This window comes from Mauremys reevesii, linkage group 6, assembly GCF_016161935.1.
Source record: "Mauremys reevesii isolate NIE-2019 linkage group 6, ASM1616193v1, whole genome shotgun sequence".
NCBI lineage: Eukaryota > Metazoa > Chordata > Testudines > Geoemydidae > Mauremys > Mauremys reevesii.
The window spans coordinates 118,005,112-118,076,468 of record NC_052628.1 but is presented as its reverse complement, the minus strand read 5'-3'; the positions used below and the strand labels follow the sequence as shown (position 1 = coordinate 118,076,468).

The 71,357-nt window shown below is 46.4% G+C and overlaps 2 protein-coding genes across 3 annotated transcripts; one reads left to right on the top strand and one right to left on the bottom strand.

Moving 5' to 3' along the window:
- The first annotated feature begins 15,378 nt into the window (after positions 1 to 15,378).
- PDE6B (phosphodiesterase 6B) lies at positions 15,379 to 54,925 on the top strand. The gene is made up of 22 exons (XM_039544532.1): positions 15,379 to 15,801; positions 19,124 to 19,276; positions 20,307 to 20,396; positions 21,874 to 22,014; positions 22,615 to 22,689; positions 22,773 to 22,837; positions 24,326 to 24,392; positions 24,573 to 24,620; positions 24,804 to 24,953; positions 26,620 to 26,763; positions 28,033 to 28,098; positions 28,747 to 28,893; positions 32,442 to 32,549; positions 33,859 to 33,968; positions 36,556 to 36,643; positions 38,186 to 38,286; positions 39,711 to 39,818; positions 45,732 to 45,795; positions 47,615 to 47,689; positions 48,247 to 48,330; positions 52,884 to 53,040; positions 54,215 to 54,925. The coding sequence occupies exons 1-22, from the start codon at positions 15,379 to 15,381 to the stop codon at positions 54,277 to 54,279; spliced, it is 2,529 nt and encodes an 842-aa protein (XP_039400466.1). The 3' UTR covers positions 54,280 to 54,925.
- A 1,811-nt stretch (positions 54,926 to 56,736) lies between these two features.
- ATP5ME (ATP synthase membrane subunit e) lies at positions 56,737 to 63,168 on the bottom strand. 2 transcript variants are annotated; one of them, XR_005600558.1, is made up of 5 exons: positions 63,011 to 63,168; positions 62,616 to 62,670; positions 59,871 to 59,969; positions 58,288 to 58,373; positions 56,737 to 56,901 (listed from the first exon to the last, which is right to left on the bottom strand). XR_005600558.1 is itself a non-coding variant. In XM_039544942.1 (4 exons), the coding sequence occupies exons 1-4, from the start codon at positions 63,044 to 63,046 to the stop codon at positions 58,348 to 58,350; spliced, it is 216 nt and encodes a 71-aa protein (XP_039400876.1). In that variant the 5' UTR covers positions 63,047 to 63,168; the 3' UTR covers positions 58,225 to 58,347. The 2 variants fall into 2 exon arrangements, 1 of the variants encoding a protein (XP_039400876.1); XM_039544942.1 differs by lacking the exon at positions 56,737 to 56,901 and having other exon boundaries at positions 58,225 to 58,373.
- Between the last annotated feature and the right edge of the window lie 8,189 nt (positions 63,169 to 71,357).

Sequence of the window (71,357 nt, the reverse complement as noted above, 5' to 3'; positions counted from 1 at the left end):
TTTATGGAAAGAATCACCTAAAACAGTGTAGACATTTCAGAGAACGTTAGGGAAAAATGTGATTTGCCCAGGATATAAAGCATTTTGCACACATTACACCTAGTGTCAGGGATGTGCTTTTTGCTGATCCTGTGAAAATTCACTTAGACTGAATTAAGTTAAGCCTCTGAGAACTTGCAGTTTGCACATGCTCAGTGGAGGTTTGAGTGTGGCAACTAAATTCTCCGAAGGTTCCATCTGCATTGTGCATGCTCCATCTCGAGGGGACAGAGGCTGAAAAGGACTGTTCCTCAATCTGCTGCCAGGCCCTGAAACTGAGAGCACCATCGCTTTTCTTCCTCTCAATGCTCCTGCTGCTGGCAGCCAGGCAGGATGTGGGAGGAGGAGGAAGCTGCCTGATTTGAATACAGAAGAGTGATGAGCAGGGAATGGTGGTAAAAGGGCATGGGGCAGATGGGTCCATAACCACTAGAGAACACTCCCCTCCAGAATGTGGTCTAGAACCCAGGATTCCAAGTCTCAACCTTCTTTTGCTGTCTATGAAATAGCTGTGAGATCTACTGAAAGCAGAGTGTTCTCATCCCGCTCTACTGGCAGGACATGGATAACAGCCTGCTATTGCTGCAAGTTACTCAGATCAAGTGGTGCTGGTCTGGGCTGTGGCTATAATTGTGCTGGTGACCCATGGGGAGGTTAGTATAGTCCACATGCTGGAATTTCCTTTTAAAAATGCTAGCAAATTATACACACACATGCTCCCCCCCCCTCCCCACGGCATTAGGATTATTAAGATCGCCAAGTCAAGCACTCAGGAATTAGGAAGTACCAGAATTTGCTTCTGCAACCTTAATTCAACCCCTTTGCCCATATATCCATTATGATACCGTCTTTAATTACATCAAATACTATTCCCCACCCTGCCACAGGATTTCCTGCCTCTTTTATTGCATACAGTAGGTGGCTAGTGAGTGAGGCCAGAGACTGCAAGAAGAAGGGAGGGTCTCACGGTTAAGCCAATTTAAATCCAGCCTGGAGAACCCGATTCTCTCTGCTTCTGCCACAGAGTTCCTAGGTGATGCTGGGCAAGTCACTTAAAGTACACAGTTGACTGTGCTCCTCCTTTTCCCAAGGACCCAATTTGGGGTCTGATTTGCTAAGACTGAACACTCAACTGCCCCTGTGGTCCAAGGAGCTGGAGCTCTACTCTGCACACGCAGAGTGCTAGAAAACGCTACGGCCTGTAAAACGGAACAAGTCAGGCCCCTGGCTTCTCAAGCCGGCCTTACTGTCTCTGCCTCAGTTCCCTGTATGTATAATGGGGGCAACAGTATGGCCAACCTCAAGGGATCAAAAATCATGAGTTGGACCCCCCCCCGAAACATACCTTTTTTATCTGCCTTTTGCTGTTTAACTCCCCCCGCCCACCTTCACTATTTGTATGACAATTAGTGTTGCCCACTCACCCAAATTTATTGGGCAAAGCTATTTAAGCCCCTGCTGCAGGTATTCTTGCCCCCAGATCAGCAATTAATTTTGCCCCCCAACCTCCAAATTAATCCAGTCCCCCACCCTCACCTCTGCTCCTCCTGGAGCTCTTCACCCACCTCTCCCAGGGCTGGGGGGGATGCAGCAGGGTCCCCTCCCCCCCTTCCATGCTGGGATGGGCATCTCCCAGGGCTCCCCCCACCCCTTTGCAACACTTAGCCTAAAAGGGGGCAGGGGAGGAGCCAGCCCATTACTCATAGGAGGGTAGGGGAAGAGGGGGCGGAGCACCCGAGCTGCTGACTCTTTCCATTCCCCCCCCCATCCCTCTTGAGAGGGCTTTTGTCTGAGGGAGATGGGCAGGGGCGGAGGAGGGGTGGATACAGAGTTCTTCCTACAGAAGCTCTGATTTGTTGCTCTGCCCCAGGAGGAGGCAGGCAAATGAGGCAGGCGGCCAATCCAGGAGGTCGGTCACGGTCACGGTCACACACACACACTCTCTCTCCTCCCCCACCCCTCATATTTACTTGTGGGCTGGTGCTTTGCCCAGAGATACAGACTCCTCACCCCAGCCAAAATCCTGTCACTCGTGAAAGAAGGTTGCAAGAATTGGCAATGTTGGGATAAAGCCCCCTCACAGGGGCATTGTGACGATAGTGCTTCCTAGTGAATTTAAGAGGTTTTGTGATGAGCAGCAAAGAGGAGGCCGGGGAAATGAGCAATTCGCCACTCGGTGCAGGATTTGGATGTTGTACAGTAAATATTGCATGGGCGACCACACTGAATGAAGATAAAAATAGTGACTAGGTACCCCTGCAGTGAGCCCATGAGCATCCTGTGCACTGAATGAGGCAGGGGGCCTGTGGGGAGAAATATTGTCTCATGCTGCATATTCACAAAGGGGACAAGTTAAACTTGCATGGGCAACGTCAGTTCTGGCTCTCCTTAGCTTGACATAATGTTCTTTTCATGTCGTTTTTTAGATAACGGTTCCCCTGCACTTTTTCGGGCCCAGATCAGTACTTTCAGGAGGAGATGGCACCTGTTTCAACCAATGTTTCTGGTTCCCCTTCTCATTTTTTAACTTGGCTGCGTATTTACCTTTCTGAATAATTTCAGTTGGAGAGTTGAGGTCTGTGTAGCTAAGAGCACTTGAGATAGCCAAGTGAAAGAGCAGCATGCTCTTCCTGTCAGACTTGCAGATATTACCACACGTGGGCCACTCCACTGTAATAATTAAAAACTAGCAGCATCCCTGCCAAAATTAAGAGCTTGTGGCCACCTACTGCTGATGCGAGGAGGAACCTTCAAACCACTCTCGCTCAGAGAAAATCGCTCTTACTTGGGTATAGCGTACCTGTGAGGATTTTGATACTAATTGGTCAAAGGTGTGCTCTTGAGCTGCAACATGTCAGCTCATTCAGCCATTGGGCATTAGGAAGACATTTGCTATTAGTGACTGGAGCAGCAAGTAGGAAGTTGTTAAGGTGATTACAACCTTTAGACTTGGAGAACTGTAGTTGTATGGCTCAGTGAAAAGAAGATAGAAATCAATAGCAGACACTTCAGTACTGCCAGAATCAGAGATGGAAGTTTACGTAATTTTTTTGCTCAAGTGCCATAGAGCAGGGCTTGGAGGGCTAGCCTCGTGAGTACAATGTTACCATTGATAGAAACAAATCTGAATAAGGTATATTCCAAACAAAACTGAGCCTTCGGTCAAATTCTCTGCTGAGGTAACTCTGTTGAAATCAGATGTATTATGCCAAGAGATTTCGGCTTACTATAGTGTTGACCTGATCAACAACTCCTGCAAGCACTATTCTGCTTGTCACAGCAAGAGGTGGATTCCTCAGCCAATTCCGCGACTGCCTCATGGCAGAACACATTGGACCCTGCATACGACTGAACAATACGGTTGCAGTGAGGAAGGTGTATAGCCTGGGTTGGGAGGTGCACTAGTCCATGAGGGTCTCTTCAGAAGAGATCCACCGTATGGAAAGTTTCTGGCCACTGGGTACATAACAAATAATATAATGCCCACAGTAGGCAAGCTGTCATCTAAAATACTCCAATCCCTCAGAGAAATCTTGCCAGCAATAATCTGCGGTGAAAAAAAAGCCTGCCAAAAGAGCTATTCCCTGCATTGTACTCCAAACATCAATGAACGTGGGGTCTGGAAGTCCTACAATTAAGGACCTTCCACTGGAAACTTACTTTTTCCAGGTTTTTAGCATCCACAAGCAGGGACTGTCACAGCTAAGAGTCCTCAGCTGATCTCTGCAATTGTGATGTTGGAATGAGAGTCACCCTGACACCTTCAGCAAGTTGCATTCAGGATGGCTGCATTCTTTGTGAGTTGCAAAAGCAATGCCAGAGAGCCTAATACTGCAGGACTCAGGAACTTTGAGTGAAAGTTCCTTAGCAAATGAGATTAAGACAGGATTTCAAGAGATTTATGTTATTGCGCCATCTAAAGGTTCTGATGAGGAAATGGAGGGAACATCAGCCTATAGGGTACTGTCTGAGGCCACTGAATGGAGAACCTAACTTTTAATGACTGATCCTCCATTTAAAATAACAAAAAATGCAGAAGGCTACAAAAGCATCAACTGGGTTACCAGTAAATTAGGAGATGCCAAAGTCAGGAGGTATAAGATTGTCAGGGCACAGCAAGGATAGAACATAGAAGTCCACTGAATATGCACAGGTCCACACAAGACATGAGAACCTAGCAGTATTATGCTTGGATAAGGCAAGTTGTATGACTTACCAAGTAACAGTGGTGGATAAGCTGCAGTTCTGTTATGTCAATGTAGCTAGCGTATGACTGAGCTGGAGGTATCAATGCAGCATAGTTTGAAGATTATGCCTAATCAGGTTCGTCATTTCTTGCCTCAATCTCTTGATTAAGAAAAGGACAGGGAAGGTGCCGATCCCGTGAAAGCGGGGGAAGCAAAAGCACTCTCAGAGCTGGCAGAGGTTGGAGCAAGTACCTGCCATGAACCTTCCTGTAGAAAGGGTGGGGATTTGTAGCTTCTCTTGGACCAAGGGCCACAGATTGACCTGAAAATGCATCTCACTGTGGCATTACCTGCATTGTCATCATGCCTTGCAACAGGTTTGCTTTGGCAGGGGACAACCTTTTAAAAGTGGCAGTGTTAGAACTGGAGGGATTCAGTTCTCTGAGCCAGTGGGGCTATTGTTCCCAGGCATTTCACTTTGTGATCCCCCACATGTGCACAAGTAAACCTCCAAAATAGCTCAAGCACCTTCCATTTTTATCTCATGGCACATTCATGGGGGAGCAGCTAGCCACACCATAATTATGGCTGCTCAGTTGAAATTCATTTTTAAGGCACTTAAAGTATAATCAGATCTGTTCAAAAATTGCTGTGCCAGTTGAGGTCCCAGGCTAGAGTTTGCAATTCAAATTTGACATTTTCTCAAGAGGGTCTCTGTAGCAGATCAAGCACTTACCGCCACGGCACCTCCTGCTGGTCATCTGTGAATTAGCTCAAATCCAGCACTCAGAGCATCTCCCGCTGGCCAGTGTCTCTCCTGGCTCAAGCCCCCCATGCCCTTCCCAGACCCCAGTGCCCTTTACTTTGGGGTTCTGCCCACAGCAGTACCCCCACACTCTGGGTCTCCCCTCCCAGGGGAACCCCCAACCCCCTATCCCCACCTTGCCTCAGTGGCTACTGCCAGTCGTCATCTGGCCCCCGCTCACTGGGGCAGACTGCAGTCTGTAATGGCCACTCACCACTGGCAAGGGGGTTGGACCAGCTGCCTCTGCTTATCCTAGAGTGAGCAGATAGCAAGTGTGAAAAATCAGGACAGGGGTGGGAGTGTCTATATAAGACACCCCCACCCCTATCAGTGTCTATATAAGAAAAAGCTCCAAATATCAGGACTGTCCCTATAAAATCAAGACATCTGGTCACTCTAGCCTATCCCCAGGCTGTACCTCCCTAGGCCTTAACAAGGCCTCAGCCTGGGGAGTTGCCAGGCTGGAGTTCCCCAGGGCCTCTTGCCCTTCCCCAGCACGGCTCTGCTTCCGGTACCCTGTGCTCCCAGGCAGCTAAGCCCTTCCCACTCCAAGGCTGGAGTGATACTGACACAGAACCTCCCTTAGCCCTCATATCAGGGCCAGCTGTGGTCTGATTGGGTGTGGCCACAGCTCTGGCTGCCTCCCCAGTCAGCCTCCCTTTTCCCCTAGGGGTGGGGTAACTGCCCCCTACCGTTTCACATTACAGGCCCCACCCTCCAAGAGATCAGTTGATAAAATTTCAGTCTAATGCTTTTATGCGGATACCGGCATTCTCACATGTATCTGGCTCCACATCTCCTGGTTTCTAACGTTAGAATTTCTGCAATTTGTTTCCTGCAAGGACATGAGAAGCACTTGCAAGTAGAGCTAAGTGAATAAATGATTTTTTTTGTTCAGGGGCAAAATCAAAAAGAAAAATCTGAAAAACATTCAGTTTGGTTTGGGTTTTTTCATTTCTTGCCAAAAGCTTTTAAATAAAAAAAAAAAAATGGAGATGGCCAAAACAAAATATGGACTTTTCAAATGTTTTCCTCCATTTTTTTCAGCAAAATTTTACCCAAATTCACAAAAATGCATTTTTTGTGAATTTAGTATTTACTGAAAAATTTTGTACACCTCTGCTTGCCGCCTTAACTCCATGATCAGTATCTTGTGTGCAACTCTCTCATTCCTCCTCATGCTGCCCCCAATGGGTTTACTCAGGCAGCCTCTCTGCTTCCTCTCCAGACCCCCCACCCTAACCCAGTTCGACCAGTGTTTCTTTCCAGAGCGTTCACGGATGTTCCTGATAATTCCGTTCTGGAAGTCTGACTCATCTTAATGTACTTGTTTCTGAAGAGTCTTCTGCTTCACCATTTCTGTCCCCTTTGCATGGAAGTAATGTGGTTCAGTGCCAGGTTTACAATGGTGCCAGGCCCATGCTCAGAAGGGGCTCCGGCCTGCTCTGCTTGCGCTGCGCCCTGAGACCCCGTCAGCCTGCTGGCTCCCCCCCGCCCCACTTGCTCCTCTCAGCCTGCCCACCAGCCGGGGGCTCCTCTCCACTCTCTGGCCCCATCCGCTGGCTTCTCTCTGCCCCCTGGCCAGACACCAGTGCACCTCCGGCTCCAGGCAGTCTCTGCTTCCCACCACCTGTGGGGCCCCGCCTGTCTCCCCAGAGCTGAGCCGCCTGGGACTGGTGCAGAAGCCTGGCCAGTCTCGGTCAGTTTGGAGTGGGGCCTTTGCTGGGCTGCTCCAGGCAAGTTGGTCCTGAGGGAACCTGGCCAGGGCAGGCCCTGGCCTGGCTGATCGCGCCACTCCCAAGGGGCCGGAGCAATTCCCCGGCGCTGCCGGCTCAGCCTGGCAGCCACAGTCACCTCCCAGCAGGGCTGGGGAATGCGGCCGGGAGGCAGGGCGTGGGGGAGTGGGTCTCTGGAGGGCCTGGGGGGTGTGTGCTGGGCTGTGAGGGGGCGGGGAAGATCTCTGTGTGTTGGGGCACTAGGGAGTGGGGGTTCTGTGTGGGGGGCTCTGGGCAGGGAGACGGTGGGCAGTGGTGGTGGTGAGCAGGGCGCTGTACATTTGTGGCCCAGTCTGGGTGGGGCGCTGGGCATAGCAGGTCGTGGGGGGTGGGCCTCTGGCCACAGGAAATCGTGTGTGTGTGTGTGTTCTGGTGTTGGGTGAGGGGGCTGTGTGGGGCGGCACTGGCCCATCCCTGAGGGGAAGGGACATGCTGGCAGCGCAGGGCTGGGCAGGCCACTGTGCATCTGGCAACTGCCGGTTTGTAAATAGTGCCCTTTCACTGGGCTGGGCAGAGCCGGGCTGTCCCTGCCATGCCATGCTCCTGGCTGGCCCCTCACTCCAGGAACCGACCCCCCACCACCACGCCATGCTCCATTGCCCCCATGGGAGCCACAAATATGTTTGGCGCCAGGCCCAAAAAAGGTTAATCCGGCCCTGACGTGGTTCCTTTAGTCTCCCCTCACACACATGGTGTAGGCTGCTTTGTTTTAAGGATAAGCTGCATAAAGTTTAACACACAGTAGCCAATAGACTAACAGACGTTTTGCAGCATGAGCTTTCGTGGGTGAATACCCACTTCATCGGATGCAAGTAGTGGAAATTTCCAGGGGCAGGTATATATATGCAAGCAAGAAGCAAGCTACAGATAACGAGATTAGTTCAATCAGGGAGGATGAGGCCCTGTTCTAGCAGTTGAGGTGTGAAAACCAAGGGAGGAGAAACTGGTTCTGTAGTTGGCAAGCCATTCACAGTCTTTGTTTAATCCTGAGCTGATGGTGTCAAATTTGCAGATGAACTGAAGCTCAGCAGTTTCTCTTTGAAGTCTGGTCCTGAAGTTTTTTTTGCTGCAGGATGGCCACCTTAAGATCTGCTATTGTGTGGCCAGGGAGGTTGAAGTGTTCTCCTACAGGTTTTTGTATATTGCCATTCCTAATATCTGATTTGTGTCATAGAATCATAGAATCTCAGGGTTGGAAGGGACCTCAGGAGGTCATCTAGTCCAACCCCCTGCTCAAAGCAGGATCAAACCCAACTAAATCATCCCAGCCAGGGCTTTGTCAAGCCTGACCTTAAAAACCTCTAAGGAAGGAGATTCCACCACCTCCCTAGGTAACCCATTCCAGTGCTTCACCACCCTACTAGTGAAAAAGTTTTTCCTAATGTCCAACCTAAACCTCCCCCTCTGCAACTTGAGACCATTACTCCTTGTTCTGTCATCTTCTACCACTGAGAACAGTCTAGATCCATCCTCTTTGGAACCCCCTTTCAGGTAGTTGAAAGCAGCTATCAAATCCCCCCTCATTCTTCTCTTCTGCAGGCTAAACAATCTTAGTTCCCTCAGCCTCTCCTCGTAAGTCATGTGCTCCAGCCCCCTAATCATTTTTGTTGCCCTCCGCTGGACTCTCTCCAATTTATCCACATCCTTCTTGTAGTGTGGGGCCCAAAACTGGACACAGTACTCCAAATGAGGCCTCACCAGTGCTGAATAGAGGGGAATGATCACATCCCTCGATCTGCTGGAAATGCCCCTACTTATACAACCCAAAATGCCATTAGCCTTCTTGGCAACAAGGGCACACTGTTGACTCATATTCAGCTTTTCGTCCACTGTAACCCCTAGGTCCCTTTCTGCAGAACTGCTGCCCAGCCATTCGGTCCCTAGTCTATAGCAGTGCATGGGATTCTTCCGTCCTAAGTGCAGGACTCTGCACTTGTCCTTGTTGAACCTCATCGTATTTCTTTTGGCCCAATCCTCTAATTTGTCTAGGTCCCTCTGTATCCTATCCCTACCCTCCAGCGTATCAACCACTCCTCCCAGTTTAGTGTCATCTGCAAACTTGCTAAGGGTGCAGTCCACACCATCCTCCAGATCGTTAATGAAGATATTGAACAAAACCGGCCCCAGCACCGACCCTTGGGGCACTCCACTTGATACCGGCTACCAACTAGACATGGAACCATTGATCACTACCCGTTGAGCCCGACCATCTAGCCAGTTTTCTATCCACCTTACCGTCCATTCATCCAGTCCAGACTTCTTTAACTTGCTGGCAAGAATACTGTGGGAGACTGTATCAAAAGCTTTGCTAAAGTCCATAAATAGCACATCCACTGCTTTCCCCTCATCCACAGAGCCGGTTATCTCATCATAGAAGGCAATTAGGTTAGTCAGGCATGACTTGCCCTTGGTGAATGCATGCTGACTGTTCCTGATCACTTCCCCCTCCTTTAAGTGGTTCAGAATTGATTCCTTGAGGACCTGTTCCATGATTTTTCCAGGGACTGAGGTGAGACTGACTGGCCTGTAGTTCCCGGGATCTTCCTTCTTCCCTTTTTTAAAGATGGGCACTACATTAGCTTTTTTCCAGTCATCCGGGACCTCCCCCGATCGCCATGATTTTTCAAAGATAATGGCCAATGGCTCTGCAATCTCATCAGCCAACTCCTTTAGCACCCTCGGATGCAGCGCATCCGGCCCCATGGACTTGTGCTCGACTTGTGTCTATTTATCCTTTTCCGTAGAGACTGTCCAGTTTGGCCGATGTACATAGCAGAGGGGCATTGCTGGCATATGATGGCATATATAACATTGGTGGACGTGCAGGTGAATGAACCGGTGATGGTGTGGCTGATCTGGTTAGGTCCTGTGATGGTGTCGCTGGTGTAGATATGTGGGCAGAGTTGGCATCGAGGTTTGTTGCATGGATTGGTTCCTGAGCTAGAGTTACTATGGTGCGGTGTGCAGTTACTGGTGAGAATATGCTTCAGGTTGGCAGGTTGTCTGTGGGCGAGGACTGGCCTGCCACCCAAGGCCTGTGAAAATGTGGGATCATTGTCCTGGATGGGTTGTAGATCCCTGATGATGCGTTGGAGGGGTTTTAGCTGGGGACTGTATGTGATGGCCAGTGGTGTCCTGTTGGTTTCTTTCTTGGGTTTGTCTTGCAGTAGGAGGCTTCTGGGTACACGTCTGGCTCTGTTGATCTGTTTCCTTATTTCCTTGTGCGGGTACTGTAGTTTTGAGAATGCTTGGTGGAGATTTTGTAGGTGTTGGTCTCTGTCTGAGGGGTTAGAGCAGATGCGGTTGTACTTCAGTGCTTGGCTGTAGACAATGGATCTTGTGGTGTGCCCGGGATGGAAGCTGGAGGCATGAAGGTAGGCATAGCGGTCGGTAGGTTTTCGGTATAGGGTGGTGTTAATGTGACCATCACTTATTTGCACCGTGGTGTCTAGGAAGTGGACCTCCCATGTAGATTGGTCCAGGCTGTATGGAAGTTTGGTTATTAGTGAGAGTCTCCAGGTTGGAGAGCTCTTTTTTTATGTTTTCCTGTTTGCTGTATAGGATGCTGATCAGGTGGTTCCTCAGTTTCTTTGATAGAGTATGGCATAATCTCTCACTGTGGTCTGTATAGTATGTAGATAGCAGTGGATTTCAAATCCAGACTAGCACAGCTACCCCTCTGATACTTGACACCATGCAAGGCACTGCATTTAGCCGTATGGAGTGGAAATCCATCAACCTCATGAAGAAACTTGCACAAATACAGACAGATATCATCTTCCTTTCCAAATGCAAATGGATGGACCAAACTTCCATACAAACGGACTTCACTAAAATAAGACGGGAGATCTACATTACTCACTTCACCTCTCTACAAAGGAAAAAGGACTGTAAGCTGTCTAAACTCCTACCTGCTACATGGGGCCACAACCGTGGCACCCCTAACCCACCCAGCAATATCGTCAATCTATCCAACCACACACTCAGCCCAGAAGAAAAGTCTGTCCTATCTCAGGGACTCTCTTTCTGCCCTGCCACTCCCACCAACATGATACAGTTCTGCGACGATCTGGAAGCCTACTTTCGCCGTCTCCGACTCAAAGAATACTTTCAGGACAACACTGAACAGCGCACTGATACACAGTTACCCTCCCACCAATAGCACAAGAAGAAGAACTCCACATGGACTCCTCCTGAGGGTTGAAATGACAGTCTGGACCTATACATTGAATGCTTCCGCCGACGTGCACAGGCAGAAATTGTGGAAAAATAACATTGCTTGCCTCATAACCTAAGTCGTGCAGAACGCAATGCCATCCACAGCCTCAGAAACCATCCTGACATTATAATCAAAGAGGCTGATAAAGGAGGTGCTGTAGTCATCATGAACAGGTCTGACTACCAAAAGGAGGCCGCCAGACAACTCTCCAATACCAAATTCTACAGGCCACTTCCCTCAGATCCCACTGAGGAATACATGAAGAAACTGCACCATCTACTCAGGACACTCCCTACACTAACACCGGAACAAATCAACATACCCTTAGAGCCCCGACCAGGGTTATTCTATCTACTACCCAAGATCCACAAACCCGGAAATCCTGGACGCCCCATCATCTCGGGCATTGGCACTCTCACTGAAGGACTGTCTGGATATGTGGACTCTACTCAGACCCTATGCCACCAGCACTCCCAGCTATCTCCGTGACACCACTGATTTCCTGAGGAAACTACAATGCATTGATGACCTTCCAGAAAACACCATCCTAGCCACCATGGATGTAGAGGCTCTCTACACAAACATCCCACACACAGATGGAATACAAGCTGTCAGTAACAGTATCCCTGATGATGCCACAGCACAACTGGTTGCTGAGCTCTGTGCCTTTATCCTCACACACAACTATTTCAAATTTGATGACAATGTATATCTCCAGATCAGTGGCACCGCTATGGGCACCCGCATGGCCCCACAATATGCCAATATTTTTATGGCCGACCTGGAACAACGCTTCCTCAGCTCCTGTCCACTCACGCTCCTTCTCTACCTATGCTACATTGATGACATCTTCATCATCTGGACCCATGGGAAGGAGACTCTGGAAAAATTCCACCACGATTTCAACAGCTTCCACCCCACCATCAACCTCAGCCTGGACCAATCTACACGGGAGGTCCACTTCCTAGACACCACGGTGCAAATAAGTGATGGTCACATTAACACCACCCTATACCGAAAACCTACCGACCGCTATGCCTACCTTCATGCCTCCAGCTTCCATCCCGGGCACACCACAAGATCCATTGTCTACAGCCAAGCACTGAGGTACAACCGCATCTGCTCTAACCCCTCAGACAGAGACCAACACCTACAAAATCTCCACCAAGCATTCTCAAAACTACAGTACCCACACAAGGAAATAAGGAAACAGATCAACAGAGCCAGACGTGTACCCAGAAGCCTCCTACTGCAAGACAAACCCAAGAAAGAAACCAACAGGACACCACTGGCCATCACATACAGTCCCCAGCTAAAACCCCTCCAACGCATCATCAGGGATCTACAACCCATCCAGGACAATGATCCCACACTTTCACAGGCCTTGGGTGGCAGGCCAGTCCTCGCCCACAGACAACCTGCCAACCTGAAGCATATTCTCACCAGTAACTGCACACCGCACCATAGTAACTCTAGCTCAGGAACCAATCCATGCAACAAACCTCGATGCCAACTCTGCCCACATATCTACACCAGCGACACCATCACAGGACCTAACCAGATCAGCCACACCATCACCGGTTCATTCACCTGCACGTCCACCAATGTAATATATGCCATCATATGCCAGCAATGCCCCTCTGCTATGTACATCAGCCAAACTGGACAGTCTCTACGGAAAAGGATAAATGGACACAAATCAGATATTAGGAATGGCAATATACAAAAACCTGTAGGAGAACACTTCAACCTCCCTGGCCACACAATAGCAGATCTTAAGGTGGCCATCCTGCAGCAAAAAAACTTCAGGACCAGACTTCAAAGAGAAACTGCTGAGCTTCAGTTCATCTGCAAATTTGACACCATCAGCTCAGGATTAAACAAAGACTGTGAATGGCTTGCCAACTACAAAACCAGTTTCTCCTCCCTTGGTTTTCACACCTCTACTGCTAGAACAGGGCCTCATCCTCCCTGATTGATCTACCTCGTTATCTCTAGCTTGCTTCTTGCTTGCATATATATACCTGCCCCTGGAAATTTCCACTACTTGCATCCGACGAAGTGGGTATTCACCCACGAAAGCTCATGCTGCAAAACGTCTGTTAGTCTATAAGGTGCCACAGGATTCTTTGCTGCTTTTACAAATCCAGACTAACACGGCTACCCCTCTGATAGTAGCCAATAGAAAGTATTAGAGAAGTCACACAAGACAAAACAGTGTACATCGTGTCTGGCCCAGACACATCTCAGCCAGGGCGCCCATAATGAGATCACATTGGAATGCCAATTGGATCGAGTTTCTAATGGAAATTTCAGTATCCCTGCTTCATTTATTAGTGGTATTGCAGTCATACCTAGAAACCTCAGTCATGAACCAGTAACTGTACAAACACAACAGAATCAATTCCACTGCTAAATGTCTTCTTAATATATGTAAGCTGAGAATCCCAATATCAAAACTATTACTTACGGCAAGAGTTTCTCTGTCCCTCATATTTGATTTTATGATCTTTGAAGAGAAGAAAATCCAGAGACTCAAGAGAGTCAAGATCAATATCATTGGTTTAATAAGTAACAAAGATTTGCTGGATAAAATATTTCCATTTGTCCATGTATCTTGCTCACACTCACCACTCAGCCTATAGACTTATTTACCCTCTGACATCCAACTAGAGCTAGTCAAACGTTTAAGTGACACCCTTAGGAGGGGCGATGAAACAACAGCCCCCCCTTAATAAACCAAGCTCTAACTTTACCTTAGTTTAAACCTAACAGCCCATCTCACAGCCTTCTCAATGTCCAGCTAAAACTGGCACTGGCCTGAAGAGCGCCAGGCTGAAGCTGAACCAGGCAGGACCGAGCGGACATTGGTAGGAAGAGGGGAGTGCTTTGATTAATTTGCTTTTGGTGACATTCCCCACTGGGGATAGCATTTGACCTCAAATTAAGCTGGTCTACAGCCTCTGGATCTTTTTGATTCCTTGGTACCACTGTAGGCAAATAGTCATGGCAACAAAAAATTAAAAAGTTTCCCTTTCTAACTGGCTGAAAGATTTGGCTCCATCTGGCAGAGACCTGGTTGAAGCAACCATGCAGTCCTGACATCCAGGCTTAAATAGTTCAACTCCCATAAAAATGATACTGCACAACCTGAAATGCTCCATCTGCTCCAAAACATGGTGGTCCTCCTGTTCAGCAAGAGGCCATTGTGAGCATGTCACTCTGGTTCTCCACGCTCTGTAGTGGCTCCCCATTTAATATAGGTTCCAATTCAAGATCTGCCCTACCCACATTACATCCATTGTCATTAACAAGGCATCTGCATGCATGGCAATGATGATGTGAGTCCTAGTGTAGACAGGGCTCAGGCACCTTTCCGATGTTATAAAGCCTGCTCTACACTACTGGCTTAGTAATAGTGCAGCTAGACTGTTGCTATAGAAGAAAAACAGCACCCCTGATTTCGTAAGAGACGAAGATCCACAAGCCTATCAACACGCAGATTACACAGCTCTACACAGGAGTCATTTCTGTCTCAGCCAGCAGCAGAACAGTCTGTGTTTCCTACAAAGAGAGTTGGCCCAATTTGCCACTCACTTTCAGTGACAAATGGCTGGTGTAGTTGGGATCCAATTTGCTAGGGCATCCAGGCTCTTATCTGATCAGAATCAAACCTCCAGTTGTTTTTAGGATCACTTATCTCTAGTCTCAGTAGAGAAAAAAAAAAAGCCAGTGGCCAGTAAACATAGGGGTCTTGTCAACATGTTATGCCAAGCCTTTTATATTCAGGCTAAACAGATTCACTGACAGATTGAACGTTCACTGAAGTCTGTTTCCCTCAGATCTTCTACGAGCACAGGAATAATAAGATATGCACCTTGTTAGCCAGGGATTAGACCTGAGCAGTGTATATTTAATTAGAATCTAAAGAGCTTATTTCAGTGTTAGAGAGGTCTACCAGAAAGAGAAAAACCAACATAACCATTTCAGGAAAATGGATACATCTGTGCCATCCAGGGAAAAGTGAGGGTGTTCTTAAATATTCTAAAAACATAGCTCTGTTTGCATGTAAGGTAAAGGGGAAAATTGACCTGCAGATTTAGTATGGGTCATTTAATCTGTTTGCTTAAGACCTGTCCTCCCACGGACTCACCTTCAACATTATTAAGGAATAACTTTCCTAATGACATTCACTCTTCAAAAATGCCCTCAACCCCTGGCCATCCCAGGGGCAGCATTGCAGAGCATTAGATCTCCTTGTTTGGGGAGCACACCAGAAGGAGGAACATTTTTCAAACAGACAGTATTCCTGGGATAACATATCCCAAGATCTGGGAATCTAAAAGGTTCACCATGAGTATCAAGGAAGATGATGTGGAGAAGTTTCTCGATGGTAACCCTGCTTTTGCCAAGCAATACTTTGATAAGAAACTGAGACCAGAGCCATTGAGCAGCAATCAGGCATCAGAGGAGAGCGAGATACTTTTTGAATTGATCCAAGACATGCAGGAAAGTATTAACATGGAGAAGGTTGTTTTCAAGACTCTAAGAAGAATCAGCGGTCTCATCCATGCAGACCGCTGCAGCCTTTTTATGTACAGGCAAAGGAATGGCACACCAGAGCTAGCTACCAGGCTTTTCAATATCGAGAAAGACAGCACACTGGACGAATGCTTGGTGGCACCAGATTGTGAAATTGTCTATCCTTTGGACATGGGCATCGTGGGGCATGTGGCTCAAACCAAGAGAACTATGAACATCAAGGATGTCAATGAGGTAGGTTTTCCATTGGTTTGCTCTGTTAATGGAAGATTCATAAGAACTAGACTTTCTATCAGGGTTTGTAGAGTTAAGGAAAATGATGAACAGGCATAAGAGAAATCAGTGCAGTAGAAGTCTCATTTACTGTACCAGCGGTATGGCTGGAAACCAAAGACATGGTTGGGATGGTTACCTTTTTTAAAAAAAAACTTTCCAATGTATTGTGTGAAATATTTCACAGGTATAAATGAATAATTGAATTGTCAGACTGTTAGTGTGCTCTGAGAACAATGCCTTGTGTCACGTTTTATATTGGCTCAAAATGGAAAACTCATCTAGTAAAAAAAAAAGTCATTTTAGAGCAGCAACTCAGACACTTGCTACAGTCTAACCCTGTGCTGACTACACCCTGAGGCACTGCACAGAAACTGCAAGCCCTTAGAGAGAGTCCAGGAATATTTTACCACCCCAGGAATTTTTTCTGGCTCAAGTTTCTTCCATCCAGTGTAGGCTACTGCTCTTCAGAGATATTTTTGTGAGCCAAGGATTTGAGCCATCCTTAGCACTGATATGTGAACTCTCATCAGAAGCAGTGAGATATTAATTTTGTTCACACATCTCACTATTCTTAAGGGACCTGTAGCCAAGGAGTTTTATTTTTATAGCCTTATATATTCATATATGAGCATTATATACCCTAGTTGAAGCATCTGAATCCAAACTGAAGCAGGCTAATCTGAGTTATAATCCATGTGACCCAAATATGATAGCTGGGATTACTTCATATATAGTTCTCTCATAACAACTCAGCCATCTGTCTATCCATTCAGCCAAAGCGCATCACTCTGATATCCAAATGCCTTAGCAAAGTTTCCCTGTCTTACAGGGTAGCATGTTAAGTGCTGGGGCGGGGAGTTGTAACCATTCACTGCACTAAGAGCAAATCAGAGGAAAGTAATATTTTAACAGTCACATTTGCCATCATTCTCTATTCTGCGTTTCAGAGCAGGGAGCCCTCTGAGAAACCGCCATCTCTGGCAAGTTTCACCTTAACTATTGTCATTCCTTGTACCCAATGTGTGCACTCATGGTAGGTCCTCGTCATGGAGGGTGAAGAGCATCATGTGGAAGGCCAGCGTAGGGGTTGATGCTTGGGGGTAATATGTTTGTGTAGGTCACTGCTGCTTACAATGCAGACTGCAGCCTATTGAAACAATTTGGGCTTCAAGGCTCCTGCTTTCAGTCCTAACTACAGTGCATTGCTGAGAGAGCCACCAGGTCAGCTGAAGGAAGTAGACACAACAGGCAGAAATGCCATCTATCTACCTGGTAGCACAGGGAAGGCTGGGAGGACTCAAGAAGGTTGTCTAGATCAGTATTTCTCATGCTTTTTGATATCAGGGACTGGCTTGTTGCCTTCCTGAACTGTTTCTGGGAGATGTCAGGGACTGGTGCCAGTCCACAGACCGGTCGTTGAGAAACACTGGTCTAGATGACTGGGGAACACAGCTCCAACAGAAGATGCTATCTCACTGGCTAGCTCTTCATAACGTTTTTTCATCTTTTCTCTCCCCTCCCCCCCACCCTCACATCCCTTCGTGCCAGCATCCTTTCTTTGTCCAGAAGACAGTTTTATTTTAGACCAGTGATACCCAGACCTCAGTGGTTCAGGAGCCAAAATTAGCGATCCCCAAGAGAGCCACAGTAGTGTGAATTAATTGTTTCATTTACTACGGTACTATATATTCAAATGTAAATAGTATGACAGGGGAAATATTGTTTTTATATATGTACTTATTCTCATAGCAAAATGACTGACCAAGTATTATTATTTTATCAACTACAATTGGTTAACAATATTGTAAAAGCCTCCTGATTGGTTAATAACTTAGATTGGTTAATACTTAAATCACACGGTGGCTTAATATCACGTGCTGCAAAGAGCCGCAGGCGACACATGAAAGAGCCACCTGTGGCTTGCGAGCCTCTGGCTGAGTATCCCTGCCTTAGACGCTGGGAGACAGTAACATGAATATAGGGCATTCCTGGGCAGTGCTGCTGGAGCAGTGCCAAGGGGACTTGGGGCTGCCCTGCCCTCTAGGGGCAGCTGGGGATTCTCCTCCAGTAGAATCCCTGGGTGGTGCAGAGCCAGCTCTGTGCTATCCACTCCCAGCACACATGCCCCAGCCACCATGTTTCAGAGGTGAAACTGGGTGTGGCCTTTATGGGGCTTGGCAGAGCACTCTGGTGATCCTGGGCTGTCTGAATAGCTTCTTTTCTTGGCACACAATCTGGCCCCATATTTATGAGCAGGGGCGGCTCTAGGATTTGCGGTGCCCCAAGCAGGGCGGCACGCCGCGGGGGGCGCTCTGGTGGTCGTGGGTCCCGTGGCTCCGGTGGACCTCCCACAGACGTGCCTGCGGAGGGTCCGCTGGTCCCGCGGCTCCGGTGGACCTCCCGCAGGCATGTCTGTGGGAGGTCCACCGGAGCCGCGGGACCAGCGGACCCTCCGGAGGCATGCCTGCGGGAGGTCCACCAGAGCCGCCTGCTGCCCTCCCGCCCTCCCGCGGGACGCTTGGCGCGCTGGGGTCTGGAGCCGGCCCTGTTTATGAGAGCCCAGCATGATGCTGCTTCATCCCAACACACAATTCTCTGCTCCCCAGAGCATAGTAACTAAGTTACTGCTGAGTTATAAACAGGAGCACTTCTCCATCTTCAGCAGCTTGGCTTTTCCAGCCAGCACACTGGCAGTGGAGTGAAGGCTCAGCTCACTCCCCACCCTGCCCACAGGCACCCAGGGAAGGGGGCATAGCACTCCTTAACCCTTCTGCTCCTGGTGAGCAAGACGACCACACAGACACGTAAAGGGGTTCTCACAGGGAGGTTGTCCAAATGACAAAGGAGATCACAGACCCGCACCTGGGAGCTGTGGGTACTCAGCAGCTTGGGGGGTGGGGTGGGGTGGGTCAGGTGGCAGGAGACTAAAACTGGAGTCAAAATGAACCTACCATGATTGCAATTTATGAGTTTTTCTGGAGAGAATTTCCTGGTCCTTAGTCTTTTAGATAGGGAACACTGCTAAAATCTCTCAAATATGTGAGGTCTTTCCAAAACAAGTTACATGAGAACTGTAGGAAAATAAACATTGGAGTTTAATAAACTCTGAATGCATGTTCAACCACCTCTATTCTTGTTAACGTGACGCTATTCCCTATGCCTCAAAATATACTTTAGACCAAGCTTCCTTTAGGTGGCTTCACCAAGGAGATTTTCTGACTTTAAGACTGCTCACATTTTGGACTATGCTTTGTTTTTCATTTTTCCCTCGTTTAAACAGTGCACTCAGTTCAGCAGATTTGTTGATGAACTCACCCAATACACTACAAGGAACATCCTTGCAACTCCCATCATGAATGGAAAAGATCTAGTTGCTGTGATCATGGCCATTAATAAGCTGAATGGCCCATTCTTCACCAGCTCCGATGAAAGTGTAAGTGTCCAAAAGATCCAGTGTAGGTCAGTTTCTATTGTGCATGTATCTTTCTTAGGGTGACCAGATAGCAAGTATGAAAAATCAGGACTGCAATAGGCACCTATATAAGAAAAATCCCCAAATATCGGGACTGTCCCTATAAAATCAGGACATCTGGTCACCCTAATATTACTATGCATAATATATAGGCTCATCTAGACTAGGGTTGTTTGCAATAGCATAGCTACACTGGTGCCAATTCCCTTACTGTAGACCAGTGGTTTTCAAGCTGTGGTCTGTGGACCCCTGGGAGCCCACAGACTATGTTTAGGGGTCTGTGGAAGGTGACTGTGAAAATAAAGTTTCAGATCCCAGAAAAGGCATTCTGTTTTTCTGATCAATCAAAAGCATATGTATAGCCCCACCTACAGGTCTAAACCTGTAAGTGTTGTCATTACCTCAGAAGCCCACAGTTTAGCGCGCTTTCTCATGCATGCATCCGACAAAGTGGGCATTCACCCACGAAAGCTCATGCTCCAATACGTCTGTTAGTCTATAAGGTGCCACAGGACTCTTTGCTGCTTTTACAGATCCAGACTAACACGGCTACCCCTCTGATACTTTCTCACACTGTGTCGAATGCTGTGCCAAGCACATGCAACATTTATAACTGAATTCTGTTCAGTCACTTTTCAGTCTAAAACTTCTATAGTAGGGATCCACGGACCACCGGTTGAATGTCCAAAGGGGTCCACACCCTCCATTCAAAATTTGTTTGGGGTCTGCAAATGAAACAAGTTTGACAACCACTGCTGTCGACACTGCTATGTTGTAAAATGGGCTTACATGGGTGCAGCTTACCTCAATAAATTACCAGGGCAAGTCACACTGGTAACAAGCCTCCCCTTATATCAGCACAAAGCAAAGTATTGACACGGGTTGGTTGGTGTGAGTTTGAGTGACAGACTAACGTAGTTGCAGTGGTGCTATGAAATCCAGTACCCCCAGGGCCACTGTTTGATTCAACACTGACTGTTTTCCATTTCAGCTTTTCCTGAAGTATCTGAATTTTGCGTCCTTAAACCTGAAAATTTATCATTTGAGTTATCTTCACAATTGTGAGACTCGAAGAGGCCAGGTAAGATGAAGAGGCAGATCCCAGTAACTGTTTCATTGTCTAGGTTCAGAGCTATTTCTCCTGTGCCATCAGCCGGGCCGAATATCTCATTGACTGGAGAAATAGGGATAAAGGCCCCAGCCTAGCCACCCTCTCAGATTCACTAGGCTCCACAAGCGTCTGAGTGCGCAGCTGAGGGCAGAATTAGGGATTCATTTTTCTGAGTGGTAGAACCATTTGTCCATTCTAGTAGTAATTCTTATTGATGAGATTACTCAGTATTAGCATTACTCACTCTCTAATTCAGCTGAACAAAAATGTTAATTACACATAATTACTAAGAAACTGAAGTACTTAGTAATGCTAAGTTATCCAGTTAATGATTAACTAATATGCATTAATATTGGAGGTTTAGCTGTAGCAGTGGGGATTGATAGGAGCTAGGGTGACCAGACAGCAAATGTGAAAAATCGGGACAGAAGTGGGGGGTAATAGCAGCCTATATAAGAAAAAGTCCCAAATATCAGGACTGTTCCTATAAAATCGGGACATCTGGTCACCCTAATAGGAGCAGGGGAGCAAGAACAGAGAAGGGCGGAGGGGAATATATCCTAGTATAGTCCCTTTGAAAACCTGCAACTGAACCCAGGAATCATGAGTCTCTTCTACACTCCTCTATTGTCAGCAAATAGCTGTGCTACTGTAGGCAAAGTCATCCCCACCTCAAGACTGGGTGAGTCATTCTCCTTCCCCTCCACCCTTCTGACACCGGTTAACAGAGGAAAGAAAGACAGGCTACTACTGCTACTAGTTATGCCATTAAGGCAAGTCATAGAAGTCTGTGCTATGAATCTGAAGGTCCAAACTCTGCTGATGACCCAAGTTGGGTATGGTTCCACCTGATGGAACTTGGGTTTTGGTTTTTGAGTAAGAGTTGTTTTTGGGATGCAACTTCCTAGCCTAAAAGAACTTTAAGGTTGCAAAGTCTTCAAGTTTGAAAATGCTAGAATTAACATTGCCTGTGCAACCCTAATTTGGCCTCCTTGTGCATATGCCAAATTATGGGTTGTGCAGGCAACATTAATTCTAGCATTCCCCCCTTCTAATTGAAAACTTTGCAATGTTTAATGTTAGTTTAATATATAGTTTGGGGGATGTAATAAATATTTTACTTACAGAACAGACAATTGCCACTGCTAAGTGAATTTTAAAACAGTAGGTAATTTCTTTAATTTCAGACTATTCAATTTTGCATTACGCAGCTCGAACGTGGGATTTTACAAAATGCTGAATGTTGGCTTAACGCTGCTCTCAATGAAGTCAATGAAAAAAGTCGCACCCTACTAACCGAGCCGGAACAAGCAGAGTTAGCAGACTCTAAAATACTGTACTGTTGCATTTCTAGGAATCTGCGATATCTAAATATTATTCACATACTGTCTCACGTATAGTTAGCTTTCCAAAAGGAGCGGTCTACAGATTTGGTTTTATTCTTCAGGTGCTGTTGTGGTCAGCTAATAAGGTATTTGAGGAGCTGACGGACATCGAAAGGCAGTTCCACAAAGCTTTTTACACAGTGAGAGCATATTTGAACTGTGATAGATATTCAGTGGGCCTTCTGGATAGGACCAAACAGAAGGTAAGCATTCATGTGCATGGCAAGATAACACAGGGTCTTTAGGTTACTTGCTAAACGTGAATTGGGCAATTTCTGGCATTAACTTCTGTCCTAACAGTGTATGAAATTCCAGGGTGCAGTCCAGACCAGTGGGGGGCAGTATCACCCCTGCCCTGCAACCTGGGGCACCTCACAAATACTTTGTTGTTGTAGCTTCCAGCATGGACAGCTCACAGACAGCCTGTCAGCATGCTGGTCACACCCTGAGTGTCTGTGTGTAACCACAGCCCTGGTCCAGAAGCTCTGACCCCAGCAGCCTGTCAGCACACACCAGCCAGCCTCTGGCTTCCACCAGCTTTAGTTCTTACTTGCAGGGCGACCCCAACACAGTCCTGGATTTTCCCTCAAAACCCGTGTTTAGCGCTGTCCAGCCCTCTCCTGGACAGCTCAGCTATAGGTCTTGTTTTTAACATACATTTTGGTTTAATTTAGAGAGCATCATAGAGGTGCATGGCAAATTATAATACTGGTAGTAGAACCCTGCCTGTTTCTATATCCTACCATGGGTACACGTATTTATATGTATTAAAATTAAAAGTTTTGGGGGTTTTTTTAAAACAGGAATTTTTTGACTTGTGGCCAGTTCTAATGGGTGAAGTTCCACCTTATTCCGGGCCCCGGACTCCAGATGGCAGAGTAAGTGGATGACCTAGTATCCTCCCCATCCCACAACTGTTTATTCTCACCACAAGCTTGAACCAGGATTTTTTTCTTTGTAGGAAATAGTCTTTTACAAAGTTGTCGATTATATCCTACATGGAAAGGAAGATATTAAAGTTATCCCGTGAGTAAGCAAAGCTTTAGTACCACGTCTAGAGCTATTTCCATTGCCTCTGTGTAGCACAGACTGATAGGATATGTATCTGAAAATGAAGGTCTCCCATGAGCTAATGAACAGCTGAAGGAACAATGGAACATGGAATTGTTGGTTGCTTCTATTCATCAGGAATTCAGATTAGAATGTAACAAGCAGGCCACTGTATCACTGTGGTAGCACCCACTCACAGGTAAAGTCACCACTTCTGTAGATACACAAGTCCACCTTTCCATTCCTAGCCCCTTCTGCCCAGTCCTTCATCACCAGCTGTCCAATCCTCCCATTCAAACGTCCTCTCTCCTGCCTTTCTTTTTCACTGCCTGGTCCTCTGTCCACCCTGTCGCATAGATTCCGCCTCAAAGCCAACTTTCACGCCTCTTCCTCCCATGCCCTACATCCAGGCACAGTAATTCCTGTTGCTTTGACATGTCTAGAAACCACCCTCTATTCTTGCCATGAGATCTTTCATGTCGGCCTTTGTCATCTCTTGACTTGATGCCTGTAACAGCCTCCTGCTTTAGCTTGCCCTGTGAACTTTCCTCACCCTCCAAATTATTGCTGCCGAGAAGTTTGAACCAGGTCAGTCCCTTCCCTGAACCCATCACTAGCATCCCCTGGCCTCCCACTTCAAATTCAATGTTTGTTTTCCCTCTCATAATTCCCGTAGAGCTGCCCTCATTGACTGCACACCACCCTTTGAGATGCCTGCCCATGTACCATGCTGCCTGCCTTATCAGCCCTTGGTCACCTCCTTCCACTTTGGTCTCTGCCCTCCTCCATGCAGTCCCCTACACATGGCATGTCCCCACACTCTCAGTTCTTCAAGATAGCTGCCTCTCCTTGTGCAAATCCCACCTTAGTGAAATGCTAGTGCACCAGTGTGCAACAGGGAGTACGTCACCTAGCTTGGTTTTTAAAAAATCTAGGGTTGTAAGTCTTGACTACCTCTTGGTCATTTATTGCTTTGTATCAGTTTAATTTTGACGGTGAGCTCTTCCACAAGGGTCTGCAAGATTGGGCCTGTTACATTTCCCTTCTTCCAACTGCCCCATTTTTCTTTCTTTCTTTTTTTCTTTTGCATATTGAAGTTTAGAACCATTAAATACATTCCCAGTCCCATTTTGTATCTAGTTACACTCAAGATGAAAAACTGGGAATTGACTGGAATACACCATGCAATACTGAACCCTTTGAATCCTCTAACTCATCTACTGCCCTGTCTGTTGATAATGAGAGTCTGATCCTATGAATTTTAACTCATGTGAGTAATCCTTGTTCACACAAGAAGATCCTTTGAAATCAACAGGACTACCTGGCTGACTAAGGAATAGCCGTGTACATGCGTGCTGCATGATATGGATAACCATATATGTTCCAGCTCTACAAAAATCTCCAGGAAATATATGTAACCTCCATCTTTAATTTGTATTATACACACACTTTTGTTTCATTCAGAAATCCCACAGCAGATCACTGGGCACTTGCTACTGGACTCCCAACCTATGTAGCTGAAAGTGGCTTTGTAAGTATTTGACGAGAGCTTCATTGAGTATCAGAAAGTCAAATTCATGTTTACTTTCAACTATGGAAGACTGATCAATTTAGCTGCTTTAACTAGATTTAAAATTAAGTATTTTAGAAAGGAGGTTATTGGACTTTATGCTACCTGTTTGTAAAACGAAATATTTTTGTGATCTTCTAGATCTGCAATATTATGAATGCTGCTGCAGATGAGATGTTTAAATTTCAGGTACTGTGAAAGCTGTCATAGCTGTTAGACAGAATTGTCAACATAAATGTAATATAGATTAATTTTTATATGTACAAATTCCTGTAACTTGTTTCATTACTGAGTTCACTTAAGAAAAGCACTGATGCATTTAGAAAATACATTTTATATATTCAACATCTTTCTGCTTGCTGTTGCTTTAAGGAAGGTCCTCTAGATGACTCAGGATGGACTATCAAAAATGTATTGTCTATGCCAATAGTAAATAAAAAAGAAGAAATTGTTGGTGTTGCCACATTTTACAACAGAAAAGACGGGAAGCCATTTGATGAACAGGATGAGACTCTCATGGAGGTACAAGTGCTTACCCGCTCTGGAAGTAGCTTAGGTGTTAAATGGGAACCCTGCCTAAGACCCAATAATTCTTAGCAGTACATGTGGTCTCCAATGTTTTGCAGCCCCCAATCTTTTCTTTGATTGTGGAGGTGTAACTCAGTAGCTCTAGGTCTAAGAAATTGATTGATAGAGAGATTTTAGGCAGTTGAAGATTTAGTGGTAACATGCCCAGCTTCTGAAGGGAATTGCACAACACCTGACATGCATTTTCAAGTTCTAGATCCTGTACACTCAAACAGAACTAGCAAAATCATTTGAAATATCACCATCTAGGCCAGGGGTGGGCAAACTTTTTGGAAGTAGACAGATGACCAATTCATTTCACATAAGCCATTGAACAGCTGAAGGCAAAAGTCTTTGGGTCACTTGGGGTATGGCTATGCTGTAATAAAACACGGGCAGCTGGCCCGCGTTAGCTGACTTGGCCTTGCACTGCGGGGCTACACAACTGCAATGCAGACGTTTGGGCTCGGGCTGGAGCCTGGGCTCTGGGATGCTCCCTGCTCAGCTGTCCTGGGCCAGGAACGGGTGTTTTATTGTAATGTAGACATACCCTAGCAGCATGGCACAGATCTGAACCAGGGACCAAGAAGGCAGTGAATACCTTTGCATCCTTTTCCAAATCGTGAAGGGCCCAGTCTTGTTCTCACAGTTCTCAGTATTTCCCTTTCCAGCTGCACAGTGTTATCACCAATCCATATCCACACCAGATTCACTTTCGATTGGGGGCCAAATCCTGGCCCCTTGACCTCTACAGTGCAGACACATTGTGCAGCCTGGCCAGACATCTCGGCTAAGAAGTTAGTGTATCCTGAGAGTAAACGGCTCTTTGGGCAGCTGCAGAGCGCCTGTGCAGCTGCCTCGGTTTTGGGGGCCGAGCACAGTTTCAAGGAGTTTCAGGCCAAGAGAAACCCCTTTTATATTGAGGCCTGTTTGTTTATTTGCAGCCAACCAGTGTAACAATTGTTCCCTTAAAGGATGAGGCCTTTGGCTGCTTAGACAATCATAACAAAAGAGAAGTCAAGAGAGAGACGTAATTCCAGTAAAGTCTAGACTTAACTTTGTTAAACAACTTGTTAGGTTCTCAGTCTGTGTCCCAGTATCTCTGCTGAATGACTTGTCTTGCAGTGCTAATGTCTCCCTAGAAAAAACATGAATGTTACTGTTAAAGTTTTAAGCCTGATCCTGTCACTCTTACTCACAAGTAATCATTACTCACATGATTAGTCACAAAGGCTACCAAGGTATTACTCACTCAGAGTTTGCAAGAACAGGCCCTCTGTTCCTACTTCAGCAAGTGGAAAGGTTCTCATTTGTCAGAGAGCAACTTGGAACGCCAATGCCTTTAATGGCAGAATGTCAATTTCCAGTCTCAGGCTAAAACCACCTGACTGGCTATTTAAAGGTTTTGGGCCATATATACTAAGCCAGAGTGTGCTGTGTTTTGTGGTAAGCTCTGGGAGGCAGGACATTTTGTTCACATCCATCTATAGACCTATTGGTAATAAGATGTGTTAGACTATGAGGATGTTTTCCCTAGAAATAAACCAATAGCAATCAATGAGATACTTTAACATGCATAAGGAGGGCTCCGCGGTTTCATGGTTTCTTTTCTTTTTTTAAGTCTTTGACCCAGTTCCTGGGCTGGTCTGTCCTCAACACGGATACTTACGATAAGATAAACAAGCTGGAGAATCGTAAGGACATTGCTCAGGACATGGTGCTGTACCATGTGAAGTGTGATAAGGATGAAATTCAGGAAATCCTGGTACTGCTTTTCAATTTATACTGTAATCAGCATACAGATGTTGCATGCTTAAATAGCAACTGTGCCTGAGAGAACTTGCATTTATGTAGCATGTTTTGTTCCAAAGTGTTGTATTTTACTACATGCATTTCTAAGGCACCCATCACCACAGAGTGAGTTTCCATTACACAATGGCCCATCAACATCCTAGTAAATGGGCCATATTCTCTCCTGCCCCACCCTTGTCAGAGCTGTGATACCACCTTCAATAGGGACAGATCCACGTAGCTACTTCCTGGGAGCTTCCAGAGCTCCATTTACCTAAGGCCTGCACAGAGGGATGGCTCGTGATATGTGCCTTGAAGGTGGTAATGCTTCAGCTCAACCAGAGCTGACCAGAAAGAATTGCATTGCTGAAGAACTTCTGCAATTAATTTTAAACAAGCTTTGTACATACAGGTACACTTTACCATTGAGATGCAGTCACCTCTGGGGTGGGAGGACAGCTGCCAGGTGGACAATGGTTGGGCCGGGAGGCAAGACCTTAGCTAAGGAAAAGCAAATGGTCAATGCTTAGTATTAAAAATGTATTTCAATGCTAGCCCTGCAAACTCACTATAGGCTCTGAGAGTTAAGATGGGTTCTTTCCTTCTTGGGCATTATCAAGTCCTCACTACATCTGTGCAACTCCATTAGCCATAGTGAAATGGCTTCCACAGATAGTTTCCACAGATTTCACCAAAAGCATAGTCTGATGACAGTGACGTTGAATGGGCGTAGCAGAGTCTACAGGACCTCTACTCCTTGTGATGATGCTTGAGACAGAGAACCCAGCTTGAGTGTCAGTCCCCAGAGTGAGTTTAGAGGACAAACAGTTTTTCCACTTGACAATGAAGCAATGAGGGGAGGGATAACTCAGTGGTTTGAGCATTGGCCTGCTAAACCCAGGGCTGTGAGTTCAATCCTTGAGGGGGCCATTTAGGGATCTGGGGCAAAGATCTGTCTGGGGATTGGTCTTGCTTTGAGCAGGGGGTTGGACTAGATGACCTCCTGAGGTCCCTTCCAACCCTGATTCTATGATCAGAGAGATGCACTGCATATGGAAACCCACCTCCACCACTGTCAGAGTCACTTTATAAGTCAGAACTGACCCTTAAGATCAGAAATGTAAGTAAGGTTCAGAAGAGAACATGTGTTTGGAAGTTGGACTAGATACCACTCCAAACATATACAGCTTTAGTGCTGATTGTCGAGTTGCTGGTAAAATTAACATGTATGTGATCTCTGTAGCCAACACGAGAGAGGCTGGGGAAAGAACTAATGGAATGTGAAGATGATGAATTGACAGTACTACTGGTGAGTGCCCCATGCACCGTTGACTTGACAGTAAAGACAAATAAGAATTTGGCAGAAGTAGGAGAACACTACTTATAGTGACACCCCCTCAGCATGGTATCTGGTCACCTCCGAATAGAAAGAACAGAACTCCCTCCTTCCCAACCATACAGGCATGTGGCATAGCCTAGGATAGTATCATTAGAGGCCATGCCTTCCAGAGATCTTGGGAACAGGCTGCTTTGCACTACCCCTGGCACAAGGCATTACCTAACCAGCACAATTGAGCCCCTACAGGACAAACCCTACTGAGAACCAGCTCAACCGCTAGGATCCTCCACTCATTTCGCTACCCAGAGCCAATACAGACCTAGGGCCACCACTGGCCTCTTTCACCAGTCCATGACCACTTTTGACCACATATGAAATCCACTTGGGGAGGCAGCTCTCTTCTGCTAAATCCCAGCAGAGAAACCAAAACGGACTGTCACTGGAAGAAGCACTTTTGCCTTTATTGTTACCTAAAAAGCACGTTACAGTACTGATATTTGAGTAATCTGAAAGAATGCAGCAGCAATAATCTGGTGGCATTTTTGAGATGACCCATGTGTGGCTTTCTGGGGAATGGCACACCCAGCATGGAAACAAGCCAAACTGTTTCTTTTTCAGAAAGAAGAACTGCCAGACCCCATTCAGTCTGAGATCTATGAGTTCCACTTCTCCGATTTCAAGTGCACTGAACTAGAGCTTGTGAAGTGTGGAATTCAGATGTACTACGAGCTTGGGGTGGTGAAAAAGTTCCAGATTCCACAAGAGGTAGGTGTCGGTCTCTGGTGAGATGTTACCGAATGATGCCTGGGGACTCCCAACCTCGTTAGATCCCCCTGGGAGGGAACAGTGGCTATTGATTTACAGTTAGCTTTCTGCTACATAATCACTAGGGCGGGTGCTCTGAAGATGGAGTTACAAACACCCATTTTTCCCCCCATAGTGCTAAGTGGAAGGGGGCCCCGTAAGGAAGAGGTTGAAAGCCACTGTCTCACAAGAGCAGTACAGTTGCAGGTACTATAAAATACATCTTTAGAATTATCTTACTTTGCAAAGGGTAGCTCGTACTCGAAGCAGTGGTGCTAACAGAATGCTGTTGCAGCCTGGCAAGTGAAGTTTATTGCCATCTCGTGTAAACTGGCTGTAACAGTTCTGCAAACTCGCAGGCAGGCCGGAGATTCTCCACTGCCCTGCACCTTGGGCAGTCCTTTACACAGGGCCGGCTCCAGGCACCAGCCGAGCAATCTCGTGCTTGGGGTGGCAGAATCTACGGGGTGGCATTCCGCCCAATCCTAGGGTGGCACGGACGCCTTTTTTTTTGGGGGGGGGGGGGGTTGCCGATCCGGCCGCCCTGTAGGAGGTGGCGGCGCGGAGGAGGGGAGAGCCCTGCTAGGAGCCAGCTGCATGCTCCATCTGCTCCAGCTGGTGCCAAATCTGCAGCAAGCCCGGCAGCCCGCGTCCTTCCCTCCCCGCCGATCGGAGCGGCATGGAGCCCACCCGGCAGGCGGTGCAGCAGTCAGGGCTGCGTGGCGAGCGCCCCATTGAAGCCCTGGCTTCCCCCCTTCTCTCTCTCCCCCTGCCTCCTCTCCGCCTCCCCTCCGCTAGTCAGGGCACGTCTGCAGCACAGGGAGACCCCTGCACCCTGGCTCCGGCTGCCCCGCAGGTTTTTTTCCTGCTTTTTTTTTTTTTTTTTGCTTGGGGTGGCAAAAAAGCCTGCCTTTACACCTGTACAAACGGCAACCACCTTTACGGCAACCACCATTTGAAGTGAATGGAGGATTCTGATTTGGTACAATTTTGCCCAAGGTACGTGAACATAAAAACAGCCATACTGGGATAGACCAAAGGTCCATCTAGCCCAGTATCCTGTCTTCTGACAGTGGCCAATGCCAGGTGCATCAGAGGGAAGTGACTACAGAATGTACCAGGCAAGGGAGAATTAGGCCCTTAGCCCGCTTAGCGCTAAGTGAGACAATGAACGTTGTCATCCCTAATATTTTGGCGTCTATCTTAATAAAACAAACTGCCAGAGAGTTTAGACTCAGCACTTCCCGAAAACCAGAATAGGGCAGTGACTGTCTGGTAGGCACTAGAGTTTTCAAGGTCTCTGAACTCAAGTCTGAGAGCACTTCCCACTCCCGCCCATTGACGTCAGTGAGAACTGAGGATGCTTGATATCACAGAGGTGGTGCTCATCACCTCACCGAGATCGGTGCTTAATGAGGCTCAGACAAACTTGCAGGGTTGCTTTTAAAAAATAGCACCCCTGACGTTTAGAAGAGATGTAAATCTTTATTCTGGGTATTAGCTCACCTCTAACTAAGGGGGTTGGGAAGAAACTCTTCTTGTGAGCACTTGGGATACCCACTTAGGGCTTCTTGGCCCTTCACCAGAAGCATCTGCTACCAGTCACTGTCAGACACAGGATAGCAGACAAGAAGGGACCACTCATCTGATCTTTCTTATTAACATTACAACTTGATACTAAAAAGTAGGCTTCCTACTTGGGCCAAGAACTCAGGGGTGGCTCCAGGCCCCAGCACGCCAAGCACGTGCTTGGGGCGGCATGCCGCGGGGGGCGCTCTGCCGGTCACCGGGAGGGTGACAGGCGGCTCCGGTGGACCTCCCGCAGACATGCCTGCGGAGGGTCCGCTGGTCCCGCGGCTCCGGAGGTCCACCAAAGCCGCAGGACCAGCGGACCCTCCGCAGGCACGCCTGCGGGAGGTCCACCGGAGCCGCCTGCCACCCTCCCGGCGATAGGCAGAGCGCGCCCCGTGGCATGCTGCCCTGCTTGGGGCGGCAAAATGTCTAGAGCCGCCCCTGCAAGAACTGCAGCTGTACTGGCTACATTTTCAGAGCTAACTTGCTCTGAGCTATCACAAGAATCACTGCCTTTTTACTACACATGTGCACAATTCACCTCCCATGCCTTTGGGACAGAGCCTGGAAAAGAGAGAAAGAAAGACTGGTTCTGAACAGGGGTCATGCCTGTACTTAACATATTACTTTGCTACTCTACTGCCAGACAGAAGAGCCTTCTGAAGCATCCAGTGCATTGTCTGAAAATCTTAATTCTTCACATTAGTGTTGAATCCCACCTTACAGTAAAGAGTTAATAACAATCATACGTGGATTCTTTCACTTTTTAAACAAGATACTACGGTTATAAAATATGGGGTCTATAAAGAGAAAATAAAACAAAATTTTAAAAGTTTATTTCTAAGTGCATTAGATTACAATCACTAGGCTAGGCAATTGCTTTTGTCAGCTGTAACTTCTAGCTTGCTATGGAACCATACACATCTTTCAAAAGAAGAATCTAGGTTCTTAATCACACCACTGAAATGTAGGAGAAAAGATAACAGAAAATGGAGCTCTGGGGTGGGATTAAGAAACAATAGTTATCCCCATTAAACACTAGACTACACATAGAAACCAATGCCACCAAAGTATCCAACCCTTTTCTATTATACAAGTAGATTCTCTCAAATAGCAGAGCACCACCAACCCTGACCTGATGTTTTCCCCAAAGTGTTATCTCCCCTCATTCTTTCCATACTTCTGTCAGACAGCTTTCTCCCTAACACTAACTAAGAAAACAGAGCACCTACATTTTAAAGGGCCCCAGACTCCTCCCCTTCCCAGCATGCTTTGCTAGAAGACTGAGAGGGAGGCTCCCCCTCCTTAACTTGGCATAAGAAAAGCTAGTACTTTTTTATCATCTTTGAACAAGTTTTGCCACTGCCTTTTTCTGTAGTTCTTATCTGAAGCTATATTATCTTAGTTTTGTACTACTAAGGAAAAACCTTGATTCCTTTTTTCCCCCCAGAGGGCTCAAGGAAAATAAACACAGTTTGTTGAAAAGTCTCTCTTTAAACAAAAAACAACAAAAAACCTTGAGGGTCTTTCCTAATTTTTAGTGACCACTTGTTCTGTTACAGGCTACAAGATCATAAAAGCAACTCTATAATTTAGAGTGGTGAAGCACTGGAATGGGTTACCTAGGGAGGTGGTGGAATCTCCTTCCTTAGAGGTTTTTAAGGTCAGGCTTGACAAAGCCCTGGCTGGGATGATTTAGTTGGGTTTGGTCCTGCTTTGAGCAGGGGGTGGGACTAGATGACCTCCTGAGGTCCCTTCCAACCCTGAGATTCTATGATTCTGTGATTTGTAGCTGATTGCTTTTGCTTCAAGAACTGTTTTTTACTAATTCTTTATTCTCATACATTTGTTCCCTGGTCGCTCCCAAGCACTATAAACTAGTTTGCTTCTGAGGCAAATCTGTTAACATTCTACTCACGGCTCTCCTATTTGTGCAGGTGCTGGTGAGATTCATGTATTCTGTCAGCAAGGGTTACAGGAAGATCACTTATCACAACTGGCGGCATGGCTTCAATGTGGCACAGACCATGTTCACACTTTTAATGGTATATCTTATGTACGACTACTATCTTTTCCCTCTTAACTGCAAAGCATGGTTTTATTTACAGGGACTCTTATGCAGTGAGTAGAAATCTTATGTGTTTTCTTACAAGTATCTTTTTCCTTTTTTGAAAAAGTCTTGTTAATAAAAAATACAAAAGTTAATCTAGAGGGTAATTCACACAAGGCAAGTGGGTCTCAGTCCCCCTCTAGTGGCTAGTCCACAAAAATGACTACTAGCTGATGAATGTTACTTCTAGCTGATGAATGTTAGAGCTAAAGGATTACTGTACAGCAGAGCTCTGATACTGCAGCCCCCAAGTTCAAACCCAAGAACAGCTGTTTATAGCAGAACCTTTCCCTTCAAGGAGTTAACATTTTATGAACAATAACAGCCCAACTGGAGCGGTCTTAAATGGAGGAGAAAACAAGCCCAGCCACTCTGAGGCCTGGTGCGTGCTCCTAAGACGTAGCAGGACCAGCTCACTTTCTGAAGTGCTAGGGAGCTTGTCACGGAGTGTGGGGGAGTCAGGGTCCTGCACCCCCCACTTCCTGCAATTCACCGTGACTCTCAGCCAGCCAGTAACACAGAAGGTTTATTAGACGACAGGAACACAGTCCCAAGCAGGGCTTGTAGGTACAACCAGGACCCCTCAGCCAGGTCCCTCCGGGGAGCAAGGATCTTAGACCCCAGACTTGGGGTTCTCTGCCTCTTCCCAGCCAGCCCCAAACTGAAACCAAAACCCCCTCCAGCAGGCTCTCTCCCCCTGTCCCTTTGTCCAGTTTCCCGGGCAAAGGTGTCAACTCGCCCCACCCCCTTCCTGGCTCAGGTTACAGGCTCAGGTACTGTCCCTTACCTAAAGTCACCCCCTGCTCTCCCCTCCCCCATGCAGACATTCCCAGGTCAATGCACCCCACTCCCTACTGCGTCAGAGAGCTGTGCCCAGCTGGATTCAGACCACCTTTGGGAGGTGCTTGTCCTCTGACTCCATCTCAGGACGGGGTGGGGGAGGATATATGAGTTAAGGTCAGTACAGCACTCAGATGCTACGGTGATAAGTAACACCGACACATAAGGATCTCTCATATACGTAACTAAGACACACACATGCTCTGATCTTGAAATGTTTTTCCCCTTTCCTTTCTGCAATTCTTGTGCTGATTCTAGAGTGTGTCTTGCATGTGGCTTCACAAAGTCCATGCTTAGTTCTTTAATTATGTTCAGCGTAAGAGACTCCTACTCACCTAGCAGACTCACTCGGTTTTATTTTCTATCGGAAATACTAATGAAAGCATGTGATTCTCTCCCCCTAGACTGGCAAACTGAAGCGTTACTACACAGACCTTGAAGCCCTTGCTATGGTAACTGCAGCTTTGGTTCATGATATTGATCACAGGGGCACCAACAACCTTTATCAGATGAAGTAGGCACCTTTCTATTGCTCTAAATGATTCCAGTCATTGTGCGCGTGTAGTGGTGGAGTGGGATCTAACCGAATTCACACCACGCCCTGTTCCCACTGACACTCTGACAGCTGCGGAAGCTGTAGTTTGATAGGCTATTGTAGCAATCGGTGTTTGGCCAAAGCAGCAGTGCGTTTTTTAAGATGGAACATTAAGCTAGAGAGATACTGGAGGTAGGGGGAAAATGCTATGCATGACCCCCAAAACTTGAGCTTCAAAGGGGGAGCCAGGAGTGACCTGGTCACAAACCCTGCTGGGTTTCTAAGCAGCAAGCTGGGTCAGCGTGTCAGGGGTGGTTACTCTTCGCTATTACGTCAGACATTCTGCTCATGGTTATAGTCTAGGGCAGAGGTGGGCAAATTATGGCCCACGGGCCACATCTGGCCCGTGGGACCATCCTGCCCGGCCCTTGAGCTCCCGGCCGGGGAGGCTAGCCCCCGGCCCCTCCCCTGGTGTCCCCCCTCCCCCACAGCCTCAGCTTGCCATGTCACCAGCGCTCTGGGTGGCAGGGCTGCGAGCTCCTGCCGGGCAGCGTGTCTAGGAGGGCCGCTGGCCTGCCCCGGTGCTCTAGACTGCGCGGGGGCCTGGCTGGCTCTGGTCTGAGCAGCATGGTAAGGGGGTGGGGAGCAGAGGGGTCAGATAAAGGGCAGGGGGTCCCGGGGGACAGTCAGATGGTGAGGGTGTGGATAGGAGTCGAGGCAGTCGGGACAGGGAGCAGGGGGGGTTGGATAGGGGTTGGGTCCTGGGGGGGCCAATTAGGGGTGGGAGGTCCCAGGAGGGGGCGGTCAGGGGACAAGGAGCAGGGGGGGTTGGATGAGTGGGGGGTTTTGAGGGGGGCAGTCAGCGGGCTAGAAGTGGGAGGGGATGGATGGGGGCGTGGCCAGGCTGTTTGGGGAGGCACAGCCTTCCCTACCCAGCCCTCCATACAGTTTCAGAACCCCGATGTGGCCCTCAGGCAAAGGTGAAAGTAAGCTGGTACGGTACGGCACGGTGTACCGGCAAGAGCCAGTACGCCAAGCCGGACCGGACCGCACTGGCTTCCGCGGCAGGGATTTAAAGGGCTCTGAGCTCCGGCGGCCAGGCTGGGGCCGGGATGTAAAGGGCTCAGAGCTCCTCGCGGCTGTGGGCAGCCCAGAGCCCTTTAAATCTCAGCCACAGCTCAGGCGGCCAGGCTGGGGCTGGGATTTAAAGGGCTCTGGGCTCCCCACAGCGGCAGGAGCTCCGGGCCCTTTAAATCCCAGCCCCAGCCTGGCAAAGCTCAGGGTTCCCCGCGGCAGCTGGAGCCCTGGGCCCTTTAATTTGCCCCTGAACCCTGGGGGGCTCCCAGCCACCTCTTCAGCTGGGAGCCCCTGGTTGATTTAAAGGCCCTGGGGCTCCCAGCCACAGCCGGTGCCCCAGGGCCAGGGGCGGCTCTAGAGCCCAGCGGGGCAAGCACCCGCCTGGGGCGGCCCTTTCCCAGGGGGGCGGCAGGCTGGGCCGGTTGAGCTGCCGCAGTCATGCCTGCGGGAGGTCCACCGGAGCCCCGGTTCGCTGGTCCCGCGGCTCGGCTGGACCTCCCGCAGGCATGACTGCGGCAGCTTAACCGGAGCCGCCGGACCAGCGACCAGTCCGCAGCCGCGGGAGGTCTAGCTGAGCCGCGCGATCAGCAGACCCTCCGCAGTCAAGCCCGCGGCAGGTCCACTGCTCCCGCGGCTCGGGGGCGCCTCCCGGGCATGATTGCTTGGGGCGGCCAAATTTGTAGAGCCGCCCCTGCCCAGGGCCTTTAAATCTTGAGAGGCCACGCCCCTCTCAGGACTCCGGCAGTACCGATAAGTCCTGTAAGTTACTTTCACCCCTGCCTTCAGGCCAAAAAGTTTGCCCACCCCTGGTGTAGGGGAAAACGTACAGCTAACAGCAGCTAACACTCACACTGCCCTGGTCCTGCCCTCACACGTACAGCTAACACCACCTCACGACTTCGGGGGCTAGTCATGCCCCTCCTCCACAAGTAATGCACCCGCCTGCCATGGTGCTTGCTGGCTTTATTGCTCTAGTGCTCTCATGAGCTGGGGGGCCTCTCTGTTCCCACTCCCTGTACAGGATTTAGCTGTGTGCAAGGATTTCACTGTCAGGGCCTTGCACTGGGATTTCACAGATGTGCTGTACAATCTAGGAAACTGTGCGAGGGCTACTGCTTTTCCTGTTGTTTTAAATCAATAAAATACGTTGAGTTCCTAAAGTAGAATAAACCTGCTCACACATTATAATAAGGGCCATTTATTAAGGGTTAATAAATGATTCAAAGATATAAGCATGTTAGACTTGAGTAGGTGTTTAGATGGTTTATAAGTACTGCAGTGAAAAATGTTACAGCTGGGTAAAGGCCAGAAGAATTGTTTGATCAATTGACAAGCCATTTATTTAAAATATTATCTATTAACCCTTTATCCACTAGTTAAACCTAGATATAAAGCGTGATAAACTGAAATATTAAAATAAGACACTCTGTAAAACTCCCTTGTGCATTAGTGTTGTACTAACTTTTGAATTTTTAATTTACACAATTAGATCTCAACATCCGTTAGCAAAACTTCATGGTTCATCAATTTTAGAGAGACACCACTTGGAATTTGGAAAGTTCTTGCTTTCAGAAGAGGTTTGTAATGTACATTATTAATGGAGGGATTTGGTTGATTTGCTGTCAGCTAAATTTTAATTGTTCAACACTCTGCAGTTTCACTTTGCAGGGGTTTGTGCCAACATTTTACTTGGGTTCAGATCTCTGAGGACTTGAATTTATTCCACCAGTTCACTTAAAGTTTTACAGATGAACCAACTCCAAAGTCAAAGTGAGATTCGGTTAAAATGGCAGAGTTTCTCTTGGGTTAGTGGTGAAAACATGCAGAACTAAAAAGTTCACCTGCTGTCCTTGCAAAACTCTGGTGCACAAACTGTTTTACAGTGCCTACCATAATGGGGCTTCAGGTGCTACCACAGGGGTCGGCAACCTTTCAGAAGCGGTGTGCCGAGTCTTCATTTCTTCACTCTGATTTAAGGTCTCACGTGCCGGTAATACATTTTAACGTTTTTAGAAGGTCTCTTTCTATAAGTCTATAATATATAACTAAACTATTGTTGTATGTAAAGTAAATAAGGTTTTTAAAATGTTTAAGAAACTTCATTTAAAATTAAATTAAAATGCAGAGCCCCCCGGATCAGCAGCCAGGACCCGGGCAGTGTGAGTGCCACTGAAAATCAGCTCGTGTGCCACCTTCGGCACCCATGCCATAGGTTGCCTACCCCTGTGCTACCACCATATAAGAACTAAACAAATCAGCCCGAGATTGCTCTTGAGATTTGTGAGCCTCTTCCCGGAACATAGTCCATGCGTGTGATGAAACTGAAACCAGATGCCATGGGGTTCACGCAGCTCTAATCCTGTAAAGGAGAATCTTCAACTCCCATGTTTTATCAGACACTTCCAAATATCTGAAGCCTGTGAATACTTCCCTTTACTGCAGACATTCCCTCTATCGTGTACTTTCAATCCTTTAGCTAGGGACAGTGAAAGACATATCTCTAGTCTGTCTCTACCTACTGTAATTTGGTATGTTCATTATATACATCAAAATACCTTTCACATACACAGCACTCTCCATCTGAGGCTCTCCCGGAACTTTACTGCCTTGCCTCACCACTGCCTAGTGAGGTAGGCCAGTGTTGTTCCAGTTATACAGATAAAGGGGAAATGGAGGTGCAGAAGTTAAGTGACTTGCCCGTGTTTTAACAGGGCATCTGTGACAGAACCAGCGAGAGACCTTGAAGCAAAGCTTACAGGTTTCTTAAGTAAGAGGACTCGGAACCCATAATGCCCATTGACGGTCTTTAATCATCCTTCCCCCACTATGGACCAAATCCTGACAAATTCATTCAGTTAAACTTTTACTTCAGGCAAACTCCCATTGAAGACAATGGGAGTCCAGTTATACGCTGAGTAACTACTTCGGGGTACTAGGCCCCATCCAATGCCCATTTAAATCATTGGGTGTCTTTGCATGGACCATGGGAATTGGATTGAGCCCTCAGCCTGCATTTTGACTGTAGCTGAAGATGTTACACAACGAATTAACACCCATCTTCCAAGATGAGCAATCCACGGGATATCCAGAATCACGTATTAAACTTTGTTTTCCTTTAGTCCCTGAACATCTACCAGAATCTCAACAGGAGACAGTTTGAGCATGTGAATCATTTGATGGAAATTGCTATCATAGCAACTGACTTAGCGCTTTACTTCAAGTAAGTGAGTTGTGTATTTCAGCAAACACATTGCAAATAGCTGGTCACATTAGTCTAAAATATCACAACTGATTGTCCAGGCTCTCTGTGGGCAGAACTCCTATTAACAGCAGCTGTGTCTTTGGGAGACCATGTGGGTGCTGTCAAATATTACTTAAATTAAAATAATTTTAAAACACTGATTTTGATTTAAATACATATTTTTCGTAATTGATTTTTGTGATTTTGAAATTGCTAACAGTGATTTTGTTTTCCTGGTTTCTTTAGTTAGTTTCCTTATTAATACATTACACTTTAGATTTTACACTAAGAAGTTTCACACTAAAAATACTGATCAGTGCCAAAGAACAGTCCTTGGTCTTGTTAACATCCATTGAGAATAGCATAGCCCCAAACAGAACATAGACAAGCAAATGGCCCATGCTATATTTGCAACTAACCTTCCAATATAAGTAATTTCCGTAAGTCATGTCCGGGCTATACTCATCCATCAGGGTTTGTAGTATGAAGTCAGAGACCTGGGCTCCTAAGCAGGCCAGATTTCCAATTTGGCACAGTAGGCACGTGCCATGGGACACTGGTGTTTTAGGGGCACCTTACCTCTCTAAAACTGTGTGCAACATGAAGGTCAGCTGTACGGGGGGTTGGGGAGGGGGGAGGCGGGCGGCGCTGAAGATCCCATGCCTAGGGACGTGTAAGGTGTAAATCCAGCCCTGCTCCAATGTCATCTAGTTGTTTTGGAAAACACAGTCCTTCATTGCCTAAATATGGGCTTATCTTTAGGCTCCTGTTTTGAAAATGTCAGACAGTGTATAAGAATGTTCACAATAACTTTAATGTACTGAAAGTGTAACTTCACTGTTAGCACTAAAGCAGTTTTATTTAGAAGTAAACATTTTATGCCACTAAGAAATACTGTTGGAGCGATGGTGTTGTTTCCGATATTTACATGGCAAGGATTTGTAAACTTGTTAAAACTTAATAAATAAATAAATACAATTTTAGCTGCTCATGCTGCAAACACATGGGGAAATGATGAACTTTAGGCACACGAACAGTCCCAGTGAAGTTAGGTACCTGCTTGAGGATCAGAGTCAGTACCTTGGCTATATAATAGTAGCATTTATCATTTAATTCAGTGTAAGTTTTAATCTAAAGTTGCAATAGCACAACTTTTCAAGCTGTATTTACAAAGCCTCAACCTGACTAAAACCGATTTTTGCAACATTTAAGTGCTTTACGATTATTTCAAACACTCTGTCCTATTTAAAAGATTCAGATAACAATACGTCGTTGTGGTGGGCACTTGGCTGTGGTAAAGCCTGGGATTGCTCATGTGCAATGTTTCCATGGGAAATCAAAATGAGATCTGCTAACTCCATATTTAATGCATTCATTTCCCTACCTCTTTGGGTTTTTTGAAGAAAGAGAACTATGTTTCAGAAGATTGTTGATGAGTCCAAGACGTATGACAACGAAAATGCCTGGACTGAATATTTGTCTCTGGAGACCACAAGAAAAGAGATTGTCATGTGAGTAAATAAAAACCTCTTGATAGGCAAATGGTGAAGTGACAACTACGCCTCTATTAAATAAGTGTTTACTAAGAACCGACTGCATAGTTTAGCACAGCATGCGATATTTTCCTCTAAGGGATATTAAGACAACATTTTAGTATTTAATGAATCTTGGAGACAAAAGTATAGTGGCTTTGCATTCTGGGTTATTCTTGAAGGGTAGCCATATAAAAAGATATTAAAACAAAAACCAAATCTCTTTAACTTTCTCTGTACTAAAGAATTATATGGAAATATAGCAGAATTTTTTTAAGGTGTGAATAGGATGAAGTCACATCTAGGTTAGGGTGACTAGATGTCCCGATTTTATAGGGACAGTCCTGACTTTTGGGTCTTTATCTTATATAGACTCCTATTACCCCCCACCCCGTCCCGATTTTTCACATTTGCTGTCTGCCACCCTAATCTAGATAAGTGTCAAGTAAACTTTATATTCAAATTCTAATTGCAAGTATCCACATTTCTAATTTAAATTGCTTATTCTGCTTGGATGTATTTATGGCAACTTTCAAGATTAACAGAATTCTATGAGTTTTAGGGAGCAGACATCCAATGACAAAAACTGAAGTTATTGCAAGCCCCACACAGAACCAGAGAGCCTACTGATGAAGAGTTGCAAGAAGTCTGCTTTGGCTTAAACGGTAAGGGAGGCCAAAGCCTCCCTATTGATGAAATCAAGGATAAGAGCTTGAAAACCGAGTGCCATCCAGTATGAATCTGAAGCCTGGTCTACATCTAAAACTTACTAACAATAGCTGCTCCACTCAGGAGTATGAAAACTTCACACCTCAGAGACGTAGTTAAGCTGACCTAAACCCTGTGGTAGACACTGCTTCTTCCATTGACCTAGCTACCACCTCTCAAGGGGGTGGAATTACTACAGTGACAGAAAACCCCCTTCCATTGCTGTAGCCAGTATCTACACCACAGCAGCATACAGTGCTTCAGTTGTGCTGCTGTAGCACTTGTAGTGTAGACACACTCTGAGTAAGCTACTCTTGCAAAGTAGCCAGAAAACTCCTCTCAGTGAGAAACCTTTTACCCTGCTTCACAGCTCAGATTCAGAATGCACTCATTGGGACTGCATGGATGCTCTGGAGACAGTGCAGAGGAAAGCTTCTATCGGAGCCACAGCATAAGTGGGGCCCTATCAAATTCACAGCCATGAAAAACGTGTCACAAACTATGAAATCTGGTCTCCCCTCTGAAATCTGGTCTTTTATGTGCTTTTACCCTTTACTACACATTCACGGCTGAAATAATGAACATTTATGATTTTTAAAATCCTATAACTGTGAAATTGGCCAAAATGGACCCTGAATTTGATAGGGCCCTAAGCATATGACTTAGAAGATTCTCTGTTCTGTAACAGGTCATGTTCGGAACATGGCTTTCAGCAGACAGCCCTCTAGCTTCCTCTTTCCTTCACACGCCCTTTGTACAGACCATTTACATGCAAAGACTTCCTCTGAGGCTTGTGCAGAGGGAGCCTTCAGAATCTGGAGTTAAGACTTAGGAGCGACCATCTCAATAGCTGAAAACAAACTACAGTTACAACATCCAAACAGGTCCATCACTGGAGTGGGTTGTTGTTTGACTAGTATTTTTAGGCATAGAGCTTTGGGGTCTGACTGGGACAGCCCACAGGGCTCTTCTCACTGGCTAAAACCATTTCTAACAAATTTTAAGCCTTTATTTAATAAGCCCTTTTTATTATGGTTGCACAAAACAAAACAGAAAAACCCACTAACCCCCCGCCCCCTTCCCAAAATACCCACACTCATCTTAAATGCAGTGTTGGCAACTTTCACATTTGTAGCACAAGTCTTGCAATGTTTGGTGTTTTTCTTGAAGCCCTAGGCCCAGATAGAGTATCAATGAGATCTTGGCTTTAAAGTGCCAAAATCAGTTAGGTGTTGTAATACTGAGCACAGCACCACCTTTAAAAATCTGGGCCCCAGTTCTGAAGGCAGGTGATTAGGAGATTCTTAGATTCTTAAAAAAAAGTTATTTAACCATCATGGCTGGAGGTAAAAGCTTGAAAACATGAAGCAAGTACACCCTGAAGGTTCACACTAGAAGACAAATAAAAAAGACCCCAATTTTTTTTTAATCAAGATTTTAAAGTTGATATGATTTCTGAACCCTTGGCATTAACAGTACCAGACAGAATGAAACAATAGCTCAGAGACCTGAATGCTGACCCCCTCTATAGACGTGAGGCCCTCAACGTAGGGTGGGGAAGAGGCATTCCCTGTGAAGGAACTGTATTTGTGGCAGAACAGGCCAGTGCAAAGTATGGGTTCCTTATGCTGATCAACAGACCTAAATTGCCTGCTAGGAGAATGTGCAGGGATCCTACTTACCAAAGTTCAGGGTCTCCCTGTAGTAGCATTAGATAGGCTTCTTCATTCCACAAAGGTGCTGGGTTTGGAGCAGAGGAATCCTTTTCTCCCGATCCTTCTTGGATCCCTTGCATAAGTGGTTTTGTTCTAGGAGTGGAGAGTGTAGCATTAGCACTGACAGAAATGCCACCTGTCATTTAAATGAGGTGTTAACTCTGAAGCATAAGGAGCACTTAAAGTCAACATTGATAACTGTTTCCTTGCTTATCAGTTTAGCAGAAACATCCAGCTAATAACGGCTTTAGTGTTGTGCTTGAGACATACCACCCCTTCCTCCCCAATCTGACCTCCACAGAGCTCTGAAACTCAACTAGTTTCATTACTGTCAGTGCAGCCAATTTAATGAAAGCTCCCCCTTCTCCACCAGCAGGAACAAAGGTGAGCCCTGACCTCAGACAGGAGGAAGAGTGGTTTAGCCATAACCAGGGTGTAATCCTCACTGCCCATAAGCTCTAACCCCAGGCCAGCAAACAACATCCAGCATTGTACTTGGGTAGCACCATGGCTGTGTTAACCTCCCTCACTCCCCCACAGACACTGCCATCACTTACGACTACAAGCCCTGGTCAGGGCCAGTTCCAGGGTTTTTGCCGCCCCAAGCAGCGCAAAAAAAACCACACACAAAAAGCCGCGATCGTGATCAGCTCTACCGCCACCACTTCAGAATTTGGCGGCAATTCAGCGGCTGGTCCTTTGCTCTGAGAGGGACTGAGAGACCCCGCTGCCGAATTGTCGCCGAAGATCCGGACGTGCCGCCCCAAGCAGCTGCTTGCTGGGCTGGTGCCTGGAGCCGGCCCTGGTGATGCCAAAAACCAGGCCTGATAACTGCCAACTCAGCTAGGATGTTCGTGGTGTGGGAGTCACAGGGAAAGAGACTTAAAAATGGTGCATTTCTGTATTCTCCGGGAGCAGACATGAAATTTAACCATGAGCGACTACGACTAATGCCGCAACACATATCGCTTTGGAGCTGTGAGCCATAGAAATAATCAGAACTGTATTCTGGTGCTATCCCTAGACACCTCCTAGAGTGCTGGCTAAAGTAGCTGTTGGGTGCCCATCTGGGGCTAAGACAGCTGTACTAGGTGAGAAACTCATTCCTTGCACATCGTTTTCTATTTTAATATTATTACAGTAGAACCTTAACATGCACCAACAACTGGGATACTTTTAATTTAGTAACCTGCACTGGTTAAGTGAACAGTTAATATTTAACGGACTCAGTAACTGGTTAAAAGATAGGAAACAAAAGGTGGGAATAAATGCTCCGTTTTCACAATGGAGAGAAGTAAATAGCAGGGTCGCCCCAGGATCTGTACAGGGACCAGTGGTGTTCAGCATATTCAGAAATGATCCGGAAAAAGGGGTAAACAGTCAGGTGGCAAAGATAGTTAAATCTAAAGCCGACTGTGAAGAGTTACAAAGGGATCTCACAAAACTGGGTTACTGGGCAAAAAACAACAGGAGATGAATTCAGTGTTGATAAATTCAAAGTATTGCATATTGGAAAATATAATCCCAACTATACATATATAATTATGGGGTCTAAATTAGCCGTTACCACTGAGGAAAGACCTTGGAGTCATCGTGGATAGTTCTCTGAAAAACATCCACTCAGTGTGCAGCAGCAGTCAAAAAAAATGAACAGAATGTTGGGAATCATTAAGAAAGAGATAGATAAGAAGACAGTACATATCATAATGCTCTTATATAAATCCATGGTAGACTCGTACCTCAAATACTGCATGCAGTTCTGGTTGCCCCTTCTCAAAAAAGATATTAGAATTGGAAAAAGTACGGAGAAGGGCAACAAAAATGATTAAGGATCTGGAACAGATTCCATATAGTAGGGCCCTACCAAGTTCACCGTCCATTTTGGTCAATTCTTCTGTCATAGGATTTTTAAAATGGTAAATTTCATGATTTCAGGTATTTAAATCTGAAATTTCACTGTGTTGTAATTGTAGGAGTCCTGGCCCCAAAAGAAGTTGTGCAGGTGTGAGTTGCAAGGATAGTGTGTGTGACAGGGGGTGGGGGTGGTGGCAGTGCTGCTACTCTTACTTCTGTGCTGCTGCTGGCACTGTCTTCAGAGCTGGGCAGCTGGAGAGCGGCAGCTGCTGGCTGGGAGCCCAGCTCTGAAGGCAGCGCTGCCATCGTCAGCAGCACAAAAGTAAGGATGGCCCGGTATGGTATTGCCACCCTTACTTCTGAGCTGCTGCAGCACTGCCTTCAGAGCTGGCACCCAACCAACAGCTGCTGCTCCAGGCGCCCAGCTCTGAAGTCAATGTAGAAGTAAGGGTGGCAATACCGTGACTACCTAAAATAACCTTGGGATTCCCCTGGAACTCCCTTTTGGGTCAGGACCCCCAGTTTGAGAAATGTTGGTTGCCCTGTGAAATCTGTGTAGTACAGGGTAAAAGCATAAAAAAGATCAGATTTCATGGGGGAGACCAGATTTCACAGTCTGTGAGGTGTTTTTTTAAGGCCATGAATTTGGTAGAGCCCTACATATGAGAGACTAAAAAGACTGAGACTATTCAGCTTGGAAAATAGATGACTAAGGGGGGTATGACAGAGGTCTATAAAATCATGACTGATGTGGAGAAAGTAAGTGTTATTTACCCCTTCACATAACACAAGAACCAGGGGTCACCAATGAAATTAATAGGCAGCAGGTTTAAAAACAAAAAAAGGAAGTACTTTTTCACACAACACACAGTCAAGCTGTGGAACTCATTGCCAGGGGATGCTCTGGAGGCCAAAATTATATATAGTGGATTAAAAAAAGAATTGGATAAGTTCACGGAGGACAGGTCCATCAATGGCTATTAGCCAAGATGGTCAGGGATGTAACCCCATCCTCTGGGTGTCCATAAGCCTCTGACTGTCAGAAGCTGGGAGTGGGTCACTCAATGCCCTGTTCTGTTCATTCCCTCTGAAGCATCGACCACTGTCAGCAGACAGGAACACTGGTCTGACCCAGTATAACCGTTCCTATGTTCATTAAATTCCGAGAAGTGTCTAGTTCTAATAATTGATACTGGATAGTGGTCTAGCATATGTTCTGTAGTATTTAGAATAATTAAACACAGACATAAAACCTCACTGCAGGTTCTGCTACTAAATCTTTGCTAAGAAGTTACATGAGATTTTTGAGAATTAGCATAGCAGTAAGACCTAAAAAGCAAACCCATCTGATCAAAGAAAAGTACAGTAATCACAAAACTGTTTTGGTGGCAGGCAAGAAACACAGATACACTAGGTTTAACTCAAGATACTACTGCATACTGTCTGTCCCTGGTTTACAAAATGGTTCTCCTCAATCTTTAATGCTTGTCGGGGGAGAGGAGAGAAGTGGCAAAGTGTAGTACTGTTAAATTACAGTATAGACCCTGGATCCAGTGGGAACAAGACTGAGTGCTTCAGAATAGAAACTAACTCCGGTTCTGGTTCTGTTCTCCAGGGCCATGATGATGACTGCCTGTGACTTATCTGCGATCGCTAAACCCTGGGAAGTGCAGAGTAAGGTCAGACGCCTGATACACAATGTACTCCAATATATTGAAACCCGCTCTATTGTCTGAAGCCTGCATGAAGGAGGCTTCTCCTTACTTATCCTGGCCAACTTTCCAGTAATGCTGGTAGAAATTATATTTTTAGATTGATGAGCCAAGACCTTTTAGCTTGATGTTATTTTATTAGCAATCATGTAAGAGCTGAACCATCAGGGTTTACCAACACCACCTCTTCCCTCCCAGTGTTTCCATAGAAGGTTTTTATGGAATTGTAGAAAGTTTAAGACATTTATACACAGCTGGACAGTTGTTAACATTGGACTGTCACAGTAACAGTCACTGTGCTGAATGTAAAAGTAGGTAAATAAATGTAAAAGCAAATATATCTAGAGACTGCACCCAGTGCTATGAACCACTAGGACACAGTTAGTGTCACACAGAGAGGCTTCAGGGAAAACAGTGCTGGCAACTCTGACTTTATTGCCAGTCTCATAACATTCAGGGTTTTTCTTAAAGCCCCCGCTCCTGGAATCATGTGGCTGAGAATCTCAAGTAACTTTCACTTTAAAAAGCATTTAGTCCTCATTCTTACAGAAAGCTTAGGGGAAAAAAAAAAACCAACTGCACAAAACCATAAGACAAACTCCAACATTCATATTTTAAAACCTCACTTTTTAGGGGTTGGGGAGGAAGAGTCATGAAAGCTTCAGATTGGTGATACTGGGAAAGGACAACTGTGTCTTGGGGAACGTGGCAAAGAATCCTCTAATGCTGTGACGGTCCCCACCCTAAGCCTCATTGTAAAGTCCTGCTAAGGGCAGCGGGGGAGCTGTTCATTGACTGACATGAAGGAGCAGTAGACGGAAGAGTCTGCTGCCAGAGTCACGGAATTTGATTCTGCACTTCATAGCCCCAGGATGATTCCACTGATCTCAGCGGCGCGATCCTGCCGTGAATTAGTTAACTACACAGCAAGCAAGGCTGCAAATCTACAGCACTACCACTACCACATGCAACAACATCCTACCAGGGCCGCCCAGAGGGGGGGGCAAGAGGGGCAATTTGCCCCAGGCCCCGAGCCCCACAGGGGCCCCCACCAGAGTTTTTCGGGGCCCCTGGAGTGGGGTCCTTCACTCGCTCCGGGGGGCCCAGAAAACTCTTGCGGGGCCGGGCGCAGGAGCTTCTTCTGCTCCCGGTCTTCGCCGGGGGGCGGAAGGACCCCCCGCTGGCGAATTACCGCCGAAGACTGAGCGGGACCCGCCGCCGAAGTTCAGCTCCGTCTTCGGCAGTAATTTGGCGGTGGGGGGCCCTTCCGTTCCGGGACCCGCCGCCAAAGTGCCCCGAAGACCCGCGGCCGGGGGCCCCCCTCCGCCGAAGACCGAGCTGCACTTCGGCGGCGGGTCCCGCTTCGGCGGTAATTCGGCGGCGGGGGGGCCCCGCTGCGGGTCTTCGGGGCACTTCGGTGGTGGGTCCCGGAACGGAAGGGCCCCCCGCCGCCGAAATCCCGGGGCCCCGGAATCCTCTGGGCGGCCCTGCATCCTACCTGGAACATTGCTACAGAGCAATAGCAGCGTCCACATGGGACGTTACTGTGTGGCAAGTTGGCATGCTGTAGAGTCACACCCTGGTTTGCCATTCAGTAACTCGTCGCGTAGACAAACCGAGTAGAGAATCAGATGCACTGTGCTAACAGGATCACTTGGCTGTAGTCTGGGATTTGACGGACAAGATCGCTGGGTAAAGGAGCAGGGACTGGAACTCTCCTGTTAATGGAGACAAACTGTTTCAGATTAAAATCCCCAAACTGACTGTAGCTCTTATTCCAATGTAGGTAGCTCTCCTAGTAGCAGCTGAATTCTGGGAACAGGGAGACTTGGAGATAAGTGTACTTCAGCAGCAGCCTATCGTAAGTAGCCTATGAGCTCAGATTCATTCATTTCCTTCTAGCAAACCTCTTCACTGACAGCAATACATGAACAGGGCTGGATGCTTTGACAACATGGGAGCCCCTGGGGGGGGGGGGGGGGAGAACTCCCGTAATAGACATGAAAGCTGAGAGCAGTGATAATACAGGTCACAGGTTCCAAAAATCTAGCTCTGCTAATTAATTTTTTTTTAAAGTGAAATGTTTGTTTAGTTAATTTAAGGAACTTTAGGATCCCCTTAGCATTTATTAAGAATACAAAGATCCATCAATCTGGTACTATGGTGAGGGGCATAATAGAAAACAGTATCTAGGGACAGAAGTGGAGAAGAGAGAGTGTAGCTTGCTAAAGAAAAATGATGAAAATACCATTGTCTGTGTGGGAGAAGGAAGAGGTCGGAAAAGGAAAGCTCTTGAGAATGATACAGCAGAAGTGTTAGGCTGAGTTGCGACACTCCTCAAGGCGGAATAGTTCTAAAGGGAAAACAGCCAAGATGTGGCATTGAAGTGTTCTCCAAAGAAATTCTGTTCTCTTCCAGCCTATGATGGACAGGAAAAAAGCTGCTGAGCTTCCAAAGCTTCAAGTCGGTTTCATTGACTTTGTGTGCACGTTTGTTTATAAGGTAAGTGATTTGCACAGCAAAGAATGAAAGCTCGCTGATGCAGCAACAATGACGGTTTTTAAAAACCACTTACTCTAGCAAAAATTATATAAGCAAATTTCTCTCCAATCAGTGAGACTTGACCAATACCTAGAATGTTAATCAACAAGACACACGCTCGTCTTTCCCCTGACCAAAGACACTGCATGCAATAAATTGGGAAACTGGGATAAGCCTACGCTGTAAGCAGGAAAACTCCCACCATTACAGTGCCAACATGCACTAGGTGTAACTGGTCCAGGATTGTTACATACATTATTTAATACACCTTAAGTTTTGCTACATGGGATCACATCACCTGCCCAGCAGAGCAGCTGTACACCACACAGCAGTGCAGGGCAGCCTTGAACCCAGAGCTACAGGTGTGCTGTAAGCGGTGATCCTTGGGCAGCTAGTGTAACGCAGAGCAGCCTCACAGTGCCTGACAACCCCAGGACTGGTCAATTGTACAGAGCCGTCTTTGCACCTCCAGGCATGAGCTGCACTGGGCCCAGGAGATAAAAGCCAAGATTCCACAGCAAACTCCATATAGGGCAGTGGAGTGACGGGTGAGACGATACACAATTCCACTCCTGCTGGAATGGAAGGGCACAGAGTGGGCTCAGGGTATCTCTTGAGTGGCCCACAGGATCTGGTCCATGAGGCAACTATAGCTGAACTGCTCGGTAATGGTGACGCTACTGTAATTAAATGTAGCATCCTCGTAGGTGGATAATACCAGAAAACCCACCGCAGTAACATTTAACTATAAAAACGGGAACTGCGCAAAAGTGAGGACACTTGTTAGATGGAAATTAAAAGGAGCTGCCAGATAGGTTAAATGCCTGCAAGCAGCATGGGGACTACTTAAAAATACCATCTAGACTAAACATATGCCCCAAATCATAAAAGACAATAAGAGGAACAAAAGAACGCCACCGTGGCATCCTTTAAAATTTGGAAGTGAATTCCTAGTGAGGGTAACCAGAAGGTGCACAAACTCTGGCAGGTTAAGGGTAATAAGGCAGGCCAAGAAAGAACTTGCTAAAGATGCAAGAACTAAGAGTAAGAATTCTTTCAAGTACATCAGCAGCAAGAAGCTTGCCCAATAGGCAGTGGAGACCCTAGATGACAAAGGCGCTGAAGGAGCACTCAAGAAAGACAAGGCCATTGCAGAGAAGCTAAATGAATTCTTTGCATCGGTCCTTACTGCAAAAGTAGCGGGAAGAGTCAACAGCTTTTGTAAAAGGGAAGTTATGTCTCACCAATCTATCAGAATTCTCTGAGGGTGTCAATAAGCATGTGGACAAAGGAAAAAGATAGGAAACAAAGGGTAGGAATAAATGGTCAGTTTTCAAAAAGGAGAGGGGTAAATAGATCTGTGGCGTTCAGTATATTCATTAATGATCTGGAAAAGAGGGTAAACAGTGAAGTGGCAGTGTTTCCTGACAATGCAAAATTATGCAAGGTAGTTAAGTCCAAAAATGACTGCGAGGAGTTAGAAGGGGATCTTGGGTGACTGGGCAACAAAATGTCAGATGAAATCAAGATTGGTAAGTGCAAAGCAAAACACGGAAAAAATAATCCCAATTACACATACAAAATTAGCTGTTGCCACTCAAGAAAGAGACTTTAGAGTCATCGTGGCTAGTTCTTTGAGAACTTCGATCCAATGCACAGCGTGGTAAAAAAGGCTAACAGTATGTTAGGAACTATTAGGAACGGGACAGAAAATATCATAATGCCACTATATAAACCCATGGTGCACCCACACCTTGAATACTGTGTCCCGTTCTGCTCACCCCATCTCTAAAAGGATATAATGGAACTAGAAAAGCTTCAGAGAAGGGCAAAAAAGACGATCAAGGGTATGGAACGGCTTCCATATGAGGAGACACTAAGAAGATTAAGGCTGTTCAGCTTAGAAAAGAGACAACTAAGGGGGGATATGATAGAGGTCTTTATAATCATGAATGGTGTGGAAAAAATGAAGCATTATTTACCCTTTCCCACAGTACAAAAACCGGGAGTCACCCGGTGAAATTAATAGGCAGCAGATTTAATACATACAAGATGAAGTACTTTTTAACCTAATGTACAGTTAACCTGTGGAACTCATTACCATGTGACTGCTAAAAGTATAACTGGGTTCAAGACAAGAACTGGATAAATTAATGGAGGATAAGTCCATCAGTGGCTATTAGCCAAGATGGTCAGAGATGTAACCCCATGATCCGGGTGTCCCTAGCCTCTGACTGCCAGAAACCAGGAGGGTAAAATTGTCCTGTTCTGTACACTCCCCTTGAAGCTCTGGGACTGGCCACTGTCGGCAGACAGGATACTGGGCTAAACAGACCATCGGTCTGACCTAGTATGGCCAGTCTTATAAAAATCTTCTAAAGCTCTGGGATGAAAACCAGGGAGGACAACTCTGCTCCTCTGGCACAATGGAACTTTCCACCCTAAGGGTAAAGGTTGTCTGGGCAGAAGACAGAGGTTTCTTAGAGGCCAGCCCAAGACTATAGAACGAACTCCCCCCAGGAACAAAGGCCCATCACAAACCTCCCCACCTTCCACGCGGAGTGCATGGCATATTTCTTTGACTTCTCAAACATACGGCAGCATGTGTCTACTATTTTTAAAAAATCCAAGAGACTGCAGTGAACACACTTCTCCCCTGGGGGGCAGGATGAAAGAACAAACATATGACTGATGTTAGACCCAGTTGCCTGAGGCACTGTCGGAAGGCCCTCAGATACTACGGTGATGAGAACGTACATAGACTAGAATAGGAGTATGACACTGGAATACACCTTGGGGTTCTGCTAATGAACTTACACTAAGTAACAGCTATGCAAATACGGCACACACCTGGCAGCGTCTGACAAAAGTTCAGTAATACTTATTTGTATTACTCTGCCTACGTTTGCCTTTGGTGCATCTGAGTCTCTGGTCACAGTGTGGGGGGTTTTCAGCTCCCTTCTCAGTGTGGGCAGGGGTCCCAATGCTGTGGGGAGCACATGCCAGCTCTTCTTCTACTCCCCATACCCACAGGGACCCTGGTCACACCCAGGGAGAGGCACAGGAAGCCCCTTCACCATCCCCACTTGCTGCAGTTGTGTGTGTGTAATGTAAATGGGATGGGTGAGGTTAGGTGTGTTCTCTCCCCCTCCTTCCTGTTATAAAGTAGGGAAGCGAAATCCCCAGAGAGGAGCAGATTTTTGATGGGAGAGAGAGAAATCTTTCTTTTCCCTACTGGCCCCTCTCTACCTCCTAAAATACCAGCACTTCTGTCAGTTCAAACAGCAATTCTAAAACCCCATGCAAACACACAGGGATCTCCAATTCACTCTGCAGCAACCCCTGCAATCCAGCCCCCACACCTCTTCACAGGCAGGTGGTTCCTGCTCTTTTCCTGGAGCATCTGCCTTTCTGCTCCAGCTGCTGTCCTCCCGGGGGGCATCAGTGGCAGGCTCTCAGAGGCCCAGGGGTAGGGTTGCCAGTGCCAAGAGTCCTGTATTAGAAGGGACCTCACATTCCTTATTTAAATAAAAATTGCTTGCCCAGTACTAAGTCAGTACAGGATGGTTTTTATCCCATGTTTCAACCAGGGCGGTCCAGCATGTCACTCTGACACCTGAAATCTAGGCTGGAGCGGTGCTCTGGCACTTTTCTTTGCAATGTGTCAGGCTTTGGCAACGTGACCCGACACATGGGGGTCACAATGCCACTCAAATTTAGCCCAGCCAGCCACCAGCAAAGTCTCCGGCAGCTGCTGCGTTTCTCCAATCCACACCCCTTCTGCCAACCCCCTCACCCCTGGCAGGGCACAGCTCTATAGTAGGTGGAGATGAGCAACTGCAGCCTCCCACTTCACTCCAGGAGGCACAGTGACTGCCTGGTCCGGTGCCTGGGGCTTTGGGTTCTCTGCAGCAGAGCTGGAGACAGCGGGAGCAGGCCCTGGGGAAGGGATGGGGAGGAGAAGTCAAGCCCAGGGACATTAGAGGGCTGTCCCATATTTCTGAAATACAGCATTGGCAGCCCTACCCAAGGGTGTGGGGGCAGCATCAGGACCCGCTTTGCTCCCTGGCGGGCATGGGAGAGAGGGAGAGGCCTGCAGCAGCAGGCTCTGAGCCTCAGCCCTGAGGCAATGGGACAGAGGAAGAGGGAACGACTGCAGTGGTGAAGGAGAAGGCTACCCCTCAGCCCTGACCGTATGTACCTCCTAGCAGGCCTGTCAGGACTCACCTGCCCCAGTGATTCCTCAGCTAGCTTTGGGGTGGGAGTAACTCCAGCTAGGAGGAGCTCCTGAAACAAGCTGCTTCCCTCTCCCTGCTGATTACACCTGGGTTCAGAGCCTAACACACCCTCTAATTAGCTGGCTCTCCTCTCCAGGGCCAGACCTGTAGCTGGCACCCTGCGTCAGGAAATTAACCCCGTCCCAGCCTGAATTAGCACCCAGTGGCACAGGTATTTTGGATGAGCAGCCCTGGCTAAGTCACTGTTGTACTGTTTGTTGGGTGTGCTTGGGGCAGGAATTTTCACGTTTCCACGAGGAAATTCAGCCGATGTATGAGAGACTGCTGAACAACAGAAAGGAATGGAAGGCCCTTGGTGATGAGTATGATGCAAAAATGAAAGTGCTGGAAGAAGAGAAGAAAAAAGAGGAGGAAAAAATGGCTGCAAAGCAAGGTAAGAATCTACTCCTGTGGCTAACTCCCCAACCCCACCAACCCCCTGCGTAAATTAACTTATCCAAACTCCCAGCTCTTCCCACACTTGCGAATTTGGTCCAGTAGTTAAAGCAAAGGGTTGGATACAGGGGAAATCCTCAATCTGAGTTGGGCCTATGACTCACTCTGTCAAGGGCCAAGTCCAGAATAGTGAATGGCTTCAAAACATACAATTGACATCTCAGACGGTTCCACGCCTCCAGAAAGGCCATCTGCATGAACTCCTCTGTGGAGGAGATCTCCTGTGGTAAAGGGCTGGTTAACACCTGTAAGACCAGATCAACACACAGTGTGGCAAATCGTACTGAACACTTGTCTGCACTTGCAGCTCAGCTACGTCTGTTGGCCGCACTGAGTCAGCTTTGTAGTGTAGTTAGTCTATGGGGGGGAGGGCACGTGCTTGAGAATACAGAAGCTGTGGCTAACATGCTGCCTAATGGGCCAAGGGAAAAAACGATGAACTCACTAGAACTAAGATGAAGCACTGCAGTTACTCCCAAGTGTACCCTTCTAGCCAAACTTTTGCTGATAATAAGACTCGTTATTACAGCTTCCAATGAAGGTTGTGGAGTCCCCATCATTGGAAGCTTTCAAAAACAAGTTGGACAAAGTACACCTGCCAGAGATGGTCTAGGTTTACTTGGTCCTGCCACAGCATGGGAGGGCTGGACCTGATGACTTCTCGAGGTCCCTTCTAGCCCTACATTGCTAAGATTCTATGCATGCCGATTGTTTGGTTTTAATGTTTTTTCCCTGGGCCTAGCCCAATTCCCATTTGAGTCAATGGGAACTGGACTGAGGCCTTCATTCTTAATACATTTCTGTGGTTAAGACAAGACCATTCATGTCTGAGATTGTCTCCACCTCAGACAAGGCACTGACCTCTTGAGAAAGGAAGTCAGGGAGATCATTATCCTGAAGCATTTTGGAGCAAGAACCGGTTTGTGTAGAAAACAGCTCTGAGCACATTGGTAGCACGTCAGAATATCTAGGAATTTATACCAGCTTCCTCACTGAGAGCCTTCCAAGGGTTAAAATGTAAAATGACTCAGTTAAAGACTAAAGGATTTCAAATTACATGGGTTTATAGCAGCTGCGAATGTATCTCTAATTACTTGTTTCCTCTCATACAGCTGCTATGATGGCAACTTGCAATGGAAGAACAACTGCCCCATCTAGAACCTGTTGTATCATTTAAACCTATTTCTGCTGGCGTATGAACTATGCACCCTTGGAAAGGTCTTGTAAGAGAAAAAAGTTCCAGTGTACAAATATAAATTCTTGATGTAACCCTTTAATTACCTAAACTGGGCTTGTCACCTAGCCATGGAAGGGCCTAGTTTTGTTTACCTGACCCATGTGAGCACCCTTACTGAGGACAGTGAACCAAATTCTGCCCTCTTTCTCACTCCATGCAATGCCACTGAAGTCACTGGGTTGTACCATTTAAGACAGGGCAAAATTTGGTCCCATGAATCTACTCGCATGACTAATGGCTGTAGCATATGTCCTGAAGTCTGAATTCCCCCTTCCCTACTCCAAACCCCCATGCCTATATTTACAGGGCCAGATGGATGGTGAACGGACTTTGTGCCCAATTCAACTGTGATTTACCTAGCGTGCAGCCAGAGGTCACATGGTGGGTAAATTGAGGCAGAATTAACTCCTTGAATGCATCTTGCAGGACCACATGGACAAGCCAGCAATATGTAAAAGGGTCAGATCCATTCATCTCATAGGGAGAAAGATCCCCTTTATCCAAATATTTATGCTGAGATTCTGCTCTCAGTTACTCCGGTACAGCTGTGGAGTTATTCCACAGAAATCAGACTGATGCCCCTAGAGCGGAGTTCAGAATGTGGGCTTTCATCTAGAACAGTGAATCAGAGCACAAGAGTGTGTTAGCAATAGAATTGTTAAATCATCTGTCCTTCTCACACATCCGTAAACTTTATCTTTTGAAGGAATTGAGCTAAATTCAGATCTGGTCTAAACAATTGCAACTCCACTGAATGTAAAGAAACACCCATGAGGACAAGAATCATTCCGTAGCAGGGTCTGAACAGTATGCAGTCAATGCTACATGGGGCCACACACTGCAGGAGGAGGATAAAACAGAATATTGAAAAGCTGCTCATTCCCTGAGCATGATCAGTTTTGTGCACGGAATGAGGCGGGGATCCTGGGGAAAACACAGCATGTGATCATGTAATTAGAGTGTGGGTCAATGCATAGGCACAAGGGCGCTAAATTAAAGTTGCAAAAGCAGCCTTAATTCTGGCATTCCTTGAGTGTTTGACTTTACAACATTCATATTATTGTAATATAATTTGTTCATAATGTAACTTTCATGACCAAAAAGTAGGCCTATTTTGATCAAAGTTATGGAAAAGAATATGATCAAGCTTGGGGTAGGTGCTACAATTGGTTTTGGAATATCCCCCATTGTTGTTTGCAGGGTTGATCCCAGGATATTAGAGACACAAGATAGGTGAGATAATATCTAGAAGTTGGTCCAATAAAATATATTACCTTACCCACCTTGTTTCTTTGGGACACCCCTGCATTCCCCAACACCTCTGAAATGTTGAGAGCTGAATTAGAGAAACAGATTCCAACATGTGGCGTCAGATTGGTCTGTGCAGCCACACTTGCAAGAACCCGGCAAAGGAAATGATAGAGGAAGGATGTAAGGAGATATCCTGCTCTCCTCTCATTCCAGGTCACTTCCCTCTCACCCCCTTTTGCACAAGTCACTGTTTTATGAGAGATTTACTATAGTTAAGACATACTCTGTTAGCTTTTGTAAAAATAAATAAACACAGCACCTTGATACTCTTGTCACCTCCTGTGCTTTTACACTTGTGACTCACTTACATCTATAGCTACTCCTAACTGAAGAGAGAGGAGAATTGGGTCCACAATGATCTCTGATTCTCAGTGAATGTCAGTAATGCCTGATTTACAGCAGTGAGGGAGGAGACTGGCTGTTCTCAATTTTATTTTATTTTTTTAAACACACATGCTCTGTATATTTATTCCTTTATTCTCATCTTCCCATTTTTATTTAGTGGTAACCCTTTCACCCCCCCAGAATTAGTGTTTCCCATTTCTCTCATCACCCTTATTTCCCCCCATAAATCCTCCCCCACTCTGTCACTACCTTTCTGCTCCATCCCAATGCATACTCAGAGGTATTGGCCTCTACTACAGCAAAAAGAATGGGATACAGAAATCCCTCTTCCCCTAGCTCAGTGGTCCCCTAACTTTTCCCATCACACGCCCCCAGGAACCAGGGCTGTGGCTCCTGGATGAGAGAGTGTGTGTGGATGGACAGGGGTAAGAGGGCAGAGGCTGGGGCCAGAGCTGCTGGGGGATGGGGCCATGGCCAGAGCAGAGGGTGGGGAGGGAGCCCCTGCCACCTCCCCCCTCCCAAACATTCCTCAGCATGCCCCCCAGTTAGGGGAACACTGCCCTAGCCTTATGTAAGAGAGGAAACACATCCTGCCCCCAGAGGCAAGGTGGTTTGAGCACAGCTTTAACATACAAGTGTTGGGTTTACAGGAGCTCATCCTGTACTATTATTTCTGTGTTAGTTTGCTATTAAATTGTGTTCAACAAGCATAGGATTATTCAGGCAGCACTGTGGCCTAAATATGTTCAATGTATGTTTATTGAAAGCAAGGGAATTCATCTACATTTACAGTGGTTATCTAAATAGAATGCCTCTCTGCAGTGAGTTAACAGCAAAAGTAAAGTTTTGCTCAGCTGCGTCATTCTCAGCACATTAGCCACACCTTGGAGTGAAGAAAGCAGGAATCTGCAAGAATAAGCGGGTGATTAGCAGATTCATTAATGCATATGCATCAGTAGATAGCTAAAGTGCTGAAGACAATATTGAGTCTGATATTTTCCAGTTATGTTCAAATTTCCTTATGTGGCTGTTCTTACAGATATAAAAATTTTATTAAAGTAAATGTTTTAAATGAAATATACACAGGTTGAGAGGGAAGGTACTGTACAGCTGGGGTCAGGCTTGGGTTATGGGGGATACAGATATTGTTTGCAAGGATGAAAAGATACATACATATTGCATAACCGGCATAGACCCAAATTGGGGTGCAAGAGTTTTTAAAGTGTCAGTGGATAAGTGGGCTTGGGTATTACTAGAGTGCTGGCTATCCAAAATGGATACTTTAAACTAAAAGTGAATGCACTTCAGAGTTCACAGCAGCACTGGAATTATGTCTTTTCCAGAAAGTAAGTTAGTATTAAATGTCAATTGATTTGAACTGTAAATGGCAAGTACTTTCAGCTGTTTCCCTGGCCCCCCACCACCCTCTCAATCTTTTATTGGGTGAACTTTTGACATGAGAAGTGTTTAACATCAGAGGTTCACTTTAAGAGATATGGCTATCAGTGTAACTACCTAAGTTAGTTCAAATCCTTATAGTTGTACAAAAAAAAAGTAGTGATCTTGAAAATATTAAACACTTTATACACTAAGCTAAACATTTAATCCATTGGGCATTTACAGGTGTTAAGTTAGGTCCACCATTAGGAAAAAATTAAGAGTAAAACGAAACTGAATACAAGACCCCAAGTTGACACTGTTCAGTCCATAACAGTTACAGATACAAAGTTTCCTGAGTTAGACGTTAAGGAATGCCCATTACAATGTTAAGTATCAGAGGGGTAGCCGTGTTAGTCTATAAGGTGCCACAGGACTCTTTGTTGCCCATTACAATGTTGCCTCTTTTGATTTACTCAGAAAAAACTAATTTTCAAGACAGTTTTAGAAACACCCATCACTCAGTAATGTAATGAGAACTGTGTCTTCCCAACAGGCAGTCCAGTCTGATGTTTGACACTGGAAACGCAGTTCTGAATTTGAATACATGGTTAAATACAGCAGTTGTTGGCTTATGCTGTAGCAATGATTTTAACCATGGTTAAACTGGCTTTTACCTATCAAGTCAGAGCCACAATTAATGACTTTGCATTTTTAGACATGTTGGGGTCACTTTAGCATGAGGGATATTATTGATTCATTACCAGATACATAAGGGAATACCTGCTTCTTCCTACATTACATCAATACCTCTTACTTGTACTTTGTATAGTATATGCAAAAATCAATGAATTAATACTGTTCACAAGTATTTATTGATGGAAACAGTAAATATAGTGCTTAAATGAACTTAACATAGCTAATTCAAGGCTTCAGATTTTGCTGAAGATGAAAATGAGGTCCAATGCAATTTGTTCATTTCAGTATAGAGTCTTCACTGGCTGAAAGGGAATAAAGAGAGTCAGGTTAGCTCACTGCTCTACAATGCAAACACCTCACAAATATATCAAAGCCTCTGTGAAGAAAGAGGACCTAAAAAAAAAAAATCTTTGAAAATTGCCAGTTCTCCATAAGCAGCTTTTAGCAAATGATTTTGCATTTTCCCTGAGTTCATTCTACAGCTGTTTGATTTAAAGTTTCAATGTTAAAGTGATTTCAGAGTTTCAAATACAGACATTCCCAAACTGCAGTCTGCCTAGCAAATTGGCCCACATGCTGCTGACTCTCTTCACTTCTAGTAGCTAACCTGCATTCAGTGAAGCTAATAATATATGGAAAAGTATTTAATGCAAGTAACTGTTCTACTTACCACAGGGATGTTAGGCAATTGTTAATGGGAAGCAAGCAGTTTACCTATCTTCCCATTCTCAATTATGTAATCCATAATACACTGTATGAAAATGAAGGACCCTACCCCTAAGAAAAAAAGTCTGGTAACCTCTGTATGAATAAAATGTGCGAGGTTTCAAGATTCATGTTCAGTCTCTCTGAAGGCGTTGCTGCTCCCAGGAACACACTTTAACCAAATTTAATTTGTGTACCTAAAATTCCATACAAGTCCCATTAATTTAATTTTTAAGTAGGCTGTTCCACAGCCAAGGCCAACCAACAGCGTCTGCAAGTGTTAAGAATAATTGTATGTAACCATTCCATTACTGTCTCTACATCCAGAACCTGAGAAGTAATTTGTTATTGCACTAATAAGTCAAAACTGACCTAGCAGCTTCTCCGTAATATTTAGCACCCATTCTGAGCTGGCATAATATAGATGAGAGAAGACAGTTAAGTCTTGTGGGCAAAATTTCAGCTGATACTTAATTTCTAGGGCTTATTAGTACAGACTTAATATGAAATGAAAACAGACACAAAATGAGAAGGATCTTGCCATCATCTAGTTCAGCCTGTCCTCTAAAAAAAAAAAAAAAACACCACACACTTCCCAAAGAGACTCTTCTTCCAATGAAGACACTCAAGTTTGAATATTTTATTCTCCTTACTTTAAATAAATTAAATAGGATTTATAAAACTATTTGCCTGTAATATAAAGACTTACTACTGAGTACTTGAAAATAACTAGTTTGTCACCATTTCTGCAGTTTAGGACTGTACTGTGTTTATACTGTGTTTCAGCTTGGACAACTATATTAAAATAGTTTTTTTATAGTTTTATTTTCTGGTAATCATGCACTAACACAATGATGTCTGTTTTCCACCATGCTGGTAGTAGTTTTAATAAAGACATGTCAATGAAAAGCCATACATGAAAACATTTTCATCCATGTTCATGTAAGCCACTTGACAGCGTCGCTTTATTTTTTTTAAGAAAGCATTTACCTTCAAACAGTGTTTTTCTATGTACTTTTAGGGCATAGAATGGGTATGCTAATATTAAAAAAAAAAATATATATATATATATACACACACACACACACATATACCTTCTGCCAGTTCTTTCGCAATTCGTTCCAATTCTTCACGCTTCTTTTTCTCTTCATTTTCTATTCTCCTTTCCTCTTCAGCAACAGGCTTTAAGTAGTCTGTCATTGAACAAAAATGTTATGTATCCATAACCTTTTATCCAAGGCACTCTACACATAAGACTTTTAGAAACTACCTGCTCAACGGGAAGAAAAAAAATCTCACTTGTAAGCAAATTTTCCAAGTGCTGCTGGCCAACTGACTCCAGTTTTAAGTTAATTATCACTGAATACTTTAGAATTTTGCATCTTCAAGTCAGTGAAGAAAAAATATATTTCATCTTCCACAAGTGCAAACTCTTTTTGCAAGCTAATTAACAAGAGCTTAAGAAGTATTTCAGTTCTACCCAAGGCATTTAGTGCAGACTCATCATCCTAAGTCTGAAGGACTTTGAACTTGTATACTTTTTTGCACTAGTGTAAACGCAACAGTGCAAAAATCTTGTGTAGACATACTACACTGGTGTAAAACTGCAATAACTCTTTACACCAGTGCAGCATATGTACACTAGAGGTTTATACTAGATCAGCTATACCAGTGCAACAAACCTCAACACTTGGAGTGATGGTTTTCCAACTTCACTGCACTGCAACCCCCTTCTGATGACAAAAATTACTATACAACCCCAGGAAGGGAACCAAAGCCTGAGCCCACCCGAGTTCCACCATCCCAGGCAGGGGGTGGGGTGGGTGTGAGGTGCCCAAAGGCTTCAGTCCCAGGCGGGGGGCCCGTAACCTGAGCCCTGCTGCCCAGGCTGAAGCCCTCAGACTTGGGCTTCAGCCTAGGGACCCAGCAAGTCTAATTCCAACCCTGGCAACCCCATTAAGAAGGGTTTGAGAACCGCTGACTTAGGGCGCACAAAGCCTCAACAGTGCTGTTGAGGACTTATGGCTCATCTCTTTCATTTTCGCACGCGCGTGTGTGTGTAAACAGTGACTTAACCAAGATAAAAAACTGATTTAGTCCAAGTGGTTCAATCCCCTATTGCAGACAGTTTTGCACAGGTTACTCAAATGCCAATCTCTGATTGGCCAGTGGTAACAGCCTCCCTCACCAGCTCAGTGGTTTGAGCATTGGCCTGCTAAACCCAGGGTTGTGAGTTCAATCCTTGAGGGGGCCACTTAAGGATCTGGGGCAAAAATTGGTCCTGCTAGTGAAGGCAGGGGGCTGGACTCAATGACCTTTCAAGGTCCCTTCCAGTTCTAGGAGATTGGTATATCTCCAATTACCTTTTTGTGCTATTCTCCTATGCTGCCCTTGGGAGAAGCTTCAAGGGGGAAAAAGAAAATCTTCAAAGCTACCTTATATTCCTCCTTCAGACTCTTCTTTGCCATGTTTACAAGAAGCTTGCTATGCTTAAACCAATGCCCATCAAGCTGGCCAATACTGTCTCATTGTTTCCTCCTACTCCCTTGCCTGTGTGTATATTCATCTGCTGTCAAATGTTTTATACTTAAATCGTAAGCTCCCAGGGGCAGGAACCATCTTTTATTCTGGGTTTGTCTAGCTTCAACTTCCAGTCATTGGATCTTGTCACTAAGCGCTATGAAAATACAAAGATGTTTTACCAAAACAAGCTATACCAATACACACACTTTCATACCAGGGTAACTGTGCCCATCCCAGGAGACTGTACAGATTTCCCAGCATTAGTTTTGTTTTTTCTTAAACCCATTTAGTTAAATCAACGGGTAGACAAATCCTTATTCTTGCTTTTAAGAAAAGCAGACTGATATGAGCTTCAAATACCTGAAATACTGCCTGACCTTCAGACAGGTCATTCTTCAGCAGTACACATCACAAACTCAAATCAGCATAGAGTGCCATGACAGTGCATACCTTATAATGCAAATCTTGGACCCTAAATTTAATACTAACAAGAACTTTGTGTATGCCAGACAACATGCTCACCAATGTTAAGGTGCCACAGAAAATATACAATTAAAAGCTTAATATTTTGTATATCCTCATCTATGATCACTTTACTATTCAAGAGATCAAATTAAGTAGACAAATTGCCAATATTTAATTATACCTAATCCTTTTTCTATTTACTGGATTTAGCAAACATGAACCCAAATACAGCAGCTTGTAATAAACTTACAACTGATAAGTTATGTCATTTCAAAGTTTATATTGTAACAAAAGTAATGGTAAACTGTTTTTTACATTCAGGCTGAAAAGAAAAGGTAGATGGAGTAATCTCTTTATTGGACCAACTTCAAGTCACTGAAAAAGAGCGCTATGTGCTTAAAAGCTTGTCTATTTCACCAACAGAAGTTGTCTCACCCATCTTGTCTCTCATCTGGGACCAACACAATTACAACACTGCAAAGAAATGAAAACACAGACTTGCGTCTTATTCTGCTATTTACAGTAGGAACTGATCAGTCAAAACAGACTGTCACAGAGTTTAAGGCCAGAAGGGACTACCACATCATTTACCATATCACAGGCCACCAGAATGTAGCAGGGTCTTAGATATTAGTGGTCAGTGAGTTAAATTTAATAGCGGCAAAGAGTTCTGTGGCACCTTAGACACTAATGAAGGTATTGGAGCATGAGCTTTCGTGGGTGAATACCCACTTCGTCGGATGCATCACAACTCTTTGCTGCTTTTACAGATCCAGACTAGCATGGCCACCCCGCTGATACTTAACTTGACTAGTTTCTCCTGCAGCCATACATGCAGTGTCGGCACTTACCATACCGCTTCTTCCCGTAGAGCATCCCCACCAGCAGGGCCGAATACCTGGTGAACTGCCGAAGGAAGGAAACACTTTACTTTGCAGACAGAGCGGGAGGCCGGTTTTCAGGCTGCAGGGCAGCGGAACAAGCTGGGCGGCACCTGGGGCCTGGGTAACCCCCGCGGCTGGATCCCAGGCGCCCCCCCACCCCCACCGGGAGGAGGGAAAAGCACCGTCCCAGGGTCAGAGACACGAGCTAGGGCAGCGGGGCAGAGGTGGGGCCGGTCCCCGCCAGGCCCAGCTCTGACCTCCCCCGGGGTCACCTTCCCACGCCCGGGGCGGCTCCGCCCCAGGGGGCTGGCGGGGCCGGGGGAGCCGGCTCGAGCCCCGGACAACGCCCCCAGCCCCGTTACCTTGATGAGCGGCGACACCTGCACCGGGGGAACCATCTCGGCGAAACCGGAATGAGCCGGAAATGACGCGAGAAGAGAGCCCGCCCACCGCGCAGAATTATGGGAACGTGGAGGCGGACGTGTGTGCGTGCGCGTGACAGATAAGGACGCGCGCGCGGGGTGATCACGCGGCTCATTGTGGCACGCGCTGATGCCGCAGGGGCTGCTGGGAGCGAGGGTGATGGCAACGCTTCCTTCTTGGAGCGGGCGAAGAGCCCCGCCCTCAGCGCCTCACAACGAGACGGGAACTGACCCCGCCCCTTCACCTGCGCTTGCCGCGTAGAGCCGCCCAGAACGGTGGCAGGGCAGCCTGGCAGAGCGCGCGCCCAGCGGCGGGTAGAGCCGTTAGCCGCGCGCACGAGTAACGTTAGAGGGGGCACAAGGCTGCGGTAAAGGTGCAAATCCCGCCCCCCCCTCCCCTGCCTCACTCCAGGGCCGCCCCACAGCATTTTGGCATGTGAGGTGAGAGCTCCACTGATGGCCCCAAGTGCCTTGGCATAGCATAGGCCTGAACTTTGAAAAGTCTCAAATCTGCTCCTCTCATGGCGCTGCCCTGCTGTCTGAGCCGATGAACAACTTCAAATGCCTTGTTCAGCAATTGTAAATGACACTGACCTTTCCCACGCCTGAACAGCAAATGTAACGTTTCTTGTCTGCATAGTACACACTGGCATTTTTCTCTGCATGAATACTCAAAGTGGGGCTTTCCGTGCCTTGGTTGCCAAGATTTGAACTGCTTCCTGAAGGTCCACAGTCTGGGCCAGCTCATGTTCTACTGAGCTGGTTGCAAGGCAGACCAGCCTCTCCTGTATCATTGTGGAGTGTAGACGTGTTTTTACTAACTTCAGCTTGGAGAAGCTGCGTTCTCCACTGGCAACTGTTACAGGAAGTGCTAGAAGTATGTGCAGAGCAACAAAAGCATTTGCAAAGAGGGTGGTCATCTTATTTGTGCACATATGTTCCAGAACAGCCTTTGGAGTTGATCCTGTTGAAACATATCTTGAAAGGGCTTTCAGTTCATCACCTAAATCACTTGCATCAATATCGCACATGTCATCATGGGTCAACACCATCTCTAGTGCCCTGCATTAGTGTGCACGGGGAGATACAGGGAGGAGGCAGAGTGGCTTGAGATGCTCTGAGTGCGGGCAGGCTTCATACGCGCACAGCGCTGCTCCTGCACCTCTGCACTACACCCTGTTCAACGCCTGGGAGCTCTGGAGACTCTCCACCCTGTGACTAAACCAGGCTCTGAACATAGGCTACCATGGGAGAGAGACAGGAGAAGCCTCTCTATTAAACACTGACCCTGCCACGCCACCCACTGATACCGTCACCGACCTCCTAGGCTCTTCTGTGCTGGGTCCAATTATCTGGGGAGGGCAGAGATAACGGGTGTGGGGAGACAGCAGAGCCATTTGGGGTTGCTCTGCGCCAGTCTGCACCAGCTGAGGAGCTGGCCTGGCTGCTGCAGTTACAGGGACTTACTCCTGATTTCCATGGATCGCTCGTGGAGTCGGCATTCGGCTTTGGGCAGGGCCAGACAGATGAGCAGCAGGTACATGAAGCAGGCAGCCAGCAGTTTCATTCCCTTCAGCTCCCCCAAGGCTTGTGGCTGGTGCCGGAATTTAGCAAGGTGTGAGTCCAGCCTGCAGAAACAGAGACCAGGAGAGTTAATGAGACCTCATCTTGGGTGGGGGTGGGGTGAGCAAATCAATCCACTCTCTGGAAAGACACTCACTGAATAACAGGAATTACAGCTGTTCCCAGGAAACTGGAGGAAACATGGAAGTGCCAACTTTTTGAAACGGGTTTTTGTTCCAAATTGGACTGAAAAGCTGAAATTGCCCGCAAAATAAAAAATTCCAATATTTTTTTAAATTTGGAACCATTAAAATGTTTTGTTTAGTTAATGTCAAAGCAATACACACTATTAAACCATCAATTTTAAATACATTACAATTAATGGTTTAATATAAAAGTCAAAACGAAACAAATGAAAATGAGGAGATTCAAAACGCTGTGTTTTGACTCTATCAATATGAACCACTTCAACATTATCGAAACAAAACCAGAAAGTCAAAACGGTTCATTTTGGTTCTTTATGCATCTAAAATGTTGTCAGAATTGACACATTCCCGCAAAATAGTTGGACTTTGACAAAACTGCATTTTCCAATGGAAAAAAGGTTCCCCTGAAAGTGTTTTGCCAAGCACCAGTGGGAACGGATGCATGATCAGCATTGTCAACCACACCTTAGTCATTCAAAAGTCATGAGTCAGGTCCCCCCAATCATGAGATTATGATCATAATATATATATATATATATATATATATATATATACACACACACACACACGTTTCTTTTTATTTGTCAGTCTGGTTTCTGAGCTGCTACAGTGCACTTGGGTTATATTTTCAAGCTTTTCTCCTCAGCCAGTAGATCGAAAAACCATTTTTGATGAAAGCCAAGCCTCTCGCGATCTCTGGATTCCGAAAACTGGATAAAACATCTCGAGAGTTGGCATCACTCTAAGCAGTGAGTGAGTAGTTGCCTTTTTGGAGCTGCAACTAAACCTGAGACCTAAACTTACCTGTGAAACCACACACAGGTGCACACCTGAGCGTCTCCTCTGTGGGCATGTAACAGGGCGGCTTGCCTGGGTTCTGGAGTCTGGGCTAAGCCAGGCCGGAGTACAAGAGGAGCCTCACCTGAGCGGATGCAGGTGATTTAACATAAGAGGCAGCAGGATGTGGCAGGTGTGTGGCTGGCTGAGAGGGAGGAAGGAGCAGGAGGGCAAGCAAAGGAGCCAGAGGGCTGAGACCTGGCGGCTTTGGGTACAAGACTCTCTGGAGTGCTTAAGGGGCCCATAAGGGGCTGCTAGAGGCAAGACACTGCAGAGGCATCCCTGGCCACAAGGGGGCGCTTCGGCCACAGCAACACTCTAGGGCAGGAAAGGGCAGTGAAAGGGCTGCAAGCCGTACCACCAGAGTGACACAGGCACCGATGCCTTGAGCTGGTAACTGCATCTGTGACATGGGTCCAAGGAGCTGGCTGGGGTAGAGGCGGGGGCAAGGGTGCAGTGGGCAGGCCAGCATTGTCCCACCCATTTGCATTGCTCATGGCAGAGATGTAACACAGCCAGGGCTAATACGCTTCTGCTGCCCATCCATCCGTAGCCGCCGAGTAGCTGCTGGCTTTGGAAGTCCTGGCAGTGCAGCCACTGGGGAGATCCGTGACCTTTGCTCCCTCCATCAGGGGTGTTGGTGCGAGTGAATGCCCTGGGCCCAGAGTTTTGAGAGTACTCTGCCCTGGAGATGATTGAGCCCTGCACCAAAAGCTACATATTTTGAAGGCACCAAGGACCATAAAAACTCTCTGAGCGCTCGTCATCTCTGGCCTTGATCCTGCAACCTCCTTTCCAGGCCTCCCGACAGCCAGGTCAAGCCCTCCCTCCTGTCTGACGGCTGGGATTGTCTTCTGACCTTCTAGCTATGACCACGCCACCCTGCTTCCCTGCAGTCGGTTAAACGCCTTGTTCTCACTGTTAATGTCGCTCATGGCTCGGCTCCTTACCTGCGCTTCTTTTGTCTGGGCCTACTGCCTCCTAGCTGCCGACGATGCCGCCATGGTTGGCCTGTCTGTCCACTTCTCCCATGCTTCCCAGGTGCAGAGAGTTCCTGTCCCAACTAGCCCTCACAACTGCCACCCCAGGCCTCCTTCTCCTCAAGGCCTACTTGTGTGTCACGAAGCCACTGGTGGTGACAACTGCTAATGGCTCATTAATGGACAGTGGGGATCGCACAGAGTAGAAGTGGGTATTCACCCACAAAAGCTCATGCTGCAAAACGTCTATTAGTCTATAAGGTGCCACAGGATTCTTTGCTGCTTTTACAGAACCAGACTAACACGGCTACCCCTCTGATACTTGACAGAGTATTTTGTGCATTTGTTTGCATCTCAAAATTTATTTGGACTTGTAAGAAGACTCAGACCCATCTACAGTGCACATTCATCAGCTGTGCACCCTTCGGTCACCTTATCTATTGTTCCATCACCTCATTCCCTCACATTGTTTGCTACGCTTGTTCGATTGCTTTTGACTTTCTCTGGTGTGTCTTGTCGTAAGTTGGGCCCTTACCCTGCAAGCGGCTGTGTGTGACCAGAACCCTGCATTGCGTGGCCAGGGTCAGGACCTCAGACCGAGTTCATCGGGGCCTGGTCTGTCTTTTACCGTGTGTTTGCCACAAAGGGGCTGTGATCTGATTGAGGGCCGTGGGCACATAAAGTTAGAGGCATGTCAAGATCTTAAGGATCATAGAACAACTCTCCCCCTCCGTCCATCTCCTGATGTGCTACCTGGAAAAGCTTGAAGTCAAGGAACAACCGCAGCCACTATACTGTCCTAAGCAGACTGTCAATTCCCAGTGTGTGTAGACTCATAGACTTTAAGGCCAAAAGGATCATCTAGTCTGACCTCCTGCACATTGCAGGCCCCGCAACCTCACCCACCCAACTCCTGTAATATTTATGAAGCACCAACAAAGTGCTTTGCCTATAAATGAAATACTCCTGTCATCCTCCCTACCCCCTCCGCTGTTTATTTTTCTGCCTTCCTCTCTAGGAGCAAGGGGTGAACTCCTGCCCCGCTGGCCATGGTTACTGGAAATGGGAACAAAATGTTTTCCTCATTCCATAAAAGTATTTCAATATTTAAAAATTTTTCCCCATCCTGACTCGGGATGAGAAGTCAAAATCTCAAAAATTTCCTAAACTGAAAATTTGAAAAAAAGAATCAGTTTGGGTCAATCAAAATGTTTCATTTTGATCATTTCAAAGTGTTTTATTTCAGTTTTGACTCTTAATTTCTTTAACTATCGCTAGCTGAAATTTTGAAATGAAAAGTTGTTTAGGAATCAGAACTTTTCATTTCAAAAAATGCTAAAATGAAACATTCTGAACATTTTCAAAAAAAGTCAAGTCAAGAAATTAATCAAAACTGACCCTTTTGCATGAGAAATTTTGGTTTTTGATAAATCAGCATGTTCTGATGAGAAACACTGAGTAAAAACCATTCCCGACTAGCTCTGATTGCTCTTCCTTTTCGTATACTCCTTGGTGAATGACCATAAGACATTGTAAGAAAAGAATTGCTTTGAAAAGCTTCTTGGTCTATTACTTCTGTTCATTGTTATTTTCTATCCAAGTTACTGACCTGCTTAAAACACTGAAGTGGTTCAGAAATAGACAGATGTCTTCAGCCTAGGAAATAAATGACCAAGGAGTCATGCGTGAGGAGTCAACACAAATGTAAGTGTTCATTGTAACCTACAGTCTCAGTGCGAAGTCCTACTACCTTGTTAATTCTTTCCCTAGCACATCAGAGAGGGCGTTTTGGAAGACATTTCTTATTGGTGTGAATAAAAAGGAAACTCGTGCTGAGGGGTGCGGGGGGAAGGCCGGCTGTCATTTAATGAAGCAATGGTTAGAAAAATATAGGGGAAGCTGTAGGGGATCCAAACTCTGGCCCAATGAGCCCACGTGCATGACTAAGGCCAGCAGAACTTGAAGCTGGATTGGCTAGTGGTGAGACCATTGGGCTGGGGCCCAGAACTGGTAGATTTCTGGTTCTGGTTCTATCGCTGACCCTTGCCAGGCCCTTACTCTCTTTAGTCCTCACTTTCCTGTCTGTCAAACAGGCATCACAATACTTCCTGGCAGCAGGTTCTGAGGCCTAATGAATGTTTGTTAAGCAGGCTGAGATCCTTGGGGGGTGGGCGGGGCTGTACACCCGCAAACTATTGGTCTGAATCATGCTAGGAAATCCATGTAATTGGATGATGCCATGAAGGTGTTCGGTGGGGACGGCTACCTACTGAAAGCTGTGCCTGGGGAAGGAGCCACGCAGTTCCCAGTGACACCAAAGACAACTGTCAGACTGACTCCTCCTGCACCCCTACGTCTGACACTGCAGACACTGGATCTCTCGGCCCAGCTCAAAGCCCACTGGGAGTCTTTCCAGGGATGTCAGCAGGCCCTTAGCGGGCATCCTAAGAAGGGTTTCAGGTGCCTTAGTGAAGGGCTGGAAGTCAGGTGCTTTAGGACTTGTCTGCACTTGAAATGCTACAGCAGCACAGTTGTTGCGCCGCTGTAGCGCTTTGGTGTAGACGCTCCCGATGCTGACAGGAGAGATTCTCCCATCGGGGTAGTTAATCCACCTCCCTGAGAGGTGGTAGCTAGGTTGATGGTTCCAGCAACCTAGCACTGGCTACACCATTAATTCCTATGAACTGCAGGAGCACCCCTTTGGGAGAGCAGGATGAGTCCCATGACAGAGCCACACAAGCCCTGACTCTCACACCTGTAACTGGCCGAGCCGTCAGTGGATGGCGGTCCTAGGCTCGATTTGCGTTTACTCCGATGCCTCCCACCACCGAGCTGGTGTGTGGTTTCAATTTGTCAGCGTGATTTACTCTGACAAAGTCACATAGCCCTTCCCCTTGCTGGGAATCACCCTGGGACTCCAGGTAGAAACGAAGTGACTCTGTTTAGCAATCTCTTACCAGAAAGGCCAGCTGATTGCAGTTATAGCGCTGCCAGCAGGCTGCTGAGATTGAACCTTATAGCAGCAAATATCCAACGGAAGGAAATGTGCTAATCGTTAGAGAACCTTCTGTCCATCCACACCTGTTCTTTTCCCCTGGGCTGTATCACCATTGATCGCCTCCTTTTTAGCCCTCACGGTTTCTCTCCTGCATGCGGCGATAATTGTACATGAAGTTATGCACCCGCCGCTGGGTGCACTCCATTTTAAAATGTGAAATTCTGTGCTACAGATAACAGATGCATTCTGGAACCTTGGGAGAGACGGACTCTGAGCACTGAGGCTTCTTCACATCCCTTATGGCACAATTTCCACCGTGCTTCTTACATTCTCGTTTAAATTGATGGCAACCATGCAGCCGAACATACCGGGCATGGGAGTCAAAACTCTCACCAGTGCTTCCCGTGCAACTGGCACACTCTCAATGCTTCGGCCTCACCATTCAAGTGGAGTGTGGACATTTAAAAGACGGTCACTGGAGCCGATGCACTAGGAATGAGAGTGGGATCTGGCTGCAGGTTCTGCTGCATTTGTCCATTGCCCCATTTGGACAAAGACAGACTTTTGGGCAGTCCACACCCCACTGCTGCAGGACATGGCCCGGGGACACCAGTTAATGTGCAGATGTTTAGGTGGTAACTCTGAGTATCAGTGGAAGAACAGCATTCCCACCCAGCCCATTTCTAGTTCCTACGGCTCCTGGGAGGCTCAAGTGTCATGTAGTTGACCTCTCAATGACAGTGATGGCACCTGTGGCTGTTCTAGCTTGAGCAGAGTGCTCAGTTCAATCAAAAGGCCATTTCCCCCTGAAAAGTGCGAGACCTGAACATCCAAGCCAGGCTCTGAAAATCAAAGGGCTTTTTACATCAGCAATAAAGATTCTGCCATCAGGACGTCCAGAATTTGGCAATTCTGCTGCTGATACAACAGACAGAAGAGATTCCACCTTGCTTTTCCAGAGCTGGCTCAATCTGCAGTGGGAACTTCATGCAAAAACTGGGTCAGCGAAGGAAGCAGGTGTGACCTAAGACACACAGGGCACAGTTTTTCACACCGGGCGCACTCCAGCTGCGGGTGCCTAACTTCATGCACAATCACCATCCTTGCGGGTGATAATACGATCAGAAACTGAACACATCATTTTACTCTTTTCTGGCTTCCCCACTTTTTATTCCAATTGGGTTTTACTAGAGGTTTCATGGGTCTTAAACGATGAGGTTAATATCTGAGTATAAATGCACAGGCTAGATGCCTAACATGTCCAATGTTGTTTTCTTCAACCGCCTGGAATTCAGGAGCTAACCGAGCATGTACAACCTACAAGGGATGAGAGGTATTGTTTCAGATGTTCTTAGCATCGGCAGCAGACTCAGACAAAGTCAGTTTTCCTTTGCAGGCCTTTTGAAAATTCTAAGGCTCTGAACTCAATCGACAGAAAATACCTGTTTTGCCATGCAAACAACATTGTAGTAGCGGTTATAGTTCAGTCACGGGAAACAGAATTAGAAGCCATTTGGATATAAGCTCAAAGGCTCGCACTGTGTATGGACACTTGCCTTCGTTGCAGGCTTCATGTACTTTCAGCAAAGAGCACTTTATGGGAAATACTGTTTGCTGAACGTGTAACACTGCTCACATGGATGGATAGTACACAGACATTCATGTGCAGAAAAACTCACACCAAAAACTTCAAACATGCGAAC

Bases quoted from the DNA above. Each gene is read 5' to 3' on its own strand.
- PDE6B (XM_039544532.1), top strand. From the start codon at position 15,379: ATGAGTATCAAGGAAGATGATGTGGAGAAGTTTCTCGATGGTAACCCT. The intron at 24,954-26,619 runs GTACAAGTGCTT...TCTTTTTTTAAG, and splicing joins AGGATGAGACTCTCATGGAG to TCTTTGACCCAGTTCCTGGG. The intron at 39,819-45,731 runs GTGAGTAAATAA...TCTGTTCTCCAG, and splicing joins ACAAGAAAAGAGATTGTCAT to GGCCATGATGATGACTGCCT.
- ATP5ME (XM_039544942.1), bottom strand. From the start codon at position 63,046: ATGGTTCCCCCGGTGCAGGTGTCGCCGCTCATCAAG. The intron at 62,671-63,010 runs GTAACGGGGCTG...TTCCTTCGGCAG, and splicing joins AGGTGTCGCCGCTCATCAAG to TTCACCAGGTATTCGGCCCT. The intron at 59,970-62,615 runs GTAAGTGCCGAC...GTTCAATGACAG, and splicing joins CTACGGGAAGAAGCGGTATG to ACTACTTAAAGCCTGTTGCT.